General features: G+C 54.6%; 2 long non-coding RNA genes across 2 annotated transcripts; both read left to right on the top strand.

The window, feature by feature from the left end:
• The first annotated feature begins 55,484 nt into the window (after positions 1–55,484).
• LOC135329203 (uncharacterized) lies at positions 55,485–56,377 on the top strand. Its single transcript, XR_010390572.1, has 6 exons — positions 55,485–55,539; positions 55,635–55,697; positions 55,785–55,840; positions 55,933–55,987; positions 56,072–56,127; positions 56,227–56,377. It is a non-coding gene; the product is annotated as an uncharacterized LOC135329203 (long non-coding RNA).
• Positions 56,378–60,676: 4,299 nt separating this feature from the next.
• LOC135329202 (uncharacterized) lies at positions 60,677–61,947 on the top strand. Its single transcript, XR_010390571.1, has 3 exons — positions 60,677–60,720; positions 60,804–60,859; positions 60,959–61,947. It is a non-coding gene; the product is annotated as an uncharacterized LOC135329202 (long non-coding RNA).
• Positions 61,948–69,294: the final 7,347 nt, after the last annotated feature.

Below are 69,294 nucleotides of genomic sequence, written 5' to 3'. Positions count from 1 at the left end.
CAGACTCCTTAGACACCCTCTAGTCTCCTCGCAACCCCTCCAGATTTCTCCCTTCTTCCCCCAGAGGCATTTCTGGACCATGTAGACACCTTAGCACCCCTCTAGTGTGCGCTCGACCCCTCTTTGCCACTGAATCGGCCCCCCCAGCTCTCTTCTGGCCCCCCAGACCCCTTAGACACCCTTTAGTCTCCTCGCAACCCCTCCAGATTTCTCCCTTTCTTCCCCAGAGGCATTTCTTGACAGTGTAGATGCCTTAGCACCCCTCTAGTGCACTTTGGAGCCTTCTTTTCCACAGAATGGGGCCCCACAGCTCTCTTCTGTGCCCCCAGAGGCCTTAGATCCCCTCCAGTCTCCTCGCAACTCCTCCAGATTTCTCCCTTCTTCCCCAGAGCCATTTCTTGACAGTGTAGATGCCTTAGCACCCCTGTAGTGGGTTCTGGACCCCTCTTTTCCACAGAATTGGGCCCCGCAGATCTCTTCTGGCCCCCTAGGCCCCTTAGACACCCTCTAGTCTCCTCGCAACCCCTCCAGATTTCTCCCTTCTTCCCCAGAGTCATTTCTGGAGCATGTAGACCCATCAGCACACCTCTAGTGCGCTCTGGACCCCTCTTTGCCACAGAATGCCCCCCCTCCCCAGCTCTCTTGTGGGCCTCTAGCCCTCTTAGACAGCCTCTGTGGTCCTCGCCAGCCTCTGTGGTCCTCGCCACCCCCTCCAGATTTCTCCCTTCTTCCCCAGAGGCATTTCTTGACAGTGTAGATGCCTTAGCACCCCTCTAGTGCGCTCTGGACCCCTCTTTGCCACAGAATGCCCCCCCCAGCTCTCTTCTGCTCCCCCAGACCCCTTAGACACTCTCTAGTCTCCTCGCCACCCTTCCAGATTTCTCCCTTCTTCCCCAGAGGCATTTCTGGACCATGTAGACGCTTTAGGACGCCTCTAGTGCACTCTGGACCCCTCTTTTCCACAGAATTGGGCCCACCAGCTCTCTTCTGGCCCCCCAGACCTCTTAGACAACATCTAGTCTCCTCGCAACCCCTCCAGATTTCTCCCTTCTTCCCCAGAGGCATTTCTTGACAGTGTAGACCCCTTAGCACCCCTCTAGTGCGCTCTGGACCCCTCTTTTCCACAGAATGGGGCCCCGCACCTCTCTTCTGGGCTTCTAGCCCTGTTAGACACCCTCTAGTCTCCTCACAACCTCTCCAGATTTCTCCCTTCTTCCCCAGAGGCATTTCTTGACAGTGTAGACCCCTTAGCACCCCTCTAGTGTGCTCTGGACCCCTGTTTTCCACAGAATTGGGCCACCCAGATATCTTTTGGATCTCCAGGCCCCTTACACACCCTCTAGTCTCCTCGCTATCCCTCCAGATTTCTCCCTTCTTCCCCAGAGGCATTTCTAGACCATGTAGACCCCTTAGTACCCCTCTAGCACGCTCTGGAGCCATCTTTTTTACAGAATGGGGCTCCCCAGATATCTTTGGGACCTCCAGACCCCTTAGATCCTCTCTAGTCTTCTTGGCACCCCTACAGATTTCTCCCTTCTTCCCCAGAGCCTTTTCTGGACTATGTAGACACCTTAGCACCCCTCTAGTGTGCTCTGGACCCCTCTTTTCCACAGAATGGGGCCCCGCAGCTCTCTTCTGGGCTTCTAGCCGTGTTAGACACCCTCTAGTCTCCTCGCAACTCCTCCAGATTTCTCCCTTCTTCCCCAGAGGCATTTCTTGACAGTGTAGACCCCTTAGCACCCCTCTAGTGTGCTCTCGACCCCTGTTTTCCACAGAATTGGGCCACCCAGATATCTTTGGGCCCCCCAGCCCCCTTAGACACCCTCTAGTCTCCTCACAACCCCTCCAGATTTCTCCTTTCTTCCCCAGAGCCATTTCTTGACCAAGCAGACGACTTAGCACCCCTCTACTGCGCTCTGGACCCCTCTTTTCCACAGAATTGGGCCCCCCAGCACTCTTCTGGCCCCCCAGACGCCTTGGACACCCTCTAGTGTGCTCACAACCCTTCCAGATATCTCCCTTCTTCCCCAGAGGCATTTCTTGACAGTGTAGATGCAGTAGCACCCCTCTAGTGCACTCTGGACCCCTCTTTGCCACAGAATTCGGCCCCCCAGCTGTCTGCTGGCCCCCCAGACCCCTTAGACACCCTCTAGTCTCCTCGCAACCCCTCCAGATTTCTCCCTTCTTTCCCAGAAGCATTTATGGACAGTGTAGACGCCTTAGCACCCCTCTAGTATGCTCTGGACCCTTCTTTTCCACAGAATCGGCCCCCCCAGCTCTCTTCTGGCCCCCCAGACGCTTTAGACACCCTCTAGTCTCCTCGCCACCCTTCCAGATTTCTCCCTTCTTCCCCGGAGGCATTTCTGGACCATGTAGACATCTTGGCACCCCTCTAGTGCGTTCTGGAGCCCTCTTTTCCACAGAATGGGCCCCCCAGCTCTCTTCTGGCTCCCCAGGCCCCTTAGACGCCCTCCAGTCTCCTCGCAACCCCTCCAGATTTCTCCCTTCTTCCCCAGAGCCATTTCTTGACAGTGTAGACCCCTTAGCACCCCTCTACTGCGCTCTGGACCCCTCTTTTCCACAGAATGCCCCCCCCCAGCTCTCTTCTGGGCCCCCAGACCCCTTAGACACCCTCTAGTCTCCTCGCAACCCCTCCACATTTCTCCCTTCTTCCCCAGAGGCATTTCTAGACCATGTAGACGCCTTAGCACCCCTCTAGTGTGCGCTGGACCCCTCTGTTCCACAGAATGGGGCCCCCCAGCTCTCTTCTGGCCCCCAGGCCCCTTAGACACCCTGTGGTGTGCTCGCAACGTCTCCAGATTTCTCCCTTCTTCCCCAGAGGCATTTCTGGACCATGTAGACACCTTAGCACCCCTCTAGTGCGCTCTGCACCCCTCTTTTCCACAGAATGGGGCCCCACAGCTCTCTTCTGGCCCCCCAGACTCCTTAGACACCCTCTAGTCTCCTCGCAACCCCTCCAGATTTCTCCCTTCTTCCCCCAGAGGCATTTCTGGACCATGTAGACACCTTAGCACCCCTCTAGTGTGCGCTGGACCCCTCTTTGCCACAGAATGGGCCCCACCAGCTCTCTTCTGGCCCCCCAGACCCCTTAGACACCCTCTAGTCTCCTCGCAACCCCTCCAGATTTCTCCCTTCTTCCCCAGAGCCATTTCTTGACAGTGTAGATGCCTTAGCACCCCTCTAGTGTGCGCTGGACCCCTCTTTTCCACACAGTTGGGCCCCGCAGCTCTCTTCTGGCCCCCCAGACCCCTTAGACACCCTCTAGTCTCCTCGCAACTCCTCCAGATTTCTCCCTTCTTCCGCAGAGGCATTTCTTGACAGTGTAGATGCCTTGGCACCCCTCTAGTGCGCTCTGGACCACTCTTTTCCACAGAATGGGGCCCCCAGCTGTCTTTGGGCCCCCTATACCCGTTAGACACCCTCTAGTCTCCTCGCAACCCCTCCAGACTTCTTCTTTCTTCCCTAGAGCCATTTCTTGACAGTGTAGACGCCTTAGCACCCCTCTAGTGCACTTTGGAGCCCTATATTCCACAAAATGGCGCCCTCCAGCTCTCTTCTGGCCCCCCAGACCCCTTAGACACTCTCTAGTCTGCTCGCATCCCTTCCAGATTTCTTCTTTCTTCCCCAGAGGCATTTCTGGATAGTGTAGACACCTTAGCACCCCTCTAGTGCGCTCTGGATGCCTCTTTTCTGCAGAATTGGGCTCCCCCCAGGTCTTTTCTGTCCCCCCAGACTCCTTAGATGTCCTCTAGTGTGCTCGCAACTCCTCCAGATTTCTCCCTTCTTCCCCAGAGCCATTTCTTGACAGTGTAGATGCCGTAGCACCCCTCTAGTGCACTCTGGACCCCTCTTTGCCACAGAATTCGGCCCCCCAGCTGTCTGCTGGCCCCCCAGGCCCCTTAGCCACCCTCTAGTCTCCTTGCAACCCCTCCAGATTTCTCCCTTCTTTCCCAGAAGCATTTATGGACAGTGTAGACGCCTTAGCACCCCTCTAGTATGCTCTGGACCCTTCTTTTCCACAGAATCGGCCCCCCCAGCTCTCTTCTGGCCCCCCAGACGCTTTAGACACCCTCTAGTCTCCTCGCCACCCTTCCAGATTTCTCCCTTCTTCCCCGGAGGCATTTCTGGACCATGTAGACATCTTGGCACCCCTCTAGTGCGTTCTGGAGCCCTCTTTTCCACACAATGGGCCCCCCCAGCTCTCTTCTGGCTCCCCAGGCCCCTTAGACGCCCTCCAGTCTCCTCGCAACCCCTCCAGACTTCTCCCTTCTTCCCCAGAGCCATTTCTTGACAGTGTAGATGCCTTAGCACCCCTCTACTGCGCTCTGGACCCCTCTTTTCCACATAATGGGGCCCCCAGAGATCTTTGGGACCTCCAGATCCCTTAGACACCCTCTAGTCTCCTGGCAACCCCTCCAGATTTCTCCCTTCTTCCCCAGAGGCATTTCTAGACCATGTAGACACCTTAGCACCCCTCTAGTGCGCTCTGGACCCCTCTTTTCCACAGAATTGCCCCCCCCAGCTCTCTTCTGCTCCCCCAGACCCTTTAGACACGCTCTAATCTACTCGCACCCCCTCCATATTTCTCCCTTCTTCCCCAGAGGCATTTTTTGACAGTGTAGACCCCTTAGCACCCCTCTACTGCGCTCTGGACCCCTCTTTTCCACAGAATGGGGCCCCCATATATCTTTGGCATCTCCAGATCCCTTAGACACCCTCTAGTCTCCTCGCAACCCCTCCAGATTTCTCCCTTCTTCCCCAGAGCCATTTCTTGACAGTGTAGACGCTTTAGCACCCCTCTAGTGCGCTCTGGACCCCTCTTTTCCACAGAATGGGGCCCCCCCAGCTCTCTTCTGGCCCCCAGACCCCTTAGACACCCTGTGGTGTGCTCGCAACGTCTCCAGATTTCTCCCTTCTTCCCCAGAGGCATTTCTGGACCATGTAGACACCTTAGCACCCCTCTAGTGCGCTCTGCACCCCTCTTTTCCACAGAATGGGGCCCCACAGCTCTCTTCTGGCCCCCCAGACTCCTTAGACATCCTCTAGTCTCCTCGCAACCCCTCCAGATTTCTCCCTTCTTCCCCCAGAGGCATTTCTGGACCATGTAGACACCTTAGCACCCCTCTAGTGTGCGCTGGACCCCTCTTTGCCACAGAATGGGCCCCGCCCAGCTCTCTTCTGGCCCCCCAGACCCCTTAGATCCCCTCTAGTCTCCTCGCAACCCCTCCAGATTTCTCCCTTCTTCCCCAGAGCCATTTCTTGACAGTGTAGACGCCTTAGCACCTCTCTAGTGCGCTCTGGACGCCTCTTTTCTGCAGAATTGGGCTCCCCCAGGTCTTTTCTGTCCCCCCAGACTCCTTAGATGTCCTCTAGTGTGCTCGCAACTCCTCCAGATTTCTCCCTTCTTCCCAGGAGGCATTTTTTGACAGTGTAGACGCCTTAGCACCCCTCTAGTATGTTCTGGAGCCCTTTTTTCCACAGAATTGGGCCTCCCAGCTCTCTTCTCGCCCCCCGAGACCCCTTAGACACCCTCTAGTCTCCTCGCCACCCTTCCAGATTTCTCCCTTCTTCCCCAGAGACATTTCTGGACCATGTAGACGCTTTAGGACACCTCTAGTGCACTCTGGACCCCTCTTCTCCACAGAATGGGGCCCCGCACCTCTCTTCTGGGCTTCTAGCCCTGTTAGACACCCTCTAGTCTCCTCACAACCTCTCCAGATTTCTCCCTTCTTCCCCAGAGGCATTTCTTGACAGTGTAGACCCCTTAGCACCCGTCTAGTGTGCTAGCACCCGTCTAGTGTGCTCTGGACCCCTCTTTTCCACAGAATTGGGCCACCCAGATATCTTTGGGCCCCCCAGCCCCCTTAGACACCCTCTAGTCTCCTCACAACCCCTCCAGATTTCTCCTTTCTTCCCCAGAGCCATTTCTTGACCAAGCAGACGACTTAGCACCCCTCTAGTGCGCTCTGGACCCCTCTTTGCCACAGAATGGGCCCCCCCAGCACTCTTCTGGCCCCCCAGACCCCTTAGACACCCCCTAGTCTCCTCGCAACCCCTCCAGATTGCTCCCTTCTTCCCCAGAGGCATTTCTTGACAGTGTAGACGCCTTAGCACTCCTCTAGTGTGCTCTGGACCACTCTTTTCCACAGAATGGCCCCGACAGCTCTGTTCTGGCCCCCCAGACGCCTTGGACACCCTCTAGTGTGCTCACAACCCTTCCAGATATCTCCCTTCTTCCCCAGAGGCATTTCTTGACAGTGTAGACGCCGTAGCACCCCTCTAGTGCACTGTGGACCCCTCTTTGCCACAGAATTCGGCCCCCCAGCTGTCTGCTGGCCCCCCAGGCCCCTTAGACACCCTCTAGTCTCCTCGCAACCCCTCCAGATTTCTCCCTTCTTTCCCAGAAGCATTTATGGACAGTGTAGACGCCTTAGCACCCCTCTAGTATGCTCTGGACCCTTCTTTTCCACAGAATGGGGCCCCCCCAGCTCTATTCTGGCCCCCAGACCCCTTAGACACCCTGTGGTGTGCTCGCAACGTCTCCAGATTTCTCCCTTCTTCCCCAGAGGCATTTCTGGACCATGTAGACACCTTAGCACCCCTCTAGTGCGCTCTGCACCCCTCTTTTCCACAGAATGGGGCCCCACAGCTCTCTTCTGGCCCCCCAGACTCCTTAGACATCCTCTAGTCTCCTCGCAACCCCTCCAGATTTCTCCCTTCTTCCCCCAGAGGCATTTCTGGACCATGTAGACACCTTAGCACCCCTCTAGTGTGCGCTGGACCCCTCTTTGCCACAGAATGGGCCCCGCCCAGCTCTCTTCTGGCCCCCCAGACCCCTTAGATCCCCTCTAGTCTCCTCGCAACCCCTCCAGATTTCTCCCTTCTTCCCCAGAGCCATTTCTTGACAGTGTAGACGCCTTAGCACCTCTCTAGTGCGCTCTGGACGCCTCTTTTCTGCAGAATTGGGCTCCCCCAGGTCTTTTCTGTCCCCCCAGACTCCTTAGATGTCCTCTAGTGTGCTCGCAACTCCTCCAGATTTCTCCCTTCTTCCCCAGAGGCATTTTTTGACAGTGTAGACGCCTTAGCACCCCTCTAGTATGTTCTGGAGCCCTTTTTTCCACAGAATTGGGCCTCCCAGCTCTCTTCTCGCCCCCCGAGACCCCTTAGACACCCTCTAGTCTCCTCGCCACCCTTCCAGATTTCTCCCTTCTTCCCCAGAGACATTTCTGGACCATGTAGACGCTTTAGGACACCTCTAGTGCACTCTGGACCCCTCTTCTCCACAGAATGGGGCCCCGCATCTCTCTTCTGGGCTTCTAGCCCTGTTAGACACCCTCTAGTCTCCTCACAACCTCTCCAGATTTCTCCCTTCTTCCCCAGAGACATTTCTTGACAGTGTAGACCCCTTAGCACCCCTCTAGTGTGCTCTGGACCCCTGTTTTCCACAGAATTGGGCCACCCACATATCTTTTGGATCTCCAGGCCCCTTACACACCCTCTAGTCTCCTCGCTATCCCTCCAGATTTCTCCCTTCTTCCCCAGAGGCATTTCTAGACCATGTAGACCCCTTAGTACCCCTCTAGCACGCTCTGGAGCCATCTTTTTTACAGAATGGGGCTCCCCAGATATCTTTGGGACCTCCAGACCCCTTAGATCCTCTCTAGTCTTCTTGGCACCCCTACAGATTTCTCCCTTCTTCCCCAGAGCCTTTTCTGGACTATGTAGACACCTTAGCACCCCTCTAGTGTGCTCTGGACCCCTCTTTTCCACAGAATGGGCCCCGCAGCTCTCTTCTGGGCTTCTAGCCGTGTTAGACACCCTCTAGTCTCCTCGCAACTCCTCCAGATTTCTCCCTTCTTCCCCAGAGGCATTTCTTGACAGTGTAGACCCCTTAGCACCCCTCTAGTGTGCTCTCGACCCCTGTTTTCCACAGAATTGGGCCACCCAGATATCTTTGGGCCCCCCAGCCCCCTTAGACACCCTCTAGTCTCCTCACAACCCCTCCAGATTTCTCCTTTCTTCCCCAGAGCCATTTCTTGACCAAGCAGACGACTTAGCACCCCTCTACTGCGCTCTGGACCCCTCTTTTCCACAGAATTGGGCCCCCCAGCACTCTTCTGGCCCCCCAGACGCCTTGGACACCCTCTAGTGTGCTCACAACCCTTCCAGATATCTCCCTTCTTCCCCAGAGGCATTTCTTGACAGTGTAGATGCAGTAGCACCCCTCTAGTGCACTCTGGACCCCTCTTTGCCACAGAATTCGCCCCCCCAGCTGTCTGCTGGCCCCCCAGACCCCTTAGACACCCTCTAGTCTCCTCGCAACCCCTCCAGATTTCTCCCTTCTTTCCCAGAAGCATTTATGGACAGTGTAGACGCCTTAGCACCCCTCTAGTATGCTCTGGACCCTTCTTTTCCACAGAATCGGCCCCCCCAGCTCTCTTCTGGCCCCCCAGACGCTTTAGACAGCCTCTAGTCTCCTCGCCACCCTTCCAGATTTCTCCCTTCTTCCCCGGAGGCATTTCTGGACCATGTAGACATCTTGGCACCCCTCTAGTGCGTTCTGGAGCCCTCTTTTCCACAGAATGGGCCCCCCAGCTCTCTTCTGGCTCCCCAGGCCCCTTAGACGCCCTCCAGTCTCCTCGCAACCCCTCCAGATTTCTCCCTTCTTCCCCAGAGCCATTTCTTGACAGTGTAGACCCCTTAGCACCCCTCTACTGCGCTCTGGACCCCTCTTTTCCACAGAATGGGGCCCCCAGAGATCTTTGGGACCTCCAGATCCCTTAGACACCCTCTAGTCTCCTGGCAACCCCTCCAGATTTCTCCCTTCTTCCCCAGAGGCATTTCTAGACCATGTAGACACCTTAGCACCCCTCTAGTGCGCTCTGGACCCCTCTTTTCCACAGAATGCCCCCCCCCAGCTCTCTTCTGGGCCCCCAGACCCCTTAGACACCCTCTAGTCTCCTCGCAACCCCTCCACATTTCTCCCTTCTTCCCCAGAGGCATTTCTAGACCATGTAGACGCCTTAGCACCCCTCTAGTGTGCGCTGGACCCCTCTGTTCCACAGAATGGGGCCCCCCAGCTCTCTTCTGGCCCCCAGGCCCCTTAGACACCCTGTGGTGTGCTCGCAACGTCTCCAGATTTCTCCCTTCTTCCCCAGAGGCATTTCTGGACCATGTAGACACCTTAGCACCCCTCTAGTGCGCTCTGCACCCCTCTTTTCCACAGAATGGGGCCCCACAGCTCTCTTCTGGCCCCCCAGACTCCTTAGACACCCTCTAGTCTCCTCGCAACCCCTCCAGATTTCTCCCTTCTTCCCCCAGAGGCATTTCTGGACCATGTAGACACCTTAGCACCCCTCTAGTGTGCGCTGGACCCCTCTTTGCCACAGAATGGGCCCCACCAGCTCTCTTCTGGCCCCCCAGACCCCTTAGACACCCTCTAGTCTCCTCGCAACCCCTCCAGATTTCTCCCTTCTTCCCCAGAGCCATTTCTTGACAGTGTAGATGCCTTAGCACCCCTCTAGTGTGCGCTGGACCCCTCTTTTCCACACAGTTGGGCCCCGCAGCTCTCTTCTGGCCCCCCAGACCCCTTAGACACCCTCTAGTCTCCTCGCAACTCCTCCAGATTTCTCCCTTCTTCCGCAGAGGCATTTCTTGACAGTGTAGATGCCTTAGCACCCCTCTAGTGCACTTTGGAGCCTTCTTTTCCACAGAATGGGGCCCCACAGCTCTCTTCTGCTCCCCCAGAGGCCTTAGATCCCCTCCAGTCTCCTCGCAACTCCTCCAGATTTCTCCCTTCTTCCGCAGAGCCATTTCTTGACAGTGTAGATGCCTTAGCACCCCTGTAGTGGGTTCTGGACCCCTCTTTTCCACAGAATTGGGCCCCACAGCTCTCTTCTGGCCCCCCAGACTCCTTACACACCCTCTAGTCTCCTCGCAACCCCTCCAGATTTCTCCCTTCTTCCCCAGAGTCATTTCTGGAGCATGTAGACCCATCAGCACACCTCTAGTGCGCTCTGGACCCCTCTTTGCCACAGAATGGCCCCCCCCCCCAGCTCTCTTGTGGGCCTCTAGCCCTCTTAGACAGCCTCTGTGGTCCTCGCCACCTCTTCCACATTTCTCCCTTCTTTCCCAGAGGCATTTCTTGACAGTGTAGATGCCTTAGCACCCCTCTAGTGCGCTCTGGACCCCTCTTTTCCACAGAATGCCCCCCCCAGCTCTCTTCTGCTCCCCCAGACCCCTTAGACACCCTCTAGTCTCCTCGCAACCCCTCCAGATTTCTCCCTTCTTCCCCAGAAGCATTTCTTGACAGTGTAGACGCCTTGGCACCCCTCTAGTGCGCTCTGGACCACTCTTTTCCACAGAATGGGGCCCCCAGCTGTCTTTGGGCCCCCTATACCCGTTAGACACCCTCTAGTCTCCTCGCAACCCCTCCAGACTTCTTCTTTCTTCCCTAGAGCCATTTCTTGACAGTGTAGACGTCTTAGCACCCCTCTAGTGCACTTTGGAGCCCTGTATTCCACAAAATGGCGCCCTCCAGCTCTCTTCTGGCCCCCCAGACCCCTTAGACACTCTCTAGTCTGCTCGCATCCCCTCCAGATTTCTTCTTTCTTCCCCAGAGGCATTTCTGGATAGTGTAGACGCTTTAGGACGCCTCTAGTGCGCTCTGGACCCCTCTTTTCCACAGAATTGGGCCCACCAGCTCTCTTCTGGCCCCCCAGACCTCTTAGACAACATCTAGTCTCCTCGCAACCTCTCCAGATTTCTCCCTTCTTCCCCAGAGGCATTTCTGGACCATGTAGACACCTTAGCACACCTCTAGTGCGCTCTGGACCCCTCTTTTCCACAGAATGGGGCCCCCCATATATCTTTGGCATCTCCAGATCCCTTAGACACCCTCTAGTCTCCTCGCAACCCCTCCAGATTTCTCCCTTCTTCCCCAGAGTCATTTCTGGAGCATGTAGACCCATCAGCACACCTCTAGTGCGCTCTGGACCCCTCTTTGCCACAGAATGCCCCCCCCCCAGCTCTCTTGTGGGCCTCTAGCCCTCTTAGACAGCCTCTGTGGTCCTCGCCAGCCCCTCCAGATTTCTCCCTTCTTCCACAGAGGCATTTCTTGACAGTGTAGATGCCTTAGCACCCCTCTAGTGCACTCTGGACCCCTCTTTTCCACACAATGGGGTCCCGCAGCTCTCTTTTGGCCCCTAAGACCCCTTAGACACCCTCTAGTCTCCTCGCAACCCCTCCAGATTTCTCCCTTCTTCGCCAGAGGCATTTCTGGAGCATGTAGACGCGTAAGCACCCCTCTAGTGCACTCTGGACCCCTCTTCTCCACATAATTGTGCCCCCCAGATTTCTTTGGGACCTCCAGACCCCTTAGACACCTTCTAGTCTCCTCGTAACCCCTCCAGATTTCTCCCTTCTTTCCCAGAGGCATTTCTGGACCATGTAGACCCCTTAGTGCCCCTCTAGTGCGCTCTGGACCCCTCTGTTCCACAGAATGGGGCCGCCCAGCTCTCTTCTGGCCCCCCAGACCCCTTTGACACCCTCTAGTCTCCTCGCAACCCCTCCAGATTTCTCCCTTCTTCCCCAGAGGCATTTCTGGACTATGTAGACGCCTTAGCACCCCTGTAGTGCGCTCTGGACCCCTCTTTGCCACAGAATGGGAACCTCAGCTCTCTGTTGTGCCACCAGACTCGTTAGACCCTCTCTAGTCTCCTGGCAGCGCCTCCAGATTTCGCCCTTCTTCCCCAGAGGCTTTTCTTGACAGTGTAGACGCCTTAGTACCCCTCTAGTGCACTCTGGACCCCTCTGTTCCACAGAATGGGCCCCCCAGCTCTCTTCTGGCCCCCAGGCCCCTTAGACACCCTCTAGTCTCCTCGCAACCCCTCCAGATTTCTCCCTTCTTCCTCAGAGCCATTTTTGGACAGTGTAGACCCCTTAGCACCCCTCTAGTGTGCTCTGGACCCCTCTTCTCTACACAGTTGTGCCCCCCACATATCTTTGGGACCTCCAGACCCCTTAGACCCCCTCTAGTCTCCTGGCAACCCCTCCAGATTTCTCCCTTCTTCCCCAGAGACATTTCTTGACCAAGTAGACGCCTTAGCACCCCTGTAGTGCGCTCTGGACCCCTCTTTGCCACAGAATTGGGCCCCCCCAGCTCTCTTCTGGCCCCCCAGACCCCTTAGACACCCTCTAGTCTCCTCTCAATCCCTCCAGATTTCTCCCTTCTTCCCCAGAGCCATTTCTTGACAGGGTGGATGCCTTAGCACCCCTCTAGTGCACTCTGGAGCCTTCTGTTCCACAGAATGGGGCCCCCCAGCTCTCTTCTGGCCCCCCAGACCCCTTAGACTTCCTCTAGTCTCCTCTCAATCGCTCCAGATTTCTCCCTTCTTCCCCAGAGACATTTCTGGACCATGTAGACAGCTTAGCAACCCTCTAGTGTGCTCTGGACCCTTCTTTTCCACAGAATGGGGACCCCAGCTGTCCTCGGAACCCCCAGGCACCTTAGACACCCTCTAGTCTCCTCGCAACCCCTCCAGATTTCTCCCTTCTTCCCCAGAGGCATTTCTGGACTATGTAGACGCCTTAGCATCCCTGTAGTGCGCTCTGGACCCCTTTTTGCCACAGAACGGGAACCCCAGCTCTCTTCTGGGCCACCAGACCCGTCAGACCCTCTCTAGTCTCCTCGCAACCCCTCCAGATTTCTCCCTTCTTCCCCAGAGCCATTTCTGGACCATGTAGACACCTTAGCACGCCTTTAGTGCACTCTGGACCCCTCTTTTCCACAGAACTGGGCCCCCCAGCTCTCTTCTGGCCCCTCAGACCCCTTAGACACCCTCTAGTCTCCTCGCTATCCCTCCAGATTTCTCCCTTCTTCCCCAGAGGCATTTCTAGACCATGTAGACCTGTTAGAACCCCTCTAGTGTGCTCTGGAGTCGTCTTTTTTACAGAATGGGGCTCCCCAGATATCTTTGGGACCTCCAGCCCCCTTAGAGCCCCTCTAGTCTTCGTGGCACCCCTACAGATTTCTGCCTTCTTCCCCAGAGCCTTTTCTTGACTATGTAGACACCTTAGCACCCCTCTAGTGCACTCTGGACCCCTCTTTTCCACAGAATGGGGCCCCGCAGCTCTCTTCTGGGCTTCTAGCCCTGTTAGACACCCTCTAGTCTCCTTGCAATCCCTCCAGATTTCTCCCTTCTTCCCCAGAGGCATTTCTTGACAGTGTAGACCCCTTAGCACCCCTCTAGTGTGCTCTCGACCCCTCTTTTCCACAGAATTGGGCCACCCAGATATCTTTGGGCCCCCCAGCCCCCTTAGACACCCTCTAGTCTCCTCACAACCCCTCCAGATTTCTCCTTTCTTCCCTGGAGCCATGTCTTGACCAAGCAGATGACTTAGCACCCCTCTAGTGCGCTCTGGACCCCTCTTTTCCACAGAATTGGGCCCCCCAGCAATCTTCTGGCCCCCCAGACCCCTTAGACACCCTCTAGTCTCCTCGCAACCCCTCCAGATTTCTCCCTTCTTTCCCAGAAGCATTTATGGACAGTGTAGACGCCTTAGCACCCCTCTAGTATGCTCTGGACCCTTCTTTTCCACAGAATCGGCCCCCCCAGCTCTCTTCTCGCCCCCCAGACGCTTTAGACAGCCTCTAGTCTCCTCGCCACCCTTCCAGATTTCTCCCTTCTTCCCCGGAGGCATTTCTGGACCATGTAGACATGTTGGCACCCCTCTAGTGCGTTCTGGAGTCCTCTTTTCCACAGAATGGGCCCCCCAGCTCTCTTCTGGCTCCCCAGGCCCCTTAGACGCCCTCCAGTCTCCTCGCAACCCCTCCAGATTTCTCCCTTCTTCCCCAGAGGCATTTCTTGACAGTGTAGATGCCTTAGCACCCCTCTACTGCGCTCTGGACCCCTCTTTTCCACAGAATGGGGCCCCCCAGATATCTTCTGCTCCCCCAGACCCCTTAGACACCCTCTGGTGTGCTCGCAACCCCTCCAGATTTCTCCCTTCTTCCCCAGAGCCATTTCTTGACAGTGTAGATGCCTTGGCACCACTTTAGTGCGCTCTGGACCCCTCTTTTCCACAGAATGGGGCCCCCAGAGATCTTTGGGACCTCCAGATCCCTTAGACAGCCTCTAGTCTCCTGGCAACCCCTCCAGATTTCTCCCTTCTTCCCCAGAGGCATTTCTAGACCATGTAGACACCTTAGCACCCCTCTACTGCACTCTGGACCCCTCTTTTCCACAGAATGCCCCCCCCAGCTCTCTTCTGCCCCCCCAGACCCTTTAGACACGCTCTAATCTACTCGCAACCCCTCCAGATTGCTCCCTTCTTCCCCAGAGGCATTTCTTGACAGTGTAGACCCCTTAGCACCCCTCTAGTGCACTCTGGACCCCTCTTTTTCACAGAATTGGGCCCCCCCAGATATCCTTGGGATCTCCAGATCCCTTAGACACCCTCTAGTCTCCTCGCAACCCCTCCAGATTTCTCCCTTCTTCCCCAGAGCCATTTCTTGACAGTGTAGACGCTTTAGCACCCCTCTAGTGTGCTCTGGACCCCTCTTTTCCACAGAATGGGGCCCCCCAGATCTCTTCTGGGCCCCCAGACCCCTTAGACACCCTCTAGTCTCCTCGCAACCCCTCCACATTTCTTCCTTCTTCCCCAGAGGCATTTCTGGACCATGTAGACGCCTTCGCAACCCTCTAGTGTGCTCTGGACCCCTCTTTTCCACAGAATGGGGCCCCCCCAGCTCTCTTCTGGCCCCCAGGCCCCTTAGACACCCTGTGGTGTGCTCGCAACGTCTCCAGATTTCTCCCTTCTTCCCCCAGAGGCATTTCTGGACCATGTAGACACCTTAGCACCCCTCTAGTGTGCGCTGGACCCCTCTTTGCCACCGAATCGGCCCCCCCAGCTCTCTTCTGGCCCCCCAGACCCCTTAGACCCCCTTTAGTCTCCTCGCAACCCCTCCAGATTTCTCCCTTTCTCCCCAGAGACATTTTTTGACAGTGTAGATGTCTTAGCACCCCTCTAGTGTGCTCTGGACCCCTCTTTTCCACACAGTTGGGCCCCGCAGCTCTCTTCTGGCCCCCCAGGCCCCTTAGACACCCTCTAGTCTCCTCGCAACCCCTCCAGATTTCTCCCTTCTTCCCCAGAGGCATTTCTTGACAGTGTAGACGCCTTAGCACCCCTCTAGTGCACTTTGGAGCCTTCTTTTCCACAGAATGGGGCCCCACAGCTCTCTTCTGCGCCCCCAGAGGCCTTAGATCCCCTCCAGTCTCCTCGCAACTCCTCCAGATTTCTCCCTTCTTCCCCAGAGCCATTTCTTGACAGTGTAGATGCCTTAGCACCCCTGTAGTGGGTTCTGGACCCCTCTTTTCCACAGAATTGGGCCCCGCAGATCTCTTCTGGCCCCCCAGATCCCTTAGACACCCTCTAGTCTCCTCGCAACCCCTCCAGATTTCTCCCTTCTTCCCCAGAGTCATTTCTGGAGCATGTAGACCCATCAGCACACCTCTAGTGCGCTCTGGACCCCTCTTTGCCACAGAATGCCCCCCCTCCCCAGCTCTCTTGTGGGCCTCTAGCCCTCTTAGACAGCCTCTGTGGTCCTCGCCAGCCTCTGTGGTCCTCGCCACCCCCTCCAGATTTCTCCCTTCTTCCCCAGAGGCATTTCTGGACCATGTAGACCCCTTAGCACCCCTCTAGTGCGCTCCGGACCCCTCTTTGCCACAGAATGCCCCCCCCAGCTCTCTTCTGCTCCCCCAGACCCCTTAGACACTCTCTAGTCTCCTCGCCACCCTTCCAGATTTCTCCCTTCTTCCCCAGAGGCATTTCTGGACCATGTAGACACCTTAGCACCCCTCTAGTGTGCGCTGGACCCCTCTTTGCCACAGAATGGGCCCCACCAGCTCTCTTCTGGCCCCCCAGACCCCTTAGACACCCTCTAGTCTCCTCGCAACCCCTCCAGATTTCTCCCTTCTTCCCCAGAGCCATTTCTTGACAGTGTAGATGCCTTAGCACCCCTCTAGTGCGCTCTGGACCCCTCTTTTCCACAGAATGGGGCCCCGCACCTCTCTTCTGGGCTTCTAGCCCTGTTAGACACCCTCTAGTCTCCTCACAACCTCTCCAGATTTCTCCCTTCTTCCCCAGAGGCATTTCTTGACAGTGTAGACCCCTTAGCACCCCTCTAGTGTGCTCTGGACCCCTGTTTTCCACAGAATTGGGCCACCCAGATATCTTTTGGATCTCCAGGCCCCTTACACACCCTCTAGTCTCCTCGCTATCCCTCCAGATTTCTCCCTTCTTCCCCAGAGGCATTTCTAGACCATGTAGACCCCTTAGTACCCCTCTAGCACGCTCTGGAGCCATCTTTTTTACAGAATGGGGCTCCCCAGATATCTTTGGGACCTCCAGACCCCTTAGATCCTCTCTAGTCTTCTTGGCACCCCTCCAGATTTCTCCCTTCTTTCCCAGAGCCTTTTCTGGACTATGTAGACACCTTAGCACCCCTCTAGTGTGCTCTGGACCCCTCTTTTCCACAGAATGGGGCCCCGCAGCTCTCTTCTGGGCTTCTAGCCGTGTTAGACACCCTCTAGTCTCCTCGCAACTCCTCCAGATTTCTCCCTTCTTTCCCAGAGGCATTTCTTGACAGTGTAGACCCCTTAGCACCCCTCTAGTGTGCTCTGGACCCCTCTTTTCCACAGAATTGGGCCACCCAGATATCTTTGGGCCCCCCAGCCCCCTTAGACACCCTCTAGTCTCCTCACAACCCCTCCAGATTTCTCCTTTCTTCCCCAGAGCCATTTCTTGACCAAGCAGACGACTTAGCACCCCTCTAGTGCGCTCTGGACCCCTCTTTTCCACAGAATTGGGCCCCCCAGCACTCTTCTGGCCCCCCAGACGCCTTGGACACCCTCTAGTGTGCTCACAACCCTTCCAGATATCTCCCTTCTTCCCCAGAGGCATTTCTTGACAGTGTAGATGCAGTAGCACCCCTCTAGTGCACTCTGGACCCTTCTTTTCCACAGAATCGGCCCCCCCAGCTCTCTTCTGGCCCCCCAGACGCTTTAGACACCCTCTAGTCTCCTCGCCACCCTTCCAGATTTCTCCCTTCTTCCCCGGAGGCATTTCTGGACCATGTAGACATCTTGGCACCCCTCTAGTGCGTTCTGGACCCCTCTTTTCCACAGAATGGGCCCCCCAGCTCTCTTCTGGCTCCCCAGGCCCCTTAGACGCCCTCCAGTCTCCTCGCAACCCCTCCAGATTTCTCCCTTCTTCCCCAGAGCCATTTCTTGACAGTGTAGACCCCTTAGCACCCCTCTACTGCGCTCTGGACCCCTCTTTTCCACAGAATGGGGCCCCCAGAGATCTTTGGGACCTCCAGATCCCTTAGACACCCTCTAGTCTCCTGGCAACCCCTCCAGATTTCTCCCTTCTTCCCCAGAGGCATTTCTAGACCATGTAGACACCTTAGCACCCCTCTAGTGCGCTCTGGACCCCTCTTTTCCACAGAATGCCCCCCCCCAGCTCTCTTCTGGCTCCCCAGGCCCCTTAGACGCCCTCCAGTCTCCTCGCAACCCCTCCAGATTTCTCCCTTCTTCCCCAGAGCCATTTCTTGACAGTGTAGATGCCTTAGCACCCCTCTACTGCGCTCTGGACCCCTCTTTTCCACATAATGGGGCCCCCAGAGATCTTTGGGACCTCCAGATCCCTTAGACAGCCTCTAGTCTCCTGGCAACCCCTCCAGATTTCTCCCTTCTTCCCCAGAGCCATTTCTTGACAGTGTAGACGCTTTAGCACCCCTCTAGTGCGCTCTGGACCCCTCTTTTCCACAGAATGGGGCCCCCCAGATCTCTTCTGGGCCCCCAGACCCCTTAGACACCCTCTAGTCTCCTCGCAACCCCTCCACATTTCTCCCTTCTTCCCCAGAGGCATTTCTAGACCATGTAGACGCCTTAGCACCCCTCTAGTGTGCGCTGGACCCCTCTGTTCCACAGAATGGGGCCCCCCCAGCTCTCTTCTGGCCCCCAGGCCCCTTAGACACCCTGTGGTGTGCTCGCAACGTCTCCAGATTTCTCCCTTCTTCCCCAGAGGCATTTCTGGACCATGTAGACGCTTTAGCACCCCTCTAGTGCGCTCTGCACCCCTCTTTTCCACAGAATGGGGCCCCACAGCTCTCTTCTGGCCCCCCAGACTCCTTAGACACCCTCTAGTCTCCTCGCAACCCCTCCAGATTTCTCCCTTCTTCCCCCAGAGGCATTTCTGGATAGTGTAGACACCTTAGCACCCCTCTAGTGTGCGCTGGACCCCTCTTTGCCACAGAATGGGCCCCCCCAGCTCTCTTCTGGCCCCCCAGACCCCTTAGATCCCCTCTAGTCTCCTCGCAACCCCTCCAGATTTCTCCCTTCTTCCCCAGAGCCATTTCTTGACAGTGTAGATGCCTTAGCACCCCTCTAGTGCGCTCTGGACCCCTCTTTTCCACACAGTTGGGCCCCGCAGCTCTCTTCTGGCCCCCCAGGCCCCTTAGGCACCCTCTAGTCTCCTCGCAACCCCTCCAGATTTCTCCCTTCTTCCGCAGAGGCATTTCTTGACAGTGTAGACGCCTTGGCACCCCTCTAGTGCGCTCTGGACCACTCTTTTCCACAGAATGGGGCCCCCAGCTGTCTTTGGGCCCCCTATACCCGTTAGACACCCTCTAGTCTCCTCGCAACCCCTCTAGACTTCTTCTTTCTTCCCTAGAGCCATTTCTTGACAGTGTAGACGCCTTAGCATCCCTCTAGTGCACTTTGGAGCCCTATATTCCACAAAATGGCGCCCTCCAGCTCTCTTCTGGCCCCCCAGACCCCTTAGACACTCTCTAGTCTGCTCGCATCCCTTCCAGATTTCTCCTTTCTTCCCCAGAGGCATTTCTGGATAGTGTAGACACCTTAGCACCCCTCTAGTGCGCTCTGGATGCCTCTTTTCTGCAGAATTGGGCTCCCCCCAGGTCTTTTCTGTCCCCCCAGACTCCTTAGATGTCCTCTAGTGTGCTCGCAACTCCTCCAGATTTCTCCCTTCTTCCCCAGAGCCATTTCTTGACAGTGTAGATGCCGTAGCACCCCTCTAGTGCACTCTGGACCCCTCTTTGCCACAGAATTCGGCCCCCCAGCTGTCTGCTGGCCCCCCAGGCCCCTTAGCCACCCTCTAGTCTCCTCGCAACCCGTCCAGATTTCTCCCTTCTTTCCCAGAAGCATTTATGGACAGTGTAGACGCCTTAGCACCCCTCTAGTATGCTCTGGACCCTTCTTTTCCACAGAATCGGCCCCCCCAGCTCTCTTCTGGCCCCCCAGACGCTTTAGACACCCTCTAGTCTCCTCGCCACCCTTCCAGATTTCTCCCTTCTTCCCCGGAGGCATTTCTGGACCATGTAGACATCTTGGCACCCCTCTAGTGCGTTCTGGAGCCCTCTTTTCCACAGAATGGGCCCCCCAGCTCTCTTCTGGCTCCCCAGGCCCCTTAGACGCCCTCCAGTCTCCTCGCAACCCCTCCAGATTTCTCCCTTCTTCCCCAGAGCCATTTCTTGACAGTGTAGATGCCTTAGCACCCCTCTACTGCGCTCTGGACCCCTCTTTTCCACATAATGGGGCCCCCAGAGATCTTTGGGACCTCCAGATCCCTTAGACAGCCTCTAGTCTCCTGGCAACCCCTCCAGATTTCTCCCTTCTTCCCCAGAGGCATTTCTAGACCATGTAGACACCTTAGCACCCCTCTAGTGCGCTCTGGACCCCTCTTTTCCACAGAATGCCCCCCCCAGCTCTCTTCTGCCCCCCCAGACCCTTTAGACACGCTCTAATCTACTCGCACCCCCTCCATATTTCTCCCTTCTTCCCCAGAGGCATTTTTTGACAGTGTAGACCCCTTAGCACCCCTCTACTGCGCTCTGGACCCCTCTTTTCCACAGAATGGGTCCCCCAGAGATCTTTGGGACCTCCAGATCCCTTAGACACCCTCTAGTCTCCTCGCAACCCCTCCAGATTTCTCCCTTCTTCCCCAGAGCCATTTCTTGACAGTGTAGACGCTTTAGCACCCCTCTAGTGCGCTCTGGACCCCTCTTTTCCACAGAATGGGGCCCCCCAGATCTCTTCTGGGCCCCCAGACCCCTTAGACACCCTCTAGTCTCCTCGCAACCCCTCCACATTTCTCCCTTCTTCCCCAGAGGCATTTCTAGACCATGTAGACACCTTAGCACCCCTCTAGTGTGCGCTGGACCCCTCTGTTCCACAGAATGGGGCCCCCCCAGCTCTCTTCTGGCCCCCAGACCCCTTAGACACCCTGTGGTGTGCTCGCAACGTCTCCAGATTTCTCCCTTCTTCCCCAGAGGCATTTCTGGACCATGTAGACACCTTAGCACCCCTCTAGTGCGCTCTGGACCCCTCTTTTCCACAGAATGGGGCCCCACAGCTCTCTTCTGGCCCCCCAGGCCCCTTAGATACCCTCTAGTCTCCTCGCAACCCCTCCAGATTGCTCCCTTTTTCCCCAGAGGCATTTCTCGACCATTTAGATGCCTTAGCACCCCTCTAGTGCACTCTGGACCCCTCTTTGCCACAGCATTGGGTCCTCCACCTCTTTTCTGGCCCCCCAGAGCCCTTACACACTCTTTAGGCTGCTCGCATCCCTTCCAGATTTCTCCTTTCTTCCCCAGAGGCATTTCTTGACAGTGTAGACACCTTAGCAGCCCTCTAGTGCACTCTGGACCCCTCTTTTCCACAGAATTGGGCCCCCGAGCTGTCTTCAGGCCCCCCAGGCCCCTTAGACACCCTCTAGTCTCCTCGCAACCCCTCCAGATTTCTCCCTTCTTCCCCAGAGGCATTTCTGGACAGTGTAGATGCCTTAGCACCCCTCTAGTGCGCTCTGGACCACTCTTTTCCACAGAATGGGCCCCCCCAGATCTCTTCTGGGCCCCCAGACCCCTTAGACACCCTCTAGTCTCCTCGCAACCCCTCCAGATTTCTCCCTTCTTCCCCAGAGGCATTTCTAGACCATGTAGACGCCTTAGCAACTCTCTAGTGCGCTCTGCACCCCTCTTTTCCACAGAATGGGGCCCCACAGCTCTCTTCTGGCCCCCCAGACTCCTTAGACACCCTCTAGTCTCCTCGCAACCCCTCCAGATTTCTCCCTTCTTCCCCAGAGGCATTTCTGGACCATGTAGACACCTTAGCACCCCTCTAGTGTGCGCTGCACCCCTCTGTGCCACAGAATGGGCCCCCCCAGCTCTCTTCTGGCCCCCCAGACCCCTTAGACCCCCTTTAGTCTCCTCGCAACCCCTCCAGATTTCTCCCTTCTTCCCCAGAGACATTTTTTGACAGTGTAGATGCCTTAGCACCCCTCTAGTGTGCTCTGGACCCCTCTTTTCCACACAGTTGGGCCCCGCAGCTCTCTTCTGGGCCCCCAGACCCCTTAGACACCCTGTAGTCTCCTCGCAACTCCTCCAGATTTCTCCTTTCTTCCGCAGAGGCATTTCTTGACAGTGTAGATGCCTTAGCACCCCTCTAGTGCACTTTGGAGCCTTCTTTTCCACAGAATGGGGCCCCACAGCTCTCTTCTGCTCCCCCAGAGGCCTTAGATCCCCTCCAGTCTCCTCGCAACTCCTCCAGATTTCTCCCTTCTTCCGCAGAGGCATTTCTTGACAGTGTAGATGCCTTAGCACCCCTGTAGTGGGTTCTGGACCCCTCTTTTCCACAGAATGGGGCCCCACAGCTCTCTTCTGGCCCCCCAGACTCCTTACACACCCTCTAGTCTCCTCGCAACCCCTCCAGATTTCTCCCTTCTTCCCCAGAGTCATTTCTGGAGCATGTAGACCCATCAGCACACCTCTAGTGCGCTCTGGACCCCTCTTTGCCACAGAATGGCCCCCCCCCCCCAGCTCTCTTGTGGGCCTCTAGCCCTCTTAGACAGCCTCTGTGGTCCTCGCCACCTCTTCCACATTTCTCCCTTCTTTCCCAGAGGCATTTCTTGACAGTGTAGATGCCTTAGCACCCCTCTAGTGCGCTCTGGACCCCTCTTTTCCACAGAATGCCCCCCCCAGCTCTCTTCTGCTCCCCCAGACCCCTTAGACACCCTCTAGTCTCCTCGCAACCCCTCCAGATTTCTCCCTTCTTCCCCAGAAGCATTTCTTGACAGTGTAGACACCTTGGCACCCCTCTAGTGCGCTCTGGACCACTCTTTTCCACAGAATGGGGCCCCCAGCTGTCTTTGGGCCCCCTATACCCGTTAGACACCCTCTAGTCTCCTCGCAACCCCTCCAGACTTCTTCTTTCTTCCCTAGAGCCATTTCTTGACAGTGTAGACGTCTTAGCACCCCTCTAGTGCACTTTGGAGCCCTGTATTCCACAAAATGGCGCCCTCCAGCTCTCTTCTGGCCCCCCAGACCCCTTAGACACTCTCTAGTCTGCTCGCATCCCCTCCAGATTTCTTCTTTCTTCCCCAGAGGCATTTCTGGATAGTGTAGACGCTTTAGGACGCCTCTAGTGCGCTCTGGACCCCTCTTTTCCACAGAATTGGGCCCACCAGCTCTCTTCTGGCCCCCCAGACCTCTTAGACAACATCTAGTCTCCTCGCAACCTCTCCAGATTTCTCCCTTCTTCCCCAGAGGCATTTCTGGACCATGTAGACACCTTAGCACACCTCTAGTGCGCTCTGGACCCCTCTTTTCCACAGAATGGGGCCCCCCATATATCTTTGGCATCTCCAGATCCCTTAGACACCCTCTAGTCTCCTCGCAACCCCTCCAGATTTCTCCCTTCTTCCCCAGAGTCATTTCTGGAGCATGTAGACCCATCAGCACACCTCTAGTGCGCTCTGGACCCCTCTTTGCCACAGAATGCCCCCCCCCCAGCTCTCTTGTGGGCCTCTAGCCCTCTTAGACAGCCTCTGTGGTCCTCGCCAGCCCCTCCAGATTTCTCCCTTCTTCCACAGAGGCATTTCTTGACAGTGTAGATGCCTTAGCACCCCTCTAGTGCACTCTGGACCCCTCTTTTCCACACAATGGGGTCCCGCAGCTCTCTTTTGGCCCCTAAGACCCCTTAGACACCCTCTAGTCTCCTCGCAACCCCTCCAGATTTCTCCCTTCTTCGCCAGAGGCATTTCTGGAGCATGTAGACGCGTAAGCACCCCTCTAGTGCACTCTGGACCCCTCTTCTCCACATAATTGTGCCCCCCAGATTTCTTTGGGACCTCCAGACCCCTTAGACACCTTCTAGTCTCCTCGTAACCCCTCCAGATTTCTCCCTTCTTTCCCAGAGGCATTTCTGGACCATGTAGACCCCTTAGTGCCCCTCTAGTGCGCTCTGGACCCCTCTTTGCCACAGAATGGGGCCGCCCAGCTCTCTGTTGTGCCACCAGACTCGTTAGACCCTCTCTAGTCTCCTGGCAACGCCTCCAGATTTCGCCCTTCTTCCCCAGAGGCTTTTCTTGACAGTGTAGACGCCTTAGTACCCCTCTAGTGCACTCTGGACCCCTCTGTTCCACAGAATGGGCCCCCCAGCTCTCTTCTGGCCCCCAGGCCCCTTAGACACCCTCTAGTCTCCTCGCAACCCCTCCAGATTTCTCCCTTCTTCCTCAGAGCCATTTTTGGACAGTGTAGACCCCTTAGCACCCCTCTAGTGTGCTCTGGACCCCTCTTCTCTACACAGTTGTGCCCCCCACATATCTTTGGGACCTCCAGACCCCTTAGACCCCCTCTAGTCTCCTGGCAACCCCTCCAGATTTCTCCCTTCTTCCCCAGAGACATTTCTTGACCAAGTAGACGCCTTAGCACCCCTGTAGTGCGCTCTGGACCCCTCTTTGCCACAGAATTGGGCCCCCCCAGCTCTCTTCTGGCCCCCCAGACCCCTTAGACACCCTCTAGTCTCCTCTCAATCCCTCCAGATTTCTCCCTTCTTCCCCAGAGCCATTTCTTGACAGGGTGGATGCCTTAGCACCCCTCTAGTGCACTCTGGAGCCTTCTGTTCCACAGAATGGGGCCCCCCAGCTCTCTTCTGGCCCCCCAGACCCCTTAGACTTCCTCTAGTCTCCTCTCAATCGCTCCAGATTTCTCCCTTCTTCCCCAGAGACATTTCTGGACCATGTAGACAGCTTAGCAACCCTCTAGTGTGCTCTGGACCCTTCTTTTCCACAGAATGGGGACCCCAGCTGTCCTCGGAACCCCCAGGCACCTTAGACACCCTCTAGTCTCCTCGCAACCCCTCCAGATTTCTCCCTTCTTCCCCAGAGGCATTTCTGGACTATGTAGACGCCTTAGCATCCCTGTAGTGCGCTCTGGACCCCTTTTTGCCACAGAACGGGAACCCCAGCTCTCTTCTGGGCCACCAGACCCGTCAGACCCTCTCTAGTCTCCTCGCAACCCCTCCAGATTTCTCCCTTCTTCCCCAGAGCCATTTCTGGACCATGTAGACACCTTAGCACGCCTTTAGTGCACTCTGGACCCCTCTTTTCCACAGAACTGGGCCCCCCAGCTCTCTTCTGGCCCCTCAGACCCCTTAGACACCCTCTAGTCTCCTCGCTATCCCTCCAGATTTCTCCCTTCTTCCCCAGAGGCATTTCTAGACCATGTAGACCTGTTAGAACCCCTCTAGTGTGCTCTGGAGTCGTCTTTTTTACAGAATGGGGCTCCCCAGATATCTTTGGGACCTCCAGCCCCCTTAGAGCCCCTCTAGTCTTCGTGGCACCCCTCCAGATTTCTGCCTTCTTCCCCAGAGCCTTTTCTTGACTATGTAGACACCTTAGCACCCCTCTAGTGCACTCTGGACCCCTCTTTTCCACAGAATGGGGCCCCGCAGCTCTCTTCTGGGCTTCTAGCCCTGTTAGACACCCTCTAGTCTCCTTGCAATCCCTCCAGATTTCTCCCTTCTTCCCCAGAGGCATTTCTTGACAGTGTAGACCCCTTAGCACCCCTCTAGTGTGCTCTCGACCCCTCTTTTCCACAGAATTGGGCCACCCAGATATCTTTGGGCCCCCCAGCCCCCTTAGACACCCTCTAGTCTCCTCACAACCCCTCCAGATTTCTCCTTTCTTCCCTGGAGCCATGTCTTGACCAAGCAGATGACTTAGCACCCCTCTAGTGCGCTCTGGACCCCTCTTTTCCACAGAATTGGGCCCCCCAGCAATCTTCTGGCCCCCCAGACCCCTTAGACACCCTCTAGTCTCCTCGCAACCCCTCCAGATTTCTCCCTTCTTTCCCAGAAGCATTTATGGACAGTGTAGACGCCTTAGCACCCCTCTAGTATGCTCTGGACCCTTCTTTTCCACAGAATCGGCCCCCCCAGCTCTCTTCTCGCCCCCCAGACGCTTTAGACAGCCTCTAGTCTCCTCGCCACCCTTCCAGATTTCTCCCTTCTTCCCCGGAGGCATTTCTGGACCATGTAGACATGTTGGCACCCCTCTAGTGCGTTCTGGAGTCCTCTTTTCCACAGAATGGGCCCCCCAGCTCTCTTCTGGCTCCCCAGGCCCCTTAGACGCCCTCCAGTCTCCTCGCAACCCCTCCAGATTTCTCCCTTCTTCCCCAGAGGCATTTCTTGACAGTGTAGATGCCTTAGCACCCCTCTACTGCGCTCTGGACCCCTCTTTTCCACAGAATGGGGCCCCCCAGATATCTTCTGCTCCCCCAGACCCCTTAGACACCCTCTGGTGTGCTCGCAACCCCTCCAGATTTCTCCCTTCTTCCCCAGAGCCATTTCTTGACAGTGTAGATGCCTTGGCACCACTCTAGTGCGCTCTGGACCCCTCTTTTCCACAGAATGGGGCCCCCAGAGATCTTTGGGACCTCCAGATCCCTTAGACAGCCTCTAGTCTCCTGGCAACCCCTCCAGATTTCTCCCTTCTTCCCCAGAGGCATTTCTAGACCATGTAGACACCTTAGCACCCCTCTACTGCACTCTGGACCCCTCTTTTCCACAGAATGCCCCCCCCAGCTCTCTTCTGCCCCCCCCGACCCTTTAGACACGCTCTAATCTACTCGCAACCCCTCCAGATTGCTCCCTTCTTCCCCAGAGGCATTTCTTGACAGTGTAGACCCCTTAGCACCCCTCTAGTGCACTATGGACCCCTCTTTTTCACAGAATTGGGCCCCCCCAGATATCCTTGGGATCTCCAGATCCCTTAGACACCCTCTAGTCTCCTCGCAACCCCTCCAGATTTCTCTCTTCTTCCCCAGAGCCATTTCTTGACAGTGTAGACGCTTTAGCACCCCTCTAGTGTGCTCTGGACCCCTCTTTTCCACAGAATGGGGCCCCCCAGATCTCTTCTGGGCCCCCAGACCCCTTAGACACCCTCTAGTCTCCTCGCAACCCCTCCACATTTCTTCCTTCTTCCCCAGAGGCATTTCTAGACCATGTAGACGCCTTCGCAACCCTCTAGTGTGCTCTGGACCCCTCTTTTCCACAGAATGGGGCCCCCCCAGCTCTCTTCTGGCCCCCAGGCCCCTTAGACACCCTGTGGTGTGCTCGCAACGTCTCCAGATTTCTCCCTTCTTCCCCCAGAGGCATTTCTGGACCATGTAGACACCTTAGCACCCCTCTAGTGTGCGCTGGACCCCTCTTTGCCACCGAATCGGCCCCCCCAGCTCTCTTCTGGCCCCCCAGACCCCTTAGACCCCCTTTAGTCTCCTCGCAACCCCTCCAGATTTCTCCCTTTCTCCCCAGAGACATTTTTTGACAGTGTAGATGTCTTAGCACCCCTCTAGTGTGCTCTGGACCCCTCTTTTCCACACAGTTGGGCCCCGCAGCTCTCTTCTGGCCCCCCAGGCCCCTTAGACACCCTCTAGTCTCCTCGCAACCCCTCCAGATTTCTCCCTTCTTCCCCAGAGGCATTTCTTGACAGTGTAGACGCCTTAGCACGTCTCTAGTGTGCTCTGGACCCCTCTGTTAAACACAGTTGGGCCCCCCAGCTCTCTTCTGGGCCCCCAGCCTGCTTAGACTCCCTCTAGTCTCCTCGCAACCCCTCCAGATTTCTCCCTTCTTCCGCAGAGGCATTTCTTGACAGTGTAGATGCCTTAGCACCCCTCTAGTGCACTTTGGAGCCTTCTTTTCCACAGAATGGGGCCCCACAGCTCTCTTCTGCGCCCCCAGAGGCCTTAGATCCCCTCCAGTCTCCTCGCAACTCCTCCAGATTTCTCCCTTCTTCCCCAGAGCCATTTCTTGACAGTGTAGATGCCTTAGCACCCCTGTAGTGGGTTCTGGACCCCTCTTTTCCACAGAATTGGGCCCCGCAGATCTCTTCTGGCCCCCCAGATCCCTTAGACACCCTCTAGTCTCCTCGCAACCCCTCCAGATTTCTCCCTTCTTCCCCAGAGTCATTTCTGGAGCATGTAGACCCATCAGCACACCTCTAGTGCGCTCTGGACCCCTCTTTGCCACAGAATGCCCCCCCTCCCCAGCTCTCTTGTGGGCCTCTAGCCCTCTTAGACAGCCTCTGTGGTCCTCGCCAGCCTCTGTGGTCCTCGCCACCCCCTCCAGATTTCTCCCTTCTTCCCCAGAGGCATTTCTGGACCATGTAGACCCCTTAGCACCCCTCTAGTGCGCTCCGGACCCCTCTTTGCCACAGAATGCCCCCCCCAGCTCTCTTCTGCTCCCCCAGACCCCTTAGACACTCTCTAGTCTCCTCACCACCCTTCCAGATTTCTCCCTTCTTCCCCAGAGGCATTTCTGGACCATGTAGACGCTTTAGGACGCCTCTAGTGCACTCTGGACCCCTCTTTTCCACAGAATTGGGCCCACCAGCTCTCTTCTGGCCCCCCAGACCTCTTAGACAACATCTAGTCTCCTCGCAACCCCTCCAGATTTCTCCCTTCTTCCCCAGAGGCATTTCTTGACAGTGTAGACCCCTTAGCACCCCTCTAGTGCGCTCTGGACCCCTCTTTTCCACAGAATGGGGCCCCGCACCTCTCTTCTGGGCTTCTAGCCCTGTTAGACACCCTCTAGTCTCCTCACAACCTCTCCAGATTTCTCCCTTCTTCCCCAGAGGCATTTCTTGACAGTGTAGACCCCTTAGCACCCCTCTAGTGTGCTCTGGACCCCTGTTTTCCACAGAATTGGGCCACCCAGATATCTTTTGGATCTCCAGGCCCCTTACACACCCTCTAGTCTCCTCGCTATCCCTCCAGATTTCTCCCTTCTTCCCCAGAGGCATTTCTAGACCATGTAGACCCCTTAGTACCCCTCTAGCACGCTCTGGAGCCATCTTTTTTACAGAATGGGGCTCCCCAGATATCTTTGGGACCTCCAGACCCCTTAGATCCTCTCTAGTCTTCTTGGCACCCCTCCAGATTTCTCCCTTCTTTCCCAGAGCCTTTTCTGGACTATGTAGACACCTTAGCACCCCTCTAGTGTGCTCTGGACCCCTCTTTTCCACAGAATGGGGCCCCGCAGCTCTCTTCTGGGCTTCTAGCCGTGTTAGACACCCTCTAGTCTCCTCGCAACTCCTCCAGATTTCTCCCTTCTTTCCCAGAGGCATTTCTTGACAGTGTAGACCCCTTAGCACCCGTCTAGTGTGCTCTGGACCCCTCTTTTCCACAGAATTGGGCCACCCAGATATCTTTGGGCCCCCCAGCCCCCTTAGACACCCTCTAGTCTCCTCACAACCCCTCCAGATTTCTCCTTTCTTCCCCAGAGCCATTTCTTGACCAAGCAGACGACTTAGCACCCCTCTAGTGCGCTCTGGACCCCTCTTTTCCACAGAATTGGGCCCCCCAGCACTCTTCTGGCCCCCCAGACGCCTTGGACACCCTCTAGTGTGCTCACAACCCTTCCAGATATCTCCCTTCTTCCCCAGAGGCATTTCTTGACAGTGTAGATGCAGTAGCACCCCTCTAGTGCACTCTGGACCCTTCTTTTCCACAGAATCGGCCCCCCCAGCTCTCTTCTGGCCCCCCAGACGCTTTAGACACCCTCTAGTCTCCTCGCCACCCTTCCAGATTTCTCCCTTCTTCCCCGGAGGCATTTCTGGACCATGTAGACATCTTGGCACCCCTCTAGTGCGTTCTGGACCCCTCTTTTCCACAGAATGGGCCCCCCAGCTCTCTTCTGGCTCCCCAGGCCCCTTAGACGCCCTCCAGTCTCCTCGCAACCCCTCCAGATTTCTCCCTTCTTCCCCAGAGCCATTTCTTGACAGTGTAGACCCCTTAGCACCCCTCTACTGCGCTCTGGACCCCTCTTTTCCACAGAATGCCCCCCCCAGCTCTCTTCTGCCCCCCCAGACCCTTTAGACACGCTCTAATCTACTCGCACCCCCTCCATATTTCTCCCTTCTTCCCCAGAGGCATTTTTTGACAGTGTAGACCCCTTAGCACCCCTCTACTGCGCTCTGGACCCCTCTTTTCCACAGAATGGGTCCCCCAGAGATCTTTGGGACCTCCAGATCCCTTAGACACCCTCTAGTCTCCTCGCAACCCCTCCAGATTTCTCCCTTCTTCCCCAGAGCCATTTCTTGACAGTGTAGACGCTTTAGCACCCCTCTAGTGCGCTCTGGACCCCTCTTTTCCACAGAATGGGGCCCCCCAGATCTCTTCTGGGCCCCCAGACCCCTTAGACACCCTCTAGTCTCCTCGCAACCCCTCCACATTTCTCCCTTCTTCCCCAGAGGCATTTCTAGACCATGTAGACACCTTAGCACCCCTCTAGTGTGCGCTGGACCCCTCTGTTCCACAGAATGGGGCCCCCCCAGCTCTCTTCTGGCCCCCAGACCCCTTAGACACCCTGTGGTGTGCTCGCAACGTCTCCAGATTTCTCCCTTCTTCCCCAGAGGCATTTCTTGACAGTGTAGATGCCTTAGCACCCCTGTAGTGGGTTCTGGACCCCTCTTTTCCACAGAATTGGGCCCCGCAGATCTCTTCTGGCCCCCCAGGCCCCTTAGACCCCCTCTAGTCTCCTCGCAACCCCTCCAGATTTCTCCCTTCTTCCCCAGAGTCATTTCTGGAGCATGTAGACCCATCAGCACACCTCTAGTGCGCTCTGGACCCCTCTTTGCCACAGAATGGCCCCCCCCCCCCAGCTCTCTTGTGGGCCTCTAGCCCTCTTAGACAGCCTCTGTGGTCCTCGCCAGCCCCTCCAGATTTCTCCCTTCTTCCCCAGAGACATTTCTTGACAGTGTAGATGCCTTAGCACCCCTCTAGTGCGCTCTGGACCCCTCTTTTCCACAGAATGCCCCCCCCAGCTCTCTTCTGCTCCCCCAGACCCCTTAGACACCCTCTAGTCTCCTCACAACCCCTCCAGATTTCTCCCTTCTTCCCCAGAAGCATTTCTTGACAGTGTAGACGCCTTGGCACCCCTCTAGTGCGCTCTGGACCACTCTTTTCCACAGAATGGGGCCCCCAGCTCTCTTCTGGCCCCCCAGACCCCTTAGACCCCCTCTAGTCTCCTCGCAACCCCTCCACATTTCTCCCTTCTTCCCCAGAGGCATTTCTAGACCATGTAGACACCTTAGCACCCCTCTAGTGTGCGCTGGACCCCTCTGTTCCACAGAATGGGGCCCCCCCAGCTCTCTTCTGGCCCCCAGACCCCTTAGACACCCTGTGGTGTGCTCGCAACGTCTCCAGATTTCTCCCTTCTTCCCCAGAGGCATTTCTGGACCATGTAGACATTTTAGGACACCTCTAGTGCACTCTGGACCCCTCTTCTCCACATAATTGTGCCCCCCAGATTTCTTTGGGACCTCCAGACCCCTTAGACACCTTCTAGTCTCCTCGTAACCCCTCCAGATTTCTCCCTTCTTTCCCAGAGGCATTTCTGGACCATGCAGACGCCTTAGCATCCCTGTAGTGCGCTCTGGACCCCTTTGTGCCACAGAATGGGAACCCCAGCTCTCTTCTGGGCCACCAGACCCATCAGACTCTCTCTAGTCTCCTCGCAACCCCTCCAGATTTCGCCCTTCTTCCCCAGAGGCATTTCTGGACCATGTAGACGCCTTAGCATCCCTGTAGTGCGCTCTGGACTCCTCTTTGCCACAGAATGGGAACCTCAGCTTTCTGCTGTGCCACCAGATTCGTTAGACCCTCTCTAGTCTCCTCGCAACCCCTCCAGATTTCGCCCTTCTTCCCCAGAGCCATTTCTGGACCATGTAGACACCTTAGCACCCCTTTAGTGCAGTCTGGACCCTTCTTTTCCACAGAATGGGGCCTCCAGCTCTCTTCTAGCCCCTCAGACCCCTTAGACACCCTCTAGTCTCCTCGCAACCCCTCCAGATTTCTCCCTTCTTCCCCAGAGGCATTTCTTGACAGTGTAGACGTCTTAGCACCCCTCTAGTGCGCTCTGGACCCCTCTTTTCCACAGAATGGGGCCCCCCAGCTCTCTTCTGGGCCCCCAGACCACTTAGACACCCTGTGGTGTCTCCTCGCAAACCCTCCAGATTTCTCCCTTCTTCCCCAAAGACATTTTTTGACAGTGTAGATGCCTTAGCACCCCTCTAGTGTGCTCTGGACCCCTCTTTTCCACAGAATGGGGCCCCGCAGCTCTCTTCTGGGCTTCTAGCCCATTTAGACACCCTCTAGTCTCCTCGCAACCCCTCCAGATTTCTCCTTTCTTCCCCAGAGGCATTTCTTGACAGTGTAGACCCCTTAGCACCCGTCTAGTGTGCTCTGGACCCCTCTTTTCCACAGAATTGGGCCACCCAGATATCTTTGGGCCCCCCAGCCCCCTTAGACACCCTCTAGTCTCCTCACAACCCCTCCAGATTTCTCCTTTCTTCCCCAGAGCCATTTCTTGACCAAGCAGACGACTTAGCACCCCTCTACTGCGCTCTGGACCCCTCTTTTCCACAGAATTGGGCCCCCCAGCACTCTTCTGGACCCCCAGACCCCTTAGACACCCCCTAGTCTCCTCGCAACCCCTCCAGATTTCTCTCTTCTTCCCCAGAGGCATTTCTTGACAGTGTAGACGCCTTAGCACCCCTCTAGTGTGCTCTGGACCACTCTTTTCCACAGGATGGCCCCGACAGCTCTGTTCTGGCCCCCCAGACGCCTTGGACACCCTCTAGTGTGCTCACAAACCTTCCAGATTTCTCCCTTCTTCCCCAGAGGCATTTCTTGACAGTGTAGATGATTGAGCACCCCTCTAGTGCACTCTGGACCCCTCTTTGCCACAGAATGGGGCCCCCCAGCTCTTTTCTGGCCCCTCGGACCCTTTAGACACCCTCTAGTATCCTCGCAACCCCTCCAGATTTCTCCCTTCTTCCCCAGAGCCATTTCTTGACAGTGTAGACACCTTAGCACCCCTCTAGTGCGCTCTGGACCCCTCTTTTCCACACAGTTGTGCCCCCCAGATATCTTTGGGACCTCCAGACCCCTTAGACATCCTCTAGTCTCCTCGCAACCCCTCCAGATTTCTCCCTTTTTCCCCAGAGGCATTTCTCAACCATTTAGATGCCTTAGCACCCCTCTAGTGCACTCTGGACCCCTCTTTGCCACAGCATTGGATCCTCCACCTCTTTTTTGGCCCCCCAGAGCCCTTACACACTCTCTAGTCTGCTCGCATCCCTTCCAGATTTCTCCTTTCTTCCCCAGAGGCATTTCTTGACAGTGTAGACACCTTAGCACCCCTCTAGTGTGCTCTGGACCACTCTTTTCCACAGAATGGGGACCCCAGCTGTCTTCAGGCCCCCCAGGCCCCTTAGACACCCTCTAGTCTCCTCGCAACCCCTCCAGATTTCTCTCTTCTTCCCCAGAGGCATTTTAGACCATGTAGACGCCTTAGCACCCCTCTAGTGTGCGCTGGACTCCTCTGTTCCACAGAATGGGGCCCCCCAGCTCTCTTCTGGCCCCCCAGACCCCTTAGACACCCTCTAGTCTCCTGGCAACCGCTCCAGATTTCTCCCTTCTTCCCCAGAGACATTTCTGGACCATTTAGATGCCTTAGCATCTAGACCATGCACACACCTTAGCACCTCTCTATTGTGCTCTGGACCCCTCTTTTCCACATAATTGTGTCCCCCAGATATCTTTGGGACCTCCAGACCCCTTAGACACTCTCTAGTGTCCTCGCAACCCCTCCAGATAGCTACCTTCTTCCCCAGAGGCATTTCTGGACAGTGTAGATGCCTCAGCACCCCCCTAGTGCACTCTGGAGCCCTCTTTTCCACAGAATAGGGCCCTCTAGCTCTCTTGTGGACCCCCAGACCCCTTAGACACTCTCTAGTCTCCTCGCAACCCCTCCGGATTTCTCCCTTCTTCCCCAGAGGCCTTTCTAGACCATGTAGACCTGTTAGAACCCCTCTAGTGCGCTCTGGACCCCTCTTTTCTATACAGTTGTGTCCCCCAGATATCTTTGGGATCTCCAGACCCCTTAGACCCCTTCTAGTCTACTTGCAACCCCTCCAGATTTCTCCCTTCTTCCCCAGAGCCATTTCTTGACAGTGTAGATGCCCCTTAGCACCCCTCTAGTGCACTCTGGATCCCTCTTTTCCACAGAATGGGGCCCCCCCACCTCTCTTGTGGCCCCACAGCCCACTTAGACACCCTCTAGTCTGCTGGCAACCCCTCCAGATTTCTCCCTTCTTCCCCAGAGCCTTTTCTAGACCATGCACACACCTTAGCACCCGTGTATTGTGCTCTGGACCCCTCTTTTCCACAGAATGAGGCCCCCCAGCTCTGTTCGAGCCGCCCAGGCCCCTTAGACACCCTCTAGTCTCTTTGCAATCCCTCCAGATTGCTCCCTTTGTCCCCAGAGGCAGTTCTGGACAGTGTAGATGCCTTAGCACCCTTCTAGTGCCCTCCGGAGCCCCCTTTTCCACAGAATGGGGCCCCCCAGCTCTGGTCGGGCCCCCCAGGACCCTTAGACACTCTCTAGTCTCCTCGCAACCCCTCCAGATTTCTCCCTTCTCCCCCAGAGGCATTTCTAGACCATGTAGACTTGTTAGAACCCCTCTAGTGCGCTCTGGATCCCTCTTTTCTATACACTTGTGTCCCCCACATATCTTTGGGACCTCCAGACCCCTTAGACCCCTTCTAGTCTACTAGCAACCCCTCCAGATTTCTCCCTTCTTCCCCAGAGGCATTTCTTGACAGTGTACACGCCTAAGCACCCCTCTAGTGCACTTTGGATCCCTCTTTTCCACAGAATCGGGCCCCCAGCTCTCTTGTGGCCCGCAGACCCCTTAGACACCCTCTAGTCTCCTGGCAACCCCTCCAGATTTCTCCCTTCTTCCCCAGAGCCATTTCTTGACAGTGTAGACGCCTTAGCACCGCTCTAGTGTGCGCTGGAGCCCTCTGTTACAGAGAATTTGGCCCCCAGCTCTCTTCTGGGCCCCCAGACCCCTTAGACAGCCTCTAGTCTCCTCGCAACCCCTCCAGATTTCTCCCTTCTTCCCCAGAGGCATTTCTAGACCATGTAGACGCCTTAGCACCCCTCTAGGGCGCTCTGAACCCCTCTTTTCCACAGAATGGGGCTCCCCACCTCTCTTCGGAAACCTCAGCCCCCTTAGACACCCTCTAGTCTCCTCGCAACCCCTCCAGATTTCTCCCTTCTTGCCCAGAGCCATTTCTTCACAGTGTAGACCACTTGCCACCTCTCTAGTGCCTTCTGGACCCCTCCTTTCCACAGAATGGGGCCCCCCAGATGTCTTTGGGATCTCCACACACCTTAGACACCCTCTAGTCTCCTCGCAACCCCTCCAGCTTTCTCCCTTCTTCCCCAGAGGCATTTCTTGACAGTGTAGACACCTTAGCACCCCTCTAGTGCGCTCTGGACCCCTCTTTTCCACAGAATGGGGCCCCCCTGCTCTCTTCGGAAACCTCAGACTCCTTACACCCCCTCTAGTCTCCTCGCCACCCCTCCAGATTGCTCCCTTCTTCCCCAGAGGCATTTCTAGACAATGCACACAACTTAGCACTCCTCTAGTGCACTCTGGACCCCTCTTTTCCACAGAATAGGCCCCCCCAGCTCTCTTCTGGCCCCCCAGACCCCTTAGACACCTTCTAGTCTCCTCGCAATCCCTCCAGATTTCTCCCTTCTTCCCCAGAGGCATTTCTAGACCATGTAGACCTGTTAGAACCCCTCTAGTGTGTTCTGGAGCCCTCTTTTCTATACAGTTGTGTCCCCCAGATATCTTTGGGACCTCCAGACCCCTTAGACACCCTCTAGTCTCCTCTCAACCCTCCAGATTTCTCTCTTCTTCCCCAGAGGCATTTGTTGTCAGGATAGATGCCTTAGCACCCCTCTAGTGCACTATGGAGCCCTCTGTTACACAGAATTGGGCCCCAGATCTCTTCTGGGCCCCCAGCCCCCTTAGACTCCCTCTAGTCTCCTCGCAATCCCTCCAGATTTCTCCCTTCTTCCCCAGAGGCATTTGTGGACCATGTAGACGCCTTAGCACCGCTCTAGTGTGCTCTGGACCCCTCTTTTCCACATAATTGGCCCCCCCAGATTTCTTTGGGGCCTCCAGACGCTTTAGACACCCTCTAGTCTCTTCGCAACCCCTCCAGATTGCTCCCTTCTTCCCCAGAGCCATTTCTGGACCATGTAGACACCTTAGCACCCCTCTAGTGCACTCTGGATCCCTCTTTTCCACAGAATGCCCCCCCCCAGCTCTCTTCTGGCCCCCCAGCCCCCTTAGACAGCCTCTAGTCTCCTCGCAACCCCTCCAGATTTCTCCCTTCTTCCCCAGAGGCATTTCTTGACAGTGTAGACACCTTAGCACCGCTCTAGTGTGCGCTGGACCTCTCTGTTCCACAGAATGGGCCCCCCCAGCTCTCTTCTGGCCCCCCAGACCCCTTAGACGCCCTCTAGTGTGCTCGCAACCCCTCTAGATTTCTCCCTTCTTCCCCAGAGGCATTACTTGACAGTGTAGACGCCTTAGCACCCCTCTAGTATGTTCTGGAGCCCTCTTTTCCACAGAATTGGGCCCCCCAGCTCTCTTCTCGCCGCCCCAGACCCCTTAGACACTCTCTAGTCTCCTTGCCACCCTTCCAGATTTCTCCCTTCTTCCCCAGAGGCATTTCTGGACCATGTAGACGCTTTAGGACGCCTCTAGTGCGCTCTGGACCCCTCTTTTCCACAGAGTGGGGCCCACCAGCTCTCTTCTGGCCCCCCAGACCTCTTAGACAACATCTAGTCTCCTCGCAACCCCTCCAGATTTCTCCCTTCTTCCCCAGAGGCATTTCTTGACAGTGTAGACCACTTAGCACCCCTCTAGTGCGCTCTGGAGCCCTCTTTTCCACAGAATGGGGCCGCCCATATATCTTTGGCATCTCCAGATCCCTTAGACAGCCTCTAGTCTCCTTGCAAGCCCTCCAGATTTCTCCCTTCTTCCCCAGAGCCATTTCTGGACCATGTAGACGCCTTAGCACCCCTCTAGTGCGCTCTGGACCCCTCTATTCCACAGAATGGGCCCCCCCAGCACTCTTCTGGCCCCCCAGACCCCTTAGACACCCTCTAGTCTCCTGGCAACCGCTCCAGATTTCTCCCTTCTTCCCCAGAGACATTTCTGGACCATGTAGACACCTTAGCACACCTCTAGTGCACTCTGGACCCCTCTGTTCCACAGAATGGGCCCCCCAGCTCTCTTCTGGCCCCCAGGCCCTTTAGACACCCTCTAGTCTCCTCACAACCCCTCCAGATTTCTCCCTTCTTCCTCAGAGCCATTTTTGGACAGTGTAGACCCCTTAGCACCCCTCTAGTGTGCTCTGGACCCTCTTCTCTACACAGTTGTGTCCCCCAGATATTTTTGGGACCTCCAGACCCCTTAGACCCCCTCTAGTCTCCTGGCAACCCCTCCAGATTGCTACCTTCTTCCCCAGAGACATTTCTTGGCAGTGTAGACGCCTTAGCACCCCTGTAGTGCACTCTGGACCCCTCTTTTCCACAGAATGGGCCCCCCCAGCTCTCTTCTGGCCCCCCAGACCCCTTAGACACCCTCTAGTCTCCTCTCAATCGCTCCAGATTTCTCCCTTCTTCCCCAGAGGCATTTCTAGACCATGTAGACCTGTTAGAACCCCTCTAGTGCGCTCTGGACCCCTCTTTTCTATACAGTTGTGTCCCCCAGATATCTTTGCGACCTCCAGACCCCTTAGATCCCCTCTAGTCTCCTCGGAACCCCTCCAGATTTCTCCCTTCTTCCCCAGAGGCATTTGTGGACCATGTGGACGCCTAAGCACCCCTCTAGTGCACTCTGGACCCTTCTTCTCCACATAATTGTGCCCCCCAGATTTCTTTGGGACCTCCAGACCCCTTAGACACCTTATAGTCTCCTCGTAACCCCTCCAGATTTCTCCCTTCTTTCCCAGAGGCATTTCTGGACCATGTAGACGCCTTAGCATCCCTGTAGTGCGCTCTGGACCCCTCTTTGCCACAGAATGGGAACCTCAGCTTTCTGCTGTGCCACCAGATTCGTTAGACCCTCTCTAGTCTCCTCGCAACCCCTCCAGATTTCGCCCTTCTTCCCCAGAGCCATTTCTGGACCATGTAGACACCTTAGCACCCCTTTAGTGCACTCTGGACCACTCTTTTCCACAGAATGGGGCCTCCAGCTCTCTTCTGGCCCCTCAGACCCCTTAGACACCCTCTAGTCTCCTCGCAACCCCTCCACATTTCTCCCTTCTTCCCCAGAGGCATTTCTAGACCATGTAGACGCCTTAGCACCCCTCTAGTGCGCTCTGAACCCCTCTTTTCCACAGAATGGGGCTCCCCACCTCTCTTCGGAAACCTCAGCCCCCTTAGACACCCTCTAGTCTCCTCGCAACCCCTCCAGATTTCTCCCTTCTTCCCCAGAGCCATTTCTTCACAGTGTAGACCACTTGCCACCTCTCTAGTGCCTTCTGGACCCCTCCTTTCCACAGAATGGGGCCCCCCAGATGTCTTTGGGACCTCCACACACCTTAGACACCCTCCAGTCTCCTCGCAACCCCTCCAGATTTCTCCCTTCTTCCCCAGAGGCATTTCTTGACAGTGTAGACACCTTAGCACCCCTCTAGTGCGCTCTGGACCCCTCTTTTCCACATAATGGGGCCCCCCTGCTCTCTTCGGAAACCTCAGACTCCTTAGACCCCCTCTAGTCTCCTCGCCACCCCTCCAGATTGCTCCCTTCTTCCCCAGAGGCATTTCTAGACAATGCACACAACTTAGCACTCCTCTAGTGCACTCTGGACCCCTCTTTTCCACAGAATAGGCCCCCCCAGCTCTCTTCTGGCCCCCCAGACCCCTTAGACACCTTCTAGTCTCCTCGCAATCCCTCCAGATTTCTCCCTTCTTCCCCAGAGGCATTTCTAGACCATGTAGACCTGTTAGAACCCCTCTAGTGTGTTCTGGAGCCCTCTTTTCTATACAGTTGTGTCCCCCAGATATCTTTGGGACCTCCAGACCCCTTAGACACCCTCTAGTCTCCTCTCAACCCTCCAGATTTCTCTCTTCTTCCCCAGAGGCATTTGTTGACAGGATAGATGCCTTAGCACCCCTCTAGTGCACTATGGAGCCCTCTGTTACACAGAATTGGGCCCCAGATCTCTTCTGGGCCCCCAGCCCCCTTAGACTCCCTCTAGTCTCCTCGCAATCCCTCCAGATTTCTCCCTTCTTCCCCAGAGGCATTTGTGGACCATGTAGACGCCTTAGCACCGCTCTAGTGCGCTCTGGACCCCTCTTTTCCACATAATTGGCCCCCCCAGATTTCTTTGGGGCCTCCAGACGCTTTAGACACCCTCTAGTCTCTTCGCAACCCCTCCAGATTGCTCCCTTCTTCCCCAGAGGCGTTTCTGGACCATGTAGACACCTTAGCACCCCTCTAGTGCACTCTGGATCCCTCTTTTCCACAGAATGCCCCCCCCAGCTCTCTTCTGGCCCCCCAGCCCCCTTAGACAGCCTCTAGTCTCCTGGCAACCCCTCCAGATTTCTCCCTTCTTCCCCAGAGGCATTTCTTGACAGTGTAGACACCTTAGCACCGCTCTAGTGTGCGCTGGACCTCTCTGTTCCACAGAATGGGCCCCCCCAGCTCTCTTCTGGCCCCCCAGACCCCTTAGACGCCCTCTAGTGTGCTCGCAACCCCTCTAGATTTCTCCCTTCTTCCCCAGAGGCATTACTTGACAGTGTAGACGCCTTAGCACCCCTCTAGTATGTTCTGGAGCCCTCTTTTCCACAGAATTGGGCCCCCCAGCTCTCTTCTCGCCGCCCCAGACCCCTTAGACACTCTCTAGTCTCCTTGCCACCCTTCCAGATTTCTCCCTTCTTCCCCAGAGGCATTTCTGGACCATGTAGACGCTTTAGGACGCCTCTAGTGCACTCTGGACCCCTCTTTTCCACAGAGTGGGGCCCACCAGCTCTCTTCTGGCCCCCCAGACCTCTTAGACAACATCTAGTCTCCTCGCAACCCCTCCAGATTTCTCCCTTCTTCCCCAGAGGCATTTCTTGACAGTGTAGACCACTTAGCACCCCTCTAGTGCGCTCTGGAGCCCTCTTTTCCACAGAATGGGGCCGCCCATATATCTTTGGCATCTCCAGATCCCTTAGACAGCCTCTAGTCTCCTTGCAAGCCCTCCAGATTTCTCCCTTCTTCCCTAGAGCCATTTCTGGACCATGTAGACGCCTTAGCACCCCTCTAGTGCGCTCTGGACCCCTCTATTCCACAGAATGGGCCCCCCCAGCTCTCTTCTGGCCCCCAGGCCCTTTAGACACCCTCTAGTCTCCTCACAACCCCTCCAGATTTCTCCCTTCTTCCTCAGAGCCATTTTTGTACAGTGTAGACCCCTTAGCACCCCTCTAGTGTGCTCTGGACCCTCTTCTCTACACAGTTGTGTCCCCCAGATATTTTTGGGACCTCCAGACCCCTTAGACCCCCTCTAGTCTCCTGGCAACCCCTCCAGATTGCTACCTTCTTCCCCAGAGACATTTCTTGACAGTGTAGACGCCTTAGCACCCCTGTAGTGCACTCTGGACCCCTCTTTTCCACAGAATGGGCCCCCCCAGCTCTCTTCTGGCCCCCCAGACCCCTTAGACACCCTCTAGTCTCCTCTCAATCGCTCCAGATTTCTCCCTTCTTCCCCAGAGGCATTTCTAGACCATGTAGACCTGTTAGAACCCCTCTAGTGCGCTCTGGACCCCTCTTTTCTATACAGTTGTGTCCCCCAGATATCTTTGCGACCTCCAGACCCCTTAGATCCCCTCTAGTCTCCTCGGAACCCCTCCAGATTTCTCCCTTCTTCCCCAGAGGCATTTCTAGACCATGTAGACGCCTTAGCATCCCTGTAGTGTGCTCTGGACCCCTCTTTGCCACAGAATGGGAACCTCAGCTTTCTGCTGTGCCACCAGATTCGTTAGACCCTCTCTAGTCTCCTCGCAACCCCTCCAGATTTCGCCCTTCTTCCCCAGAGGCATTTCTGGACCATGTAGACGCCTTAGCACCCCTCTAGTGCACTCTGGACCCCTCTGTTCCACAGAATGGGCCCCCCAGCTCTCTTCTGGCCCCTCAGACCCCTTAGACACCCTCTAGTCTCCTCGCAACCCCTCCAGATTTCTCCCTTCTTCCCCAGAGGCATTTCTTGACCGTGTAGACGCCTTAGCACCCCTCTAGTGTGCTCTGGACCCCTCTTTTCCACAGGATGGGGCCCCCCCAGCTCTCTTCTGGGCCCCCAGACCACTTAGACACCCTGTGGTGTCTCTTCGCAACCCCTCCAGATTTCTCTCTTCTTCCCCAGAGGCATTTCTGGACCATGTAGACACCTTAGCACCCCTCTAGTGCACTCTGGACCCCTCTTTTCCACAGAATGGGGCCCCACACCTCTCTTCTGGCCCCCCAGACCCCTTAGACCCCCTCTAGTCTCCTCGCAATCCCTCCAGATTGCTCCCTTCTTCCCCAGAGGCATTTCTGGACCATGTAGACACCTTAGCACCCCTCTAGTGTGCTCTGGATCCCTCTTTTCCACAGAAGGCCCCCCCCAGCTCTCTTCTGGCCCCCCAGACCCCTTAGACACCGTCTAGTCTCCTCGCAACCCCTCCAGATTTCTCCCTTCTTCCCCAGAGCCATTTCTTGACAGGGTAGATGCCTTAGCACCCCTCTAGTGGGCGCTGGACCCCTCTGTTCCACAGAATGGGCCCCCCAGCTCTCTTCTGGCCCCCCAGGCCCCTTAGACACCCTCTAGTCTCCTCGCAACCCCTCCAGATTTCTCCCTTCTTCCTCAGAGCCATTTCTTGACAGTGTAGACCCCTTAGCACCCCTCTAGTGCACTCTGGACCCCTCTTTTCCACAGAATTGGGCCATCCAGATATATTTGGGACCTCCAGACCCTTTAGACACCCTCTAGTCTCCTTGCAACCCTCTCCAGATTTCTCCCTTCTTCCCCAGAGCCATTTCTTGACAGTGTAGATGCCTTAGCACCCCTCTAGTGTGCTCTGGATCCCTCTTATCCACAGAATTGGGCACCCCATATATCTTTGGCATCTCCAGCCCCCTTAAACACCCTCTAGTCTCCTCACAACCCCTCCAGATTTCTCCCTTCTTCCCCAGAAACATTTCTAGACCACACAGATGCCTTAGCGCCCCTCTAGTGCGCGCTGGACCTCTCTGTTCTACAGAATGGGGCCCCCCAGGTATCTTCTGGGCCCCCAGACCTCTTAGACACCCTCTAGTCTCCTCGCAACCCCTCCAGATTTCTCCCTTCTTGCTCAGAGCCATTTCTTGACAGTGTAGATGCCTTAGCACCCCTCTAGTGCACTCTGGACCCCTCTTTTCCACAGAATTGGGCCATCCAGTTATATTTGGGATCTACAGACCCTTTAGACACCCTCTAGTCTCCTCACAACCCCTCCAGATTTCTCCCTTCTTCCCCAGAGGCATTTCTTGACAGTGTAGACACCTTAGCACCCCTTTAGTGCGCTCTGGACCACTCTTTTCCACAGAATAGGGCCCCCCAGCTCTCTTCTGGCCCCCCAGACTCCTTAGACACCCTCTAGTCTCCTCGCAACCCCTCCAGATTTCTCCCTTCTTCCCCAGAGGCATTTCTGGACAGTGTAGACCACTTACCACCCCTCTAGTACACTCTGGACCACTCTATTCCACAGAATGGGGATCCCAGCTGTCTTCGGGCCCCCCAGGCCCCTTAGACACCCTCTAGTCTCCTCGGAACCCCTCCAGATTTTTCCCTTCTTGCTCAGAGCCATTTCTTGACAGTATAGATGCCATAGCACCCCTCTACTGCGCTCTAGACCCCTCTTTTCTACACAGTTGTGCCCCCCAGATATCTTTGGGACCTCCAGACACCTTAGACAGTGTCTAGTGTCCTCGCAACTCCTCCAGATTGCTCCCGTCTTCCCCAGAGCCATTTCTGGACAGTGTAGACACCTTAGCACCCCTCTAGTGTACTCTGGACCCCTCTTTTCCACAGAATTGGGCCCCCCAGCTCTCTTCTGGCCCCCCAGACCCCTTAGACACCTTCTAGTCTCCTCGCAACCCCTCCAGATTTCTCCCTTCTTCCCCAGAGCCATTTCTAGACCATGCACACACCTTAGCACCCGTCTATTGTGCTCTGGACCCCTCTTTTCTACATAATGGGGCCTCCCAGATATCTTTGGGACCTCCAGCCCCCTTATACTCCTTCTAGTCTCCTGGCAACGTCTCCAGATTTCTCCCTTCTTCCCCAGAGGCATTTCTGGACAATGTAGACGCCTTCGCAACCCTCTAGTGTGCTCTGGACTCCTCTTTTCCACAGAATGGGCCCCCCCAGCTCTCTTCTGGCCCGCATGCCCCTTAGACACCTTCTAGTCTCCTTGCAGTCCCTCCAGATTTCTCCCTTCTTCCCCAGAGGCATTTCTGAACCATGTAGATGCCTTAGCACCGCTCTAGTGCACTCTGGACCCCTCTTTTCCACAGAATAGGGCCCCCCAGCTCTCTTCTGGCCCCCCAGACCCCTTAGACACCCTCTAGTCTCCTCGCAACCCCTCCAGATTTCTCCCTTCTTCCTCAGAGCCATTTCTTGACAGTGTAGACCACTTACCACCCCTCTAGTATACTCTGGACCATTTTTTTCCACAGAATGGGGACCCCAGCTGTCTTCGGGCCCCCCAGGCCCCTTAGACACCCTCTAGTCTCCTCGCAACCCCTCCAGATTTCTCCCTTCTTGCTCAGAGCCATTTCTTGACAGTATAGATGCCATAGCACCCCTGTACTGCGCTCTAGACCCCTCTTTTCTACACAGTTGTGCCCCCCAGATATCTTTGGGACCTCCAGACCCCTTAGACACTCTCTAGTGTCCTCGCAACCCCTCCAGATTGTTCCCGTCTTCCCCAGAGCCATTTCTGGACAGTGTAGACACCTTAGCACCCCTCTAGTGCACTGTGGACCCCTCTTTTCCACAGAATGGGGCCCCCCCAGCTCTCTTCTGGCCCCCCAGACCCCGTAGACACCCTCTAGTCTCCTGGCAACTCCTCCAGATTTCTCCCTTCTTCCTCAGAGCCATTTCTTGATAGTGTAGATGCCTTAGCACCCCTCTAGTGCACTCTGGACCCCTCTTTTCCACAGAATGGGGCCCCCCAGATATCTTTGGGACCTCCAGCCCCCTTAGACACCCTCTAGTCTCCTCGTAACCCCTCCACATTTCTCCCTTCTTCGCCAGAGGCATTTCTTGACAGTGTAGACGCCTTAACACCCCTCTAGTGTGCTCTGTACTCCTTTTTTTCACAGAATTGGGACCCCCGCATATCTTCTCGGCCTGTACCCCATTGGACAACCTCTAGTCTTCTCGCAACCCCTCCATATTTCTCCCTTCTTCCCCAGAGGCATTTCTGGACAGTGTAGATGCCTTAGCACCCTTCTAGTGCCCTCTGGAGCGCTCTTTTCCACAGAATGGGGCCCCCTAGCTCTGTTCGGGCACCCCAGGCCCCTTAGACACCCTCTAGTCTCCTCGCAACCCCTCCAGATTTCTCCCTTCTTCCCCAGAGGCATTTCTAGACCATGTAGACCTGTTAGAACACCTCTAGTGCGCTCAGGACCCCTCTTTTCTATACAGTTGTGTCCCCCAGATATCTTTGGGACCTCCAGACCCCTTAGACACCCTCTAGTCTCCTCGCAACCCCTCCAGATTTCTCCCTTCTTCCCCAGCGGCATTTCTAGACCATGTAGACGCCTTAGCACCCCTCAAGTGGGCGCTGGACCCCTCTGTTCCACAGAATTGGGCCCCCCAGCTCTCTTCTGAGCCCCCAGAGCCCTTAGACACCCTCTAGTCTCCTCGCAACCCCTCCAGATTTCTCCCTGCTTCCCCAGAGGCATTTGTGGACCATGTAGACGCCTTAGCACCCCTCTAGTGCGCTCTGGACCCCTCTTTTCCACAGAATGGGGCTCCCCACCTCTCTTCGGAAACCTCAGCCCCCTTAGACACCCTCTAGTCTCCTGGCAACCCCTCCAGATTTCTGCCTGCTTCTCCAGAGCCATTTCTTGACAGTGTAGACCACTTGCCACCTCTCCAGTGCCTTCTGGACCCCTCCTTTCTACAGAATGGGGCCCCCCAGTTGTCTTTGGGCCCCCCAGACTCATTAGACAATCTCTAGTCTCCTGGCAACCCCTCCAGATTTATCCCTCCTTCCCCAGAGGCATTTCTTGACCGTGTAGACAGCTTAGCACCCCTCTAGTGCACTGTGGACCCCTCTTTTCCACAGAATGGGGCCCCCCCTGTTCTCTTCGGAAACCTCAGACTCCTTACACCCCCTCTAGTCTCCTCGCAACCCCTCCAGATTGCTGCCTTCTTCCCCAGAGGCATTTCTAGACAATGCACACAACTTAGCACCCCTCTAGTGCACTCTGGACCCCTCTTTTCCACAGAATAGGGCCCCCTGCTCTCTTCTGGCCCCCCAGACCCCTTAGACACCCTCTAGTCTCCTCGCAACCCCTCCAGATTTCTCCCTTCTTCCCCAGAGGCATTTCTAGAACATGTAGACCTGTTAGAACCTCTCTAGTGCGCTCTGGACCCCTCTTTTCTATACAGTTGTGCCCCCCAGATATCTTTGGGACCTCCAGACCCCTTAGACCCCCTCTAGTCTCCTTTCAACCCTCCAGATTTCTCTCTTCTTCTCCAGAGGCATTTGTTGACAGGGTAGATGCCTTAGCACCCCTCTAGTGCACTCTGGAGCCCTCTGTTACACAGAATAGGGCCCCCCAGCTCTCTTCTGGCCCCCCAGACCCCTTAGACCCCCTTTAGTCTCCTTGCAACCCCACCAGGTTTCTCTCTGCTTCTCCAGAGCCATTTCTTGACAGGGTAGATGCCTTAGCACCCCTCTAGTGTGCTCTGGAGCCCTCTGCTCCACAGAATAGGGCCCCCCAGCTCTCTTCTGGCCCCCCAGACTCCTTAGACACCCTCTAGTCTCCTCGCAACCCCTCCAGATTTCTCCCTTCTTCCCCAGAGGCATTTCTAGAACATGTAGACCTGTTAGAACCTCTCTAGTGCGCTCTGGACCCCTCTTTTCTATACAGTTGTGCCCCCCAGATATCTTTCGGACCTCCAGACCCCTTAGACATCCTCTAGTCTCCTTGCAACCCCTCCACATTTCTCCCTTCTTCCCCAGAGGCATTTTAGACCATGCACACACCTTAGCACCCCTCTATTGTGCTCTGGACCCCTCTTTTCCACATATTTGTGCCCCCCAGATATCTTTGGGACCTCCAGACCCCTTAGACACTCTCTAGTGTCTTCGCAACCTCTCCAGATTGCTCCCGTCTTCCCCAGAGCCATTTCTGGATAGTGTAGACACCTTAGTATCTCTCTAGTGTACTCTGGACCCCTCTTTTCCACAGAATGGGGCCCCCCAGCTCTCTTCTGGCCCCCCAGACCCATTAGACACCCTCTAGTCTTCTGGCAACCCCTCCAGATTTTTCCCTTCTTCCTCAGAGCCATTTCTTGACAGTGTAGATGCCTTAGCACCCCTCTAGTGCACTCTGGACACCTCTTTTCCACAGAATGGGGCCCCCCAGATATCTTTGGGACCTCCAGCCCCCTTAGACACCCTCTAGTCTCCTGGCAACCCCTCCAGATTTCTCCCTTCTTCCCCAGAGCCATTTCTTGACAGTGTAGACCACTTAGCACCCCTCTAGTGTGCTCTGGACTCCTCTTTTGCACAGAATTAGGCCCCCCAGCTCTCTTTGGGCCCCCCAGACCCCTTAGACACTCTCTAGTCTCCTCGCAACCCCTCCAGATTTCTCCCTTCTTCCCCAGAGGCATTTCTACACCATGTAGACGCCTTACCACCCCTCTAGTGCGCTCTGGACCCCTCTTTTCTATACAGTTGTGCCCCCCAGATATCTTTGGGACCTCTAGACCCCTTAGACCCCCTCTAGTCTCCTCTCAACCCTCCAGATTTCTCTCTTCTTCCCCAGAGCCATTTCTTGATAGGGTAAATGCCTTAGCACCCCTCTAGTGCACTCTGGACCCCTCTGTTAAACACAATTGGGCCCCCCAGCTCTCTTCTGGTTCCCCAGCCCCCTTAGACACCCTCTAGTCTCCTCGCAACCCCTCCAGATTTCTCTCTTCTTCCCCAGAGGCATTTCTTGACAGTGTAGATGCCTTAGCACCCCTCTAGTGCGTTCTGCACCCCTCTTTTCTACACAGTTGTGACCCCCAGATATCTTTGGGACCTCCACACCCCTTAGACATCCTCTAGTCTCCTCGCAACCCCTCCAGATTTCTCCCTTCTTCCCCAGAGGCATTTCTGGACCATGTAGACTCCTTAGCACTCCTCTAGTGCGCTCTGGAGTCCTCTTTTCCACAGAATAGGGCCCCCCAGCTCTCTTCTGTACCCCCAGCGCCCTTAGACTCCCTCTAGTCTTCTGGCAACCCCTCAACATTTCTCCCTTCTTCCCCAGAGGCATTTCTTGACAATGTAGACACCTTAGCACCGCTCTAGTGTGAGCTGGACCTCTCTGTGCCACAGAATGGCCCCCCACAGCTCTCTTCTGACCCCCCAGACCCCTTAGACACCCTCTAGTCTCCTTGCAACCCCTCCACATTTCTCCCTGCTTCTCCAGAGCCATTTCTTGACAGGGTAGATGCCTTAGCACCCCTCTAGTGCGCTCTGGAGCCCTCTGTTACAGAGAATTGGGCCCCCCAGCTATCTTCTGGGCCCCCAGACCCCTTAGACACCCTCTAGTCTCCTCGCAACCCCTCCAGATTTCTCCCTTCTTCCCCAGAGGCATTTCTGGACCATGTAGACACCTTAGCACCCCTCTAGTGCGCTCTGGACCCCTCTGTTACACAGAATTGGGCCCCAGATCTCTTCGGGCCCCGCAGACCCCTTAGACACCCTCTAGTCTCCTCGCAACCCCTCCAGGTTTCTCTCTGCTTCTCCAAAGCCATTTCTTGACAGGGTCGACGCCTTAGCACACCTCTAGTGCACTCTGGACCCCTCTGTTAAACACAATTGGGCCCCCCAGCTCTCTTCTGGGCCCCTAGCCCGCTTAGACTCCCTCTAGTCTCCTCGCAACCCTTGCAGATTTATCCCTTCTTCCCCTGAGGCATTTCTTGACAGTGTAGATGCCTTAGCACCCCTCTACTGCGCTCTGCACCCCTCTTTTCTACACAGTTGTGACCCCCAGATATCTTTGGGACCTCCACACCCCTTAGACACCCTCTAGTCTCCTCGCACCCCCTCCAGATTTCTCCCTTCTTCCCCAGAGGCATTTCTGAACCATGTAAACGCCTTAGCACCCCTCTAGTGCGCTCTGGACCCCTCTTTATCACATAATTGGGCCCCCTAGATTTCTTTGGGACCTCCAGACGCCTTAGACACCCTCTAGTCTCCTCGCAACCCCTCCAGATTGCTCCCTTCTTCCCCAGAAGCATTTTTGACCGTGTATACGGCATAGCACTCGTCTAGTGCGCTCTTGAGCCCTGTTTACTACAGAATGGCCCCCCCCCCCCAGCTCTCTTTTGGGCCCCCAGACCGCTTAGACACCCTGGAGTCTCCTTGCAATCCCTCCAGATTTCTCCCTTCTTCCCCACAGGCATTTCCTGACAGTGTAGACACCTTAGCACTGGTCTAGTGTGCTCTGGACCCCTCTTTTGTACACAATTGTGACCCCCAGATATCTTTGGGTCCTGCACACCCCTTAGACACCCTCTAGTCTCCTCGCAACCCCTCCAGATTTCTCCCTTCTTCCCCAGAGGCATTTCTGGACCATGTAGACTCCTTAGCACTCCTCTAGTGCGCTCTGGAGTCCTCTGTTACACAGAATTGGGCCCCCCAGCTTTCTTCTGGACCCCCAGAGCCCTTAGACTCCCTCTAGTCTCCTCGCAACCCCTCCAGATTGCTCCCTTCTTCCCCAGAGACATTTCTTGACAGTATAGATGCCTTAGCACCCCTCTAGTGCGCTCTGGACCCCTCTTTGCCACAGAATTGGGCCCCCCGGCTCTCTTCTGGCCCCCCAGACCCCTTAGACACCCTCTAGTTTCCTGGCAACCCCTCCAGATTTCTCCTTTCTTCCCCAGAGCCATTTCTAGACCATGCACACACCTTAGCACCCCTCTAGTGCACTCTGGACCCCTCTTTTCCAAAGAATAGGGCCCTCTAGCTCTCTTCTGCTTCGCCAGACCCCTTAGACACCCTCTAGTCTCCTCGCAACCCCTCCAGATTTCTCCCTTCTTCCCAGAGGCATTTCTGAACCATGTAGACGCCTTAGCACCCCTCTAGTGCGCTCTGGACCCCTCTTTTCTATACAGTTGTGCCCCCCAGATATCTTTGGGACCTCCAGACCCCTTAGACACCCTCTAGTCTCCTCGCAACCCCTCCAGATTTTTCCCTTCTTCCGCAGAGGCATTTCTGGACCATGTACACAGCTTAGCACCCCTCTAGTGCACTCTGGACTACTCTTTTCTACAGAATGGGGACCCCAGCTGTCTTTGGGACCCCCGGCCGCTTAGACACCCTCTAATCTCCTTGCAACCCCTCCAGATTTCTCCCTTCTTCCCCAGAGACATTTCTTGACAGTGTAGATGCCTTAGCACCCCTCTAGTGCGCTCTGGACCCCTCTTTTCTACACAATTGTGCCCCCCAGATATCTTTGGGACCTCCAGACCCCTTAGACACCCTCTAGTCTCCTCGCAACTCCTCCAGATTTCTCTCTTCTTCCCAGAGGCATTTCTGAACCATGTAGATGCCTTAGCACCCCTCCAGTGCGCTCTGGAGCCCTCTTTGTCACATAATTGGGCCCCCCAGCTCTCTTCTGGCCCCCCAGACCCCTTAGACACCCTCTAGTCTCCTCGCAACCCCTCCACATTTCTCCCTTCTTCCCCAGAGGCATTTCTAGACCATGTAGACTCCTTAGCACTCCTCTAGTGCGCTCTGGAGTCCTCTGTTACACAGAATTGGGCCCCCCAGCTTTCTTCTGGACCCCCAGAGCCCTTAGACTCCCTCTAGTCTCCTCGCAACCCCTCCAGATTTCTCCCTTCTTCCCCAGAGCCATTTCTTGACAGTGTAGATGCCTTAGCACCCCTCTAGTGCGCTCTGGAGCCCTCTTTTCCACAGAATTGGGCCCCCCGGCTCTCTTCTGGCCCCCCAGACCCCTTAGACACCCTCTAGTCTCCTCGCAACCCCTCCAGATTTCTCCCTTCTTCCCCAGAGCCATTTCTAGACCATGCACACACCTTAGCACCCCTCTAGTGCGCTGTGGACCCCTCTTTTCCAAAGAATAGGGCCCTCTAACTCTCTTCTGCTTCCCCAGACCCCTTAGACACCCTCTAGTCTCCTCGCAACCCCTCCAGATTTCTCCCTTCTTCCCAGAGGCATTTCTGAACCATGTAGACGCCTTAGCACCCCTCTAGTGCGCTCTGGACCCCTCTTTTCTATACAGTTGTGCCCCCCAGATATCTTTGGGACCTCCAGACCCCTTAGACCCCCTCTAGTCTCCTGGCAACCCCTCCAGATTTTTCCCTTTTTCCGCAGAGGCATTTCTGGACCATGTACACAGCTTAGCACCCCTCTAGTGCACTCTGGACTACTCTTTTCTACAGAATGGGGACCCCAGCTGTCTTTGGGACCCCTGGCCGCATAGACACCCTCTAGTCTCCTCGCAACCCCTCCAGATTTTTCCCTTCTTCCGCAGAGGCATTTCTGGACCATGTACACAGCTTAGCACCCCTCTAGTGCACTCTGGACTACTCTTTTCTACAGAATGGGGACCCCAGCTGTCTTTGGGACCCCCGGCCGCTTAGACACCCTCTAGTCTCCTCGCAACCCCTCCAGATTTCTCCCTTCTTCCCCAGAGGCATTTCTGAACCATGTAGATGCCTTAGCACCCCTCCAGTGCGCTCTGGAGCCCTCTTTATCACAGAATTGGGCCCCCCAGCTCTCTTCTGGCCCCCCAGACCCCTTAGACACCCTCTAGTCTCCTCACAACCCCTCCAGATTTCTCCCTTGTTCCCCAGAGCCCTTTCTTGAATATCTGCATGCCTTAGCACCCCTCTTCTGCACCCTGAACCCCTCTTTTCCACAGAATTGGGACACCAGCTCTCTTGTGGCGCCCCGGACCCCTTAGACATTTTCTAGTCTCCTCGCAACCCCTCCAGATTTCTCCCTTCTTTCCCAGAGCCATTTCTTGACAGTGTAGACCCCTTAGCACCCCTCTAGTGCACTCTGGACCCGTCTTTTCCACAGAATGGGGTCCCCCAGCTCTCTTCGGGACCCTCAGACTCCTTGGACACCCTCTAGCCTCCTCACAACCCCTCCAGATTTCTCCCTTCTTCCCCAGAGGCATTTCTTGACCCTGTAGACACCTTTGCACCCATCTACTGCGCTCTGGATCCCTCTTTTCCACAGAATGCGGCCCTCCACCTCTCTTCTGGTCCCGCAGACCCCTTAGACACCCTCTAGTCTCCTCGCAACCCTTCCAGATTTCTCCCTTCTTGCCCAGGGGTATTGCGTGATGATATAGACGCCTTAGCAGCTCTCTGCTGTGCTCTGGACCCCTGTTTTCCACAGAATTGGGCCACCTGGCTGTCTTCTGGCCCCCTAGGCCCCTTAGACACCCTCTAGTCTCCTTGGCACCCCTCTAGATTTCTTCCTTCTTGCCCAGAGGCATTTCTTGACAGTGTAGACGCCTTAGTACCCCTCTAGTGCGCTCTGGACCCCTCTTTATCACAGAATGGGGCCCCGCAGCTCTCTTCTGGCCTTCCAGATGCCTTAGACACCCTCTAGTCTACTCGCAACCCCTCCAGATTTCTCCCTTCTTCCCCAGAGGCATTTCTTGACAGTGTAGACGCCTTAGCACCCTTCTACTGCGCTCTCAACGACTCTTTTCCACTGAATTGGGCCACCTGGCTGTCTTCGAGCCCTAATCTGATTAACCTTTTTTTTGCCTCAGAGCTCCATTTTGGATATCTAGAGTACTTTAGGACCCTGTTAGAAGCCTCAGAATTCCTGTTGAGCTTTTCTTCATGCTGTGGAGCCCTTTTTTGTTCCCCTACCGGACTTAGCAGCCCTCTGTTCTGCTTTGGCCTCATCTCTTGTGCTTTTATTTTTCCGTGCAGAGCTCTCTTTGTCCTCCAGACCCCTCAGCACCCCTCTAGTCCCCTCAGCAGGCTTGTAAAGGCCTTTGTCATGATCCAAAGCTGTGTTTTGGATCTCCAGTTCCCTTAGGACCCCTATAGTGCACTGAGAACCCATCTGGAGGCCTTCGTTGTGCCCCACAGCCCTGTTTTGGTCATCTGCATAGTATAAGAGCCTTCCTGTCTCCTCAGAGCACCTCCTGAGGTCAGTCACGTTAGCCAGTTTTGTTTTTTTTGCCTTTTAGTCCCCTTAGGAGCCTTCTGGTCTGCTCAGAACCACTCCTGGGGTGTGGTGCTTGTTCTGCACCAGAGCTGTCCTCTGGCTGCACAGCCCCCTTTGGAATTCTCTAGTCTCCTCAGAAGCCCTTCAGATTTCTTCCTTGTTCTCCAGAGTCATTCCTTGGCCATGCGGGCTGCTTAGCACCTCTCTAGTGGCCTCTGGACTACTCTTTTGTCCTTCCTTGTTCCCTAGAGCTGTCTTTTGGCTATTTCCTTTAGGAGTTATTTAGTGGTCTCAGAATTCTTCCTGAGCCCTCTCTTATGCCCTAGAGTGCTGTTTTCATTGTTTAGGTGCCTGAGTACCCATGTTTTCTTCTGAACCCCTTTGGAGGCTTTACTTGTTCTCTTCTGCCTTCTTTTAGTTGCTCTCTAGTCTGCGTAAGAGATATCTAATCTGCTCTGGATTCTTCTTTAGAGCTTTGTTGTGCTGCATAGACCTCTATTGGTCCTGTAGAGCTCTGAGGAACCCCTTTATTTTACTGTGGACTACTCTGTCAGCCTTTCTTTTGTGCCTGAGCTCTGTTTTGGCCCTTTAGTCCTTGTGTGACCGCTGTCATCCATTCATAACTGCTTCTGGAAGCCTTTGTTGTGCCCCAGAGCCCTGCGTGGGTTCTCCAGCCCTCTTAGCATCCCTCTTCCCTCCTCGTGCGAGTCCTCCACTTAGGCATACAGAGGTAGTATTCCTGTGGGGAACTCTCCATTCCACCCAGTGGCCCCTTTTTCTAAGCACTCTAGGTACTATACAGGAAATACCCCTGTTTGGAAGTACTCACATTACAGAAGCAGCGTTGTTCCGGGGGGTTATTTAGATATCTTGGTTTGCCCTAGAGGAAATGCTGTCTTCCTACAACAGCTGTATTCAATACAGGTGTGAAGCAATTAGAGCAGTGTGGTGTAGCGTTCCCTTTATAGGTTATGTGGAATCTTGTAGTTTTCTTTCTAAGCCTAAGCAGAACTGATTTCTAGTTTTCAGTGTAAAGGCTAGTCCTAGTTAGGGTAAAAGAATTTAATAACAGACCTCCTGGTATTATGGATACAGTATATGAAGTCTTAGTAACAAAGAAGATGGTCCATTTTATCCAAGAGGTCTGTTTAGCCTTTCTGTGCTCTGCAGCCTAGCTACAGAGTGGAAGCAAAAGCCTTGCTCTTCCCTAGCCCTCTGTCTTTATGGCTGGCAGTGCTTTGCCCCTCCCCTTCCCAGGGCTTGTGGGTAGGGCAGTGGGCGGGGCTAGGGGTACATAAACCGAGGGCCTGGTGGCAGGGAGTTCATTCTGCATTTGCTGTCCTTTGGGGTTAGTGGTCTGAACTTGTCTCGGCGAATAGCAGCATTTGCAGAAGCAAAGGTATCCAGGAAGAGTTATTGCTGCATTTGGAGATGCAAAGGCTGTTCCTTAAGATTAGAGCAACGGGATGGCTGAAGGTGGAGCCGTAAGCCTGCCAGAAAAATCGCTTAAAGCAGGCAGTTTCGGTTTTGCGTCGGTGTCTCGACGCGGGGCGTTCAGGGGTGGAAGAGGGCTTCCGCGTCTGCAGTCGTATCTTTTGTTAACCATCAGTATTGTTTTGTTGCGTTTTTGTGTTTATTGCGGAAGGGATGCAGCTTCATCGCTCGGCTCTTTGAAGATGATGACACTCGAAGAATTGTTTGTCCCTCAGCTGGATTGCAGAGAAAAGGACAGAACAGGGGTCCCCGGAAAACATTTCCATCTACGTTTCTGCTCTACGTAGTGCTTGTGTGCCTTATGTCCAGTAATGTGGATGCATGTGAGATATCGTTCTCGTCAGCTACTGTGGTTTCCGGCTTGCTTGCCGGATGTTCTGCTGCTCCTCAGAAATATTGTCAGCTCTGTTCCAAGAGGAAGTGAGTAAGTTTTTTTTGTAGTATGCAGAGTTATGGATGAGTCTAGACTTTATGTGAAGAGTGTGAAGAGCCAAGTGAGCATTCTTCCTGCCTGGAAGTGCAGTATGATGAGAAAGGAAGTCACATCTTTGGAAACTAAGTGCAGCTGTGAGTAAGTCCATGTGTCTGAAGGGGTCAAAAAGCAACCTCCTGCAAGCTAACGAATTCACCTCTTTTCTTGTCCAAGCCTTAGTGCTGAGAGAGGAAAAAAAACTGCTGGCCTTCTCGGGACCGGCAGGAAGCAGTTTGCAGTCTCGCCCGGCAGCTCTTTTCTTTCATCTGTGCCTGCGAACCCACTGCCATCTGCTCTTTTGTGGCTCTGCTTCTGACTCCTACCGTGGCTTCTGGGGCTGTCCGCTTTGCTTTTTCAGGCACTGTGTGGGCCTTTTCCAGGCATGCCTGAGGATTTGAGGTGAGGTAGAATGGGTGAGTGTAATGGCGTGTCAGTTGTTTTACGGCTAGTCCGCAGTGCCTAGGAGAAGAGTAATTTTGTTGTTTTGTTTTTTGCAGGTGTCATGGGATTACTTTCAGTCAGGATGTGGGAGTATCGCTTTGGCGCGGTGCAGGTGAATGGAGCGATAACGGCGGTTTGGAGAGGCACGCTCTTGCAGATGAGCATGGAGGTGCCCGGCATGGGGTGTGACTGCTTGCGCTCTGGTTTGGCAGGTGATGAAGGTGAGCGAAGGAAGATTAGAGAGGATGTGGCTGCCATTGAGTGATGCCTCTTAAGGATCAAAAGTGACCTGACCGCCCCCCCCGCCCCCAGCCCTGGAAAAGCTAAGGTGAGGGGCAAAGGGTGTTGGGGTTGTCTTCATTCTGTGCATGCGTGCTGATATTCAGTGTAGTAGGGAGGGCTGCTCTGGATGAGTGGTGTGTGAGGCAGAGGTGGTGGGGTGCCCATGGCAGAAAGTGAGGGTGTGGTACGTAGGGCAGCTCCAGCCTGTGTCTGTGTTGTGTAGTCTATGTGGTGTGTGTTATAGCTGTGCTATCTTTTGCTCAGGTCTTGATGTTGCTCTTGCTCTTTGTGCTCAAGGAGCACAGCCCACGCTCCACAGCGCCATCGCGGCAGGCATCTGCCGTCTTTTGCCTGGCCTCAGTCATCGGCATCGCTCCAGCGGATCGCGTCTCGTCCCGTGCGGGCAGCCAAAAGGGGCGGTCCGTCGCTCCGGCTTTGCATTGTGACCATTTGCGGCCGCTCATCTTCGGGGCCATTGTCGAGGCCTTTTTGCCTGCCCCTCTTCTGTTTCTGCTCTTGTTTTTCATCTTCTTGGCATGCTTTCAGGGTTCTTCCCTGTATCGCCGCAGCCTCGGGTCTTCCCGGCCGGGTGCTTCGGCATCGGTCGTCCCAGCTTTGCGGGCCGCTTTCCATCCCGGGCAGTGGCGTTTGACTCTTTTCTGGGCTCATCCGGAGCAGCAGAGCTGCACGGTCATGGCATCGTAGGGCTTTCTGGCTGGTAGCATCTTATGCGTGGGAATAGTTCTTTTTGCGTACGGCTTTCCTGCATGTTTGTGTCTGATGCTTGTACCTATGTGCGTTTGTTTTGTGTCTAATGCTTGTCTGTGTGTGTGGGGCTGGAGCTGCTTTGCCTGCGGTTATTAGCAATGGTAGCGTATGGAGTGTGGCAGCGATGGCCCGGAATGGTGATCGGTCAGTGTCTGTGTGCTCCAGTTTATGTTGCTTTTTGCAGATGCAGAGCAGTGTTCCAAGTGGGTGCAAGGGAGCTGGAAGGAAGGGGCATGCCCCAAGAAGGTGAGCTAGAGATTTGGTTTTGGAAGGAGAGTGTTGCGGTCAGTGGGTTGCCCGGTTAATTTTTGCTTTGTGCTTGTAGGTGTGGAGCCTTGGGGGGAGCAGGTCGCTCACATCCAGGAGGTGCTGGGCGAGGTGAGCATCAGTCTGGGTGAGGACGTAGAGCCCGGCGTAGGGCCGTCATCTCATCGGCGACGTCCCCATCGCCTGGCGCCGTTCCTGTTTTACAGGTGTGTGGCAGACCTCGGCGTGGGGAGCCGTAGCCCGGCAGTTGGGACGGGAGAGCGGAGCAGGTAAAGGTGTTGTAGCGAGGTAATGTTGTGCATGGGGTGTGGTTTTTGGCATGACCTCAAGGTGTGGTCTTCTCGCTGGTTTTGCAGGCATTGCAGGAAGTTTTGGAGAGGAGAAGCTGAGCGGCAACGAGGAGCCTGAGCAGGTGAGAAGGGAAGCTTGTCTGCCTGAGTTTTATTATGCGGTAGGGTGCTGCTGGGCTGCCTCTCGGTGATGTGTTTTGCTCTGCTTTTTCAGGTACGGTGCGGGCCTTTCCCAGGCGAGGCTGAGGATTTGAGGTGAAGTGGAATGGGTGCGTATAATGGTGTGGCAGTAGTTGTAGGGCTAGTCCACACTGCCTAGCAGAAGAGTAGTTTTGTTGTTTTGCGTTTTCCAGATGCCACGGGCAGCGTCACAGCCACAATGCTGGAGCGTGGCTTTGGCACAGTACAGGTGAGTGCGATGACAATGGTGGTTTGGAGGAGGGTGCTCTCGCAGATGTGGCTGGAGCTGACCGGCAAGGGGGTCACTGCTTGTGCTCTGGTTTGGCAGGTGATAAAGGCAACTGTGGTGACTGAAGGGAGATCAGCGCGGATGCGGCTGCCATTGAGGATGGCTCTTGAGGAGCGATGGTGATGCCCAGCATTTGAACAGTTAAGTTGAGGGGCAAAGGGTATCAGGGGTGTCTTAACTCTGTGTGTGTGTGTGTGTGTGTGCACGCTGATGTTCAGTGTAGAGCGGAGGGCTGTTCTGGATGAGTGGGGTATGTGTGAGGCAGAGGTGCTGAGGTGCGCATGGCAGAAAGTGAGGGTGCGGTAGGCGGGGCAGCTCCAGCCTGTGTCTGTGTTGTTGTGTAGTCTATGTGGTGTGTGTTGTAGCTGTGCTATCTTTTGCTCAGGTCTTGATGTCGCCCTTGCTCTTTGTGCTCAAGGAGCACGGCCTACACTGTGGAGCGCTAGCATTGTAGGCCTCTGTCATGTTTTGCTGGCTTGACTCATCAGCATCGCACCCACGGATGGTGTCTCGTCACGTGCAGGCAGCCAAAGGGGGCGGTCCGTGCCTCCGGCTTTGCATCGTGCCCATCGATCTTTGCGGCCACCGTCGAGGCCTCGTCGGCCGCTCTTGTTCCGAGGCCGCTCTTGTTTTGCGTCTCACCGGTGCCCTTTCAGGGTTTTCTTCCCTGCGTCATCACGGCCTCAGGTCTTCCTCGCTGGCCTCTTCCGCATGGCCATTCCTCGCTTTGCCGGCCGCTTTCCATCCCGGGCGTTGACATCTTAGTCTTTTCTGGGCTCGTCCAGAGCATCAGAGCTGCAGGGCTGTGGTGTCATCAGATACCATGTGGAACGCATTGGAATAGTTCTTTTTGCATAGGGCTTTCCTTCATGTTTGTGTCTAATGTTTTTTTTTTTTTTGGTCTGTCTGTGTGTGTTTGGAGCTGCCTTGCTTGTGGGTGTTAGGAATGGTGGTGTGCGGAGTGTGTCAGTGATGGACTGGAATGGTGATTTGTCAATGTCTGTGTGCTCCACTTTATGTTGTTTTGTTTTGTTGTTTTTTGCAGATGCTGAGCAGTGTTCCGAGTGGGCCCAAGGGAGCTGGAGGAAGAGAGGGGCATGCCCCAAGAAGGTGAGCTAGAGATTTGGTTTTGGAAGGAGAGTGTTGCGGTCAGTGGGTTGCCCGGTTAATTTTTGCTTTGTGCTTGTAGGCGTGGAGCCTTGTGGGGAGCAGGTTGCTCACATCCAGGAGGAGCAGGGTGAGGTGAGCATCAGTCCGGGAGTGGACGTAGAGCGCGGCGTAGGGCCATCACCTCGTCGGCGCTGTCCCCGTCGCCCAGCGCCGTTCCTGTTTTACAGGTGTGTGGCGGACCTCGGTGTGGGGAGCTATAGCCCAGCAGTTGGGATGGGAGAGCGGAGCAGGAAAAGGTGTGGGAGCGAATGCCTGATGTGGATGGGCTGTGGTGTTGCGGGCATCGCCTGAGCACGTGATTTCTCTCTGTGCTTGCAGGTTTTGCGGGAAGTTGTGGAGAGAAGCAGCTGAGTGCTGAGAAGAGCCTGAGCAGGTGAGTGGGGGAGCTTGTTGGGTCTGATTTTATTGTGGGGTGGGTGGTGTTGGGCTGCCTCTTGGTGATGCCTTTTGCTCTGCTTTTTCAGGTCTGCTGTGGGCCTTTCCCAGGCGTGGCTGAGACTTTCAGGTGAGTGGATTGGAGCTGGATGTTGTAGGGCTGGTGAGTGCTGCCTGGCAGAAGAGTCACTTTGTTATTTTGTTTTCTTCCAGGTGCCACGGGCTTCCCCCCGGGCAGGATGTTGGCGTTTGGAGTTGTTGCGGTGCAGGTGAGTGGAGTGCCGATGGCGCTTTGGTGGAGGGTGCCCTTGCAGATGGGGATGGAGCTGACTGGCAAGGGGGTGACTGCTTGTGCTCTGGTTTTGCAGGTGATGAAGGCAAATGTGGTGAGCAAAGGAAGATCAGTGTGGATGCGGCTGCTGCTGAGGATGGCTCTTGAGGACCGGTGACCTACAGCACTGCCACAGTTAAGTTGAGGGGCAAAGGGTGTTGGCGCATCCTCAGTTTCTGTGTATGTGTGTGTGCGTGCTGATGTTCAGTGTAGAGTGGAGGGTTGTTCTGGATGAGTGGTGTGTGTGAGGCAGAGGCAGTGGGGTGTGCATGGCAGAAAGCGAGGGTGGGTGTCAGGCAGGGCAGCTCCAGCCTGTGTCTGTGTTGTTGTGTAGTTTATGTGGTGTGTGTTGTAGCTGTGCTATCTTTTGCTCAGGTCTTGATGTTGCTCTTGCTCTTTGTGCTCAAAGAGCACAGCCTATGCTCTGCAGCGGTAGCGTGGCAGGCATCCATTGTCTTTTGCCTGGCCAGACTCATCAGCATTGCTCCAATGGACTACATCTTGTTCTGCACAGGCAGCTGAAAGGGGCAGTCTGTCACTGTGACTGTGCATTGTGGCCGTTTGCAGTGTAGTCATAGTCGCGGCCATCGTCGAGGCCTCATCGGCCGCACCTCTTCCGGGGCCGCTCTTGTTTTGCGTCTCGCTGGCGCCCTTTCAGAGTTTCCTTCCCTGCGTCATCATGGCCTCGGGTCTTTCTCGCCGGCCTCCTCTGCGTCAGTCTTCTGAGCTTTGCCGGTCCCTTTCCATCCTGGGCATTGACGTTTGACTCTTTTCTGGGCTCGTCCAGAGCCTAGGCCCTACGATGCCACCACCGTGTGGCTCTTCCTGGCCAGTAGTGTCTTATGTGTGGGAATAGGTTTTTTTTGTGTAGGGCTGTCCTCTGTGTTTGTGTCTGCTGTTTGTTTGTCTGTGTGTTTTTGGTGCTGGAGCTGCCTTGCCTGTGGGTGTTAGCCATGGTGGTGTGTGGAGTGTGTCCGTGATGGACTGGAGTGGTGGTGTTGCAGGCATCGTCTGAGTGTGTGATTTCTCTCTGTGCTTGCAGGTTTTGTGGGAAGTTGTGGAGAGAAGCAGCTGAGTGCTGAGAAGAGCCTGAGCAGGTGAGTGGGGGAGCTTGTTGGGTCTGATTTTATTGTGGGGTGGGTGGTGTTGGGCTGCCTCTCAGTGATGCCTTTTTCTCTGCTTTTTCAGGTCTGCTGTGGGCCTTTCCCAGGCGTGGCTGAGACTTTCAGGTGAGTGGATTGGAGCTGGATGTTGTAGGGCTGGTGAGTGCTGCCTGGCAGAAGAGTCACTTTGTTATTTTGTTTTCTTCCAGGTGCCACGGGCTTCCCCCCGGGCAGGATGTTGGCGTTTGGAGTTGTTGCGGTGCAGGTGAGTGGAGTGCCGATGGCGCTTTGGTGGAGGGTGCCCTTGCAGATGGGGATGGAGCTGACTGGCAAGGGGGTGACTGCTTGTGCTCTGGTTTTGCAGGTGATGAAGGCAAATGTGGTGAGCAAAGGAAGATCAGTGTGGATGCGGCTGCTGCTGAGGATGGCTCTTGAGGACCGGTGACCTACAGCACTGCCACAGTTAAGTTGAGGGGCAAAGGGTGTTGGCGCATCCTCAGTTTCTGTGTATGTGTGTGTGCGTGCTGATGTTCAGTGTAGAGTGGAGGGTTGTTCTGGATGAGTGGTGTGTGTGAGGCAGAGGCAGTGGGGTGTGCATGGCAGAAAGCGAGGGTGGATGTCAGGCAGGGCAGCTCCAGCCTGTGTCTGTGTTGTTGTGTAGTCTATGTGGTGTGTGTTGTAGCTGTGCTATCTTTTGCTCAGGTCTTGATGTTGCTCTTGCTCTTTGTGCTCAAGGAGCACAGCCTATGCTCTGCAGCAGTAGTGTGGCAGGCATCCATTGTCTTTTGCCTGGCCAGACTCATCAGCATTGCTCCAATGGACTACGTCTTGTTCTGCATAGGCAGCTGAAAGGGGTGGTCTGTGACTCTGACTGTGCATTGTGGCCGTTTGCGGTCCGTCATAGTCGTGGCCACCGTTGAGGCCTCATCGGCCACACCTCTTTCGGGGCCGCTCTTGTCTTGCGTCTCGCTGGCGCCCTTTCAGGGTTTCCTTCCCTGCGTCATCATGGCCTTGGGTCTTTCTCGCCGGCCTCCTCTGCGTCAGTCTTCTGAGCTTTGCTGGTCCCTTTCCATCCTGGGCATTGACGTTTGACTCTTTTCTGGGCTCGTCCAGAGCCTCGGCCCTACGACGCCATGACCGTGCGGCTCTTTCTGGCCGGCAGTCTTATGTGTGGGAATAGGGTTTTTTTTGTGTAGGGCTGTCCTCTGTGTTTGTGTCTGCTGTTTGTTTGTCTGTGTGTTTTTGGGGCTGGAGCTGCCTTGCCTGTGGGTGTTAGCCATGGTGGTGTGTGGAGTGTGTCCGTGATGGACTGGAGTGGTGGTGTTGCGGGCATCGCCTGAGTGTGTGACTTCTCTCTGTGCTTGCAGGTTTTGCGGGAAGTTGTGGAGAGAAGCAGCTGAGTGCTGAGAAGAGCCTGAGCAGGTGAGTGGGGCAGCCTGTTGGGTCTGATTTTATTGTGGGGTGGGTGGTGTTGGGCTGCCTCTCAGTGATGCCTTTTTCTCTGCTTTTTCAGGTCTGCTGTGGGCCTTTCCCAGGCGTGGCTGAGACTTTCAGGTGAGTGGATTGGAGCTGGATGTTGTAGGGCTGGTGAGCGCTGCCTGGCAGAAGGGTCACTTTGTTATTTTGTTTTTTTCCAGGCGCCACGGGCTTCCCCCCAGGCAGGATGTTGGCGTTTGGAGTTGTTGCGGTGCAGGTGAGTGGAGCGCCGATGGCGCTTTGGTGGAGGGTGCCCTTGCAGATGGGGATGGAGCTGACTGGCAAGGGGGTGACTGCTTGTGCTCTGGTTTGGCAGGTGATGAAGGCAAATGTGGTGAGCAAAAGAAGATCAGAGGGTGTGGCTGCTGCAGAGGATGTGTCTGCTGTTGAGGATGCCTCTTGAGGAGCAACAGTGATGCAGAGCACTGGAAAAACGAAGTGCATGGGCAAAGGGTGTTGCGGGGTGTGTGTGTGTGTGTGTGTGTGTGTGTGTGTGTGTGTGTGTGTGTGTGTGTGTGGCAGAGGCAGTGGGGTGTGCATGGCAGAAAGTGAGGGTGGGTGTCAGGCAGGGCAGCTCTAGCCTGTGTCTGTGTTGTTGTGTAGTGTATGTGGTGTGTGTTGTAGCTGTGCTATCTTTTGCTCAGGTCTTGATGTTGCCCTTGCTCTTTGTGCTCAAGGAGCACAGCATATGCTTTGTAGTGCTAGTGCAACAGGCATCTGGTGTCTTTTGTCTGGTCTTGACCGACTCATCTGTGTTGCTCCAATGATCATCTTGTTCTGTGCAGGCAGCTGAAAGCAGCAGTCTGTCACTGTGATTCTGCATTGTTTCTGGCCAATCATCTTGGCAGCCATCATTCAGGTCTTGTTGGTTGTGTGTTTTCTGAGGCCTCTCTTATTTTGCATCCTCCTGGTGCCCTTTCAGGGTTTTCTTCCCTGTGTCATCAGAGCCTCGGGTCTTTCTTGCCGGCCTCTTCCGCATGGCCGTTCCTCGCTTTGCTGGCCCCTTTCCATCACAGATGGTGGCATCTGACTCTTTTCTGGTCTCGTGGAGAGCACCAGAGCCGCACGGTCATGGCATTGTAGGGCTTTCTGGCTGGCAGCATCTTGTGTGCTGGCATTGTTTTTTGCATGGAGGGTGTGTGTACGTGTCTGTGTGTACGTGTCTGTGTGTACGTGTCTGTGTGTACGTGTCTGTGTGTACGTGTCTGTGTGTGTGTTTGGAGCTGCCTTGCCTGTGGGTGTAGTAATGGTAGTTGCCAGAGCAGAATAATGTATCTATGAAACACTTATTTTGTTTTTTCTTTTTTTTTTGGGGGGGGGGGGTTGTGTCAGTAAGAGATAAAAGTAGGTTTTTTTCTTTAATTTTTTTTATTGGGATGGCCATTTTGGGGGCGGGGGGGGGGGGTTCTATTCATGCCAGGATAGTGTTATCTTTAAATAAGGATGGAAGCATGTGGTTTTGTTAGTAGCTGTGATGACTGTCTGTGGTGGGAGTGTGTGGGCAGTTGGGTGGGCTTGGTGGTGCGTGTGTCTAACCTTGTATGCATGTGTTTTTCTTTTTCCAGGTTGTAGTTAGAATTTATTTTAAAATAATTTAAAAAAAAACCCCAGCTGGGGGATTTTTTTTTTTTTCCCCCGGCTGGGTTTTTTTTCCCCCGGTCCTGGCCGCTCTGCGAGGCGATGATCATCGCCAATGTTGGTGCGGAGCTGTGGCTGGGGACTGGGGGTTTTGTAGGCAGGGCAGTTTTTGGAGGTGTCCAGTAATGCTGTTACTGGGAGCTGTCCAAAAGACTGGAGGCGCTTGCCTGTTACTGTAGGGAGGTAGAATGATTGTGGTGGGAGTGAGTGGGCAGCTGTGTGGTTGTTGGGTGGGCTTGGTGGTGAGTGTGTCTAACTTTGTATGCATGTGTTTTTCTTTTTCCAGGTTGTAGTTAGAATTTATTTTAAAATAATTAAAAAAAACCCCAGCTGGGGGATTTTTTTTTTTTTCCCCCGGCTGGGTTTTTTTTCCCCCGGTCCCGGCCGCTCTGTGAGGCGATGATCATCGCCAATGTTGGTGCGGAGCTTTGGCTGGGGACCGGGGGTTTTGTAGGCAGGGCAGTTTTTGGAGGTGTCCAGTAACGTTGTTACTGGGAGCTGTCCAAAAGACTGGAGGCGCTTGCCGACTGATGAGAGTAGTAGCGGTGAGAATGTAGAGGTGAATGCTGAAGAGTGTGTGCAGCTCTTGTAGAGTGTGGGCTTGTTATGGTTTGTATGTTGTGATGATGATTTTTTTTGTGCAATAAAACAATAAAGATGGTGTGTGTGTCTCCTTTCAAATAAAGATGGTTTTGCTGTTTGTTTCTGTTGTCTTATTTGAATTGCATGCGCCACACATTTGCTCTTACCCTTTTCCTCTTTGCTCTTGCTCTTTTGACCTTTTAAAATAAGAAGAAGGCAGAAGTTTTTGTCTTGTTCTTATTTTAATTTTTTGGTCCTCTGTTCTGTTTCCTATTCTTTTTTCTTTGTCTGTCTCTTATGCCTTTTTCTTCTCCTTTTCCCTGATTGTCTATGCTCACTTTGTCCAGGTTTCTCTCTACCTTTCTCTGTCTTTACTATTTACTCTTTCAGTCTGCCTGCACTGTGGTGCTCTGCTCTCTGTGATTTTCTCTGTATTCTGCGCTCTGCCCTCAGCTTTGTGTTTTCTGCTTTGCTCTCTGTGTTCTGCTGTGTTCTGCTTTGCTCTGTATTTTCTGTTTTGCTGTGCTCTTTGCTGTGCTTTTTGCTTTGTTCTGTTCTCTGTGTTCTGCTCTTTTCTCTGTTCTGCTCTCTCAGCTCTCCTGTGTGTGCTTTTTGCTCTGTTCTCTGTTTTCTCTGTTGTTTTCTGTGCTTTCTGTCTTCTCTCTGGTTGTCTTCTCTGTTGTCCTTTTTCTGTTTGTTGTCTCTGTTGTTCTGTCTTTGTCCTCTGTTGTCCTGTCTTTGTCCTCTGTTGTCTTTGTCTTTGTTTGTTGTCTTTGTCCTCTGTTGTTCTGTGTTTGTCCTGTGTTTGTCTTTTGTTGTTTGTCTTGTCTCTGTTTGTCTTTGTCTTGTCTCTGTTTGTCTTTGTCTTGTCTCTGTTTGTCTTTGTCTTGTCTCTCTTTGTCTTTGTCTTGTCTCTGTTTGTCTTTGTCTTGTCTCTGTTTGTCTTTGTCTTGTCTCTCTTTGTCTTTGTCTTGTCTCTGTTTGTCTTTGTCTTGTCTCTGTTTGTCTTTGTCTTGTCTCTCTTTGTCTTTGTCTTGTCTCTCTTTCTCTTTGTCTTGTCTCTCTTTGTCTTTGTCTTGTCTCTCTTTCTCTTTGTCTTGTCTCTCTTTGTCTTTGTCTCTCTTTGTCTTTGTCTCTCTTTGTCTTTGTCTTTGTCTCTCTTTGTCTTTGTCTCTCTTTGTCTTTGTCTCTCTTTGTCTCTGTCTCTGTCTCTCTTTGTCTCTGTCTCTCTTTGTCTTTGTCTTCTGTTTCCTCTTCCTCTTCTCCTCTCTTCCTCTTCTCCTCTCTTCCTCTTCTCCTCTCTTCCTCTTCTCCTCTCTTCCTCTTCTTTTTTCTAGCATACTGGCTGGGAGCAAATAATAATAATTTAACCATTTAAAAAAAAAATTATTTGCTCCCAGCCAGTATCCTACCCCTGCTACTGAATTCATTAAATATGCAAATTAAGCCTTTCTATACTTATTATTTTTTCTTTCTTTTTATATATACTATATACACACTATACATACCACATGCACACACTGTACATACATACTATACACATATACTACACAGTCTATGCATGTATATATGCACAAAAACATCACAGACACAAATAGTATACATAGTATATACACAATATATATACCCTCCACGCACCATGACATACACCACACACAAACACAGGGTGGATCACGTGCTAACAACACTCACAGCAAAAGGAATTCACCACATATAAGCAGTTAGGAGACCAACACACACTTGTCAGCAACCCACCCAAAAGCATACACACCCACCTGGTCCCACCCCCCCCCCCCCAAGAGTCACACACTAGGGCAATAGTTCACCTGTACACTAGGGTTACGAATCTGACACCAAATACACTTACCATTAGGGAGCCCCCTGCTGTCAGCATTAGGGTTATTCCACACCCCTTATTATTAGGCTTTGACTGCCCCCTGGTGGTCAGTCACAGTAACACTTTTAGGGTTACACATGACCACCTGGGACTTAGGGTTAGGGCCTACAGGGCACTAGGGGTAGGGGGGAGCCAGGGGTGGGGGGAGCCAGAGGGGGTAGGGGGGGGCTGGGGGGGAACGCGGGGAGCTAGGGGAGGGGCTGCAGGGAGCTGGGTGGGGTAGGGGGCAGGGGGGCTGGGGGGGTAGGGGTGGGGGGGGCTAGGGGTAGGGGGGCCTAGGGCTGGGGGGGGCTAGGGGTGGGGGGGCCTAGGGCTGGGGGGGGCTAGGGGTGGGGTTCGGGTTAAGGGTTAGGGTTCAGCTTCAGGTCATTTAGGGTTGGGGTTAGGGGTTAGGGGTTAGGGTCAGGGTCAGGGTCAGGGTCAGGGTCAGGGTCAGGGTCATTTAGGGTCAGGGTCAGGGTCAGGGTCAGGGTCAGGGCCATTTAGGGTTAGGGTTAGGGTTAGGGTTAGGGTTAGGGTTAGGGTTAGGGTTAGGGTTAGGGTTAGGGTTAGGGTTAGGGTTAGGGTTAGGGTTAGGGTTAGGGTTAGGGTTAGGGTTAGGGTTAGGGTTAGGGTTAGGGTTAGGGTTAGGGTTAGGGTTAGGGTTAGGGTTAGGGTTAGGGTTAGGGTTAGGGTTAGGGTTAGGGTTAGGGTTAGGGTTAGGGTTAGGGTTAGGGTTAGGGTTAGGGTTAGGGTTAGGGTTTAGGGTTAGGGTTTAGGGTTAGGGTTAGGGTTAGGGTTAGGGTTAGGGTTAGGGTTAGGGTTAGGGTTAGGGTTAGGGTTAGGGTTAGGGTTAGGGTTAGGGTTAGGGTTAGGGTTAGGGTTAGGGTTAGGGTTAGGGTTAGGGTTAGGGTTAGGGTTAGGGTTAGGGTTAGGGTTAGGGTTAGGGTTAGGGTTAGGGTTAGGGTTAGGGTTAGGGTTAGGGTTAGGGTTAGGGTTAGGGTTAGGGTTAGGGTTAGGGTTAGGGTTAGGGTTAGGGTTAGGGTTAGGGTTAGGGTTAGGGTTAGGGTTAGGGTTAGGGTTAGGGTTAGGGTTAGGGTTAGGGTTAGGGTTAGGGTTAGGGTTAGGGTTAGGGTTAGGGTTAGGGTTAGGGTTAGGGTTAGGGTTAGGGTTAGGGTTAGGGTTAGGGTTAGGGTTAGGGTTAGGGTTAGGGTTAGGGTTAGGGTTAGGGTTAGGGTTAGGGTTAGGGTTAGGGTTAGGGTTAGGGTTAGGGTTAGGGTTAGGGTTAGGGTTAGGGTTAGGGTTAGGGTTAGGGTTAGGGTTAGGGTTAGGGTTAGGGTTAGGGTTAGGGTTAGGGTTAGGGTTAGGGTTAGGGTTAGGGTTAGGGTTAGGGTTAGGGTTAGGGTTAGGGTTAGGGTTAGGGTTAGGGTTAGGGTTAGGGTTAGGGTTAGGGTTAGGGTTAGGGTTAGGGTTAGGGTTAGGGTTAGGGTTAGGGTTAGGGTTAGGGTTAGGGTTAGGGTTAGGGTTAGGGTTAGGGTTAGGGTTAGGGTTAGGGTTAGGGTTAGGGTTAGGGTTAGGGTTAGGGTTAGGGTTAGGGTTAGGGTTAGGGTTAGGGTTAGGGTTAGGGTTAGGGTTAGGGTTAGGGTTAGGGTTAGGGTTAGGGTTAGGGTTAGGGTTAGGGTTAGGGTTAGGGTTAGGGTTAGGGTTAGGGTTAGGGTTAGGGTTAGGGTTAGGGTTAGGGTTAGGGTTAGGGTTAGGGTTAGGGTTAGGGTTAGGGTTAGGGTTAGGGTTAGGGTTAGGGTTAGGGTTAGGGTTAGGGTTAGGGTTAGGGTTAGGGTTAGGGTTAGGGTTAGGGTTAGGGTTAGGGTTAGGGTTAGGGTTAGGGTTAGGGTTAGGGTTAGGGTTAGGGTTAGGGTTAGGGTTAGGGTTAGGGTTAGGGTTAGGGTTAGGGTTAGGGTTAGGGTTAGGGTTAGGGTTAGGGTTAGGGTTAGGGTTAGGGTTAGGGTTAGGGTTAGGGTTAGGGTTAGGGTTAGGGTTAGGGTTAGGGTTAGGGTTAGGGTTAGGGTTAGGGTTAGGGTTAGGGTTAGGGTTAGGGTTAGGGTTAGGGTTAGGGTTAGGGTTAGGGTTAGGGTTAGGGTTAGGGTTAGGGTTAGGGTTAGGGTTAGGGTTAGGGTTAGGGTTAGGGTTAGGGTTAGGGTTAGGGTTAGGGTTAGGGTTAGGGTTAGGGTTAGGGTTAGGGTTAGGGTTAGGGTTAGGGTTAGGGTTAGGGTTAGGGTTAGGGTTAGGGTTAGGGTTAGGGTTAGGGTTAGGGTTAGGGTTAGGGTTAGGGTTAGGGTTAGGGTTAGGGTTAGGGTTAGGGTTAGGGTTAGGGTTAGGGTTAGGGTTAGGGTTAGGGTTAGGGTTAGGGTTAGGGTTAGGGTTAGGGTTAGGGTTAGGGTTAGGGTTAGGGTTAGGGTTAGGGTTAGGGTTAGGGTTAGGGTTAGGGTTAGGGTTAGGGTTAGGGTTAGGGTTAGGGTTAGGGTTAGGGTTAGGGTTAGGGTTAGGGTTAGGGTTAGGGTTAGGGTTAGGGTTAGGGTTAGGGTTAGGGTTAGGGTTAGGGTTAGGGTTAGGGTTAGGGTTAGGGTTAGGGTTAGGGTTAGGGTTAGGGTTAGGGTTAGGGTTAGGGTTAGGGTTAGGGTTAGGGTTAGGGTTAGGGTTAGGGTTAGGGTTAGGGTTAGGGTTAGGGTTAGGGTTAGGGTTAGGGTTAGGGTTAGGGTTAGGGTTAGGGTTAGGGTTAGGGTTAGGGTTAGGGTTAGGGTTAGGGTTAGGGTTAGGGTTAGGGTTAGGGTTAGGGTTAGGGTTAGGGTTAGGGTTAGGGTTAGGGTTAGGGTTAGGGTTAGGGTTAGGGTTAGGGTTAGGGTTAGGGTTAGGGTTAGGGTTAGGGTTAGGGTTAGGGTTAGGGTTAGGGTTAGGGTTAGGGTTAGGGTTAGGGTTAGGGTTAGGGTTAGGGTTAGGGTTAGGGTTAGGGTTAGGGTTAGGGTTAGGGTTAGGGTTAGGGTTAGGGTTAGGGTTAGGGTTGGGTTAGGGTTAGGGTTAGGGTTAGGGTTAGGGTTAGGGTTAGGGTTAGGGTTAGGGTTAGGGTTAGGGTTAGGGTTAGGGTTAGGGTTAGGGTTAGGGTTAGGGTTAGGGTTAGGGTTAGGGTTAGGGTTAGGGTTAGGGTTAGGGTTAGGGTTAGGGTTAGGGTTAGGGTTAGGGTTAGGGTTAGGGTTAGGGTTAGGGTTAGGGTTAGGGTTAGGGTTAGGGTTAGGGTTAGGGTTAGGGTTAGGGTTAGGGTTAGGGTTAGGGTTAGGGTTAGGGTTAGGGTTAGGGTTAGGGTTAGGGTTAGGGTTAGGGTTAGGGTTAGGGTTAGGGTTAGGGTTAGGGTTAGGGTTAGGGTTAGGGTTAGGGTTAGGGTTAGGGTTAGGGTTAGGGTTAGGGTTAGGGTTAGGGTTAGGGTTAGGGTTAGGGTTAGGGTTAGGGTTAGGGTTAGGGTTAGGGTTAGGGTTAGGGTTAGGGTTAGGGTTAGGGTTAGGGTTAGGGTTAGGGTTAGGGTTAGGGTTAGGGTTAGGGTTAGGGTTAGGGTTAGGGTTAGGGTTAGGGTTAGGGTTAGGGTTAGGGTTAGGGTTAGGGTTAGGGTTAGGGTTAGGGTTAGGGTTAGGGTTAGGGTTAGGGTTAGGGTTAGGGTTAGGGTTAGGGTTAGGGTTAGGGTTAGGGTTAGGGTTAGGGTTAGGGTTAGGGTTAGGGTTAGGGTTAGGGTTAGGGTTAGGGTTAGGGTTAGGGTTAGGGTTAGGGTTAGGGTTAGGGTTAGGGTTAGGGTTAGGGTTAGGGTTAGGGTTAGGGTTAGGGTTAGGGTTAGGGTTAGGGTTAGGGTTAGGGTTAGGGTTAGGGTTAGGGTTAGGGTTAGGGTTAGGGTTAGGGTTAGGGTTAGGGTTAGGGTTAGGGTTAGGGTTAGGGTTAGGGTTAGGGTTAGGGTTAGGGTTAGGGTTAGGGTTAGGGTTAGGGTTAGGGTTAGGGTTAGGGTTAGGGTTAGGGTTAGGGTTAGGGTTAGGGTTAGGGTTAGGGTTAGGGTTAGGGTTAGGGTTAGGGTTAGGGTTAGGGTTAGGGTTAGGGTTAGGGTTAGGGTTAGGGTTAGGGTTAGGGTTAGGGTTAGGGTTAGGGTTAGGGTTAGGGTTAGGGTTAGGGTTAGGGTTAGGGTTAGGGTTAGGGTTAGGGTTAGGGTTAGGGTTAGGGTTAGGGTTAGGGTTAGGGTTAGGGTTAGGGTTAGGGTTAGGGTTAGGGTTAGGGTTAGGGTTAGGGTTAGGGTTAGGGTTAGGGTTAGGGTTAGGGTTAGGGTTAGGGTTAGGGTTAGGGTTAGGGTTAGGGTTAGGGTTAGGGTTAGGGTTAGGGTTAGGGTTAGGGTTAGGGTTAGGGTTAGGGTTAGGGTTAGGGTTAGGGTTAGGGTTAGGGTTAGGGTTAGGGTTAGGGTTAGGGTTAGGGTTAGGGTTAGGGTTAGGGTTAGGGTTAGGGTTAGGGTTAGGGTTAGGGTTAGGGTTAGGGTT

This window comes from Dromaius novaehollandiae, chromosome 9 (assembly GCF_036370855.1).
Source record: "Dromaius novaehollandiae isolate bDroNov1 chromosome 9, bDroNov1.hap1, whole genome shotgun sequence".
Classification (NCBI taxonomy): domain Eukaryota; kingdom Metazoa; phylum Chordata; class Aves; order Casuariiformes; family Dromaiidae; genus Dromaius; species Dromaius novaehollandiae.
This window is presented reverse-complemented; position numbering and strand designations above follow the sequence as displayed.